The 72,089-nt window shown below is 36.6% G+C and overlaps 1 protein-coding gene across 3 annotated transcripts; it reads right to left on the bottom strand.

Annotated features, from left to right (window-relative positions):
- Positions 1-42,852: 42,852 nt before the first annotated feature.
- LOC131034947 (uncharacterized) lies at positions 42,853-57,808 on the bottom strand. Of its 3 annotated transcripts, XM_057966558.2 has the most exons (6): positions 56,908-57,808; positions 47,083-47,448; positions 46,157-46,892; positions 45,196-45,635; positions 43,369-44,982; positions 42,853-43,252 (listed from the first exon to the last, which is right to left on the bottom strand). In XM_057966558.2, exons 1-5 carry the CDS (start codon positions 57,327-57,329, stop codon positions 43,398-43,400), a joined length of 3,549 nt encoding a protein of 1,182 aa, XP_057822541.2. In that variant the 5' UTR covers positions 57,330-57,808; the 3' UTR covers positions 42,853-43,252; positions 43,369-43,397. The 3 variants fall into 3 exon arrangements, with proteins under 3 accessions (XP_057822541.2, XP_057822540.2, XP_057822542.2); XM_057966557.2 differs by having other exon boundaries at positions 42,853-44,982; XM_057966559.2 differs by having other exon boundaries at positions 42,853-44,982; positions 47,083-47,350; positions 56,908-57,044.
- Positions 57,809-72,089: the final 14,281 nt, after the last annotated feature.

Below are 72,089 nucleotides of genomic sequence, written 5' to 3'. Positions count from 1 at the left end.
TCATCTGGGAGAGATAGAGGTAGAACGTACTGCAACAATTATAAAATTATCTTTTCATTTTTTTGTAACATAATGAAAAGTACACGTACGCTCAGTACTTAAATACATACTAAAAACACAAGAACATGAATTACCTTAATGAAGGTATGCCAATCATGCATTTTCATCCCTGGCCCAAATTCACTTTTCTTTGATATGAGATTATTTATGTTCGTAGCAAATCCTGTGGGAAATCGAATTTTTCGTATGACTTCTTTTATAGCATTGCTTTGTTGGTTCGTTAATAACCAAGGAAGCTCACTTATATTAATCTGGTCTCCATGGCTATTTGATTGAATGACATTTATCATTGCATGATTGGAATACTAAATGTCACTACATATTTTGACAATTTTTTCTTTGTCACGCCTTCCATCCAATATTTTCCAAAAATTCTTTATTATATTCTTTCCAATATGCATACTATCAAACAAATGAACAATTTGTAACTGCTTGTAGTAGGGAAACCTACTAAATTGTCAAGGATAACTTTTTATTCCCTTAGGAAGGTGGTCATTTATGCCTTCACGACCTTCATGATCATCAATCACATCATCAGTGAAAAAAACAAAATAGAAAAGATGTTTTATGACAAACCAATAGATGGAATGGCATTACCTTGATGATTAATTCTATTATATTCCAACTTCCACAGGTGAGGTGTCATTCTTCATGGCTTTGATGTATTCTCTTCTTTCCCATTGAAAAGATGTTTTTCAATATTTCGATACTTATGATTTTTGTGGAGAAAGTGCCTATACTCATCAAACACCTACTTTCCTAAACTTTTTGAATGACAAGATTTCATCTTTGGACCACAAACAGGACATGCAAATTTTCCCTTTGTTTGAAGACCTACAAGATAATGTATAATTGGATTAAATATGATAATTTTTTGAATTATAATGTTCATGCACAACTTAAACACTATAACATACCACAAAAATGTGTTAGCCCTGGGGCATCGTGTATTGTCCATAGAAGCATCGCATGGAATTGAAATTGTCTTTGTCCTATTGGTCTAGAGATGTCATACATAGTGACACCATTCCATAACTCCAGCAACTTGTCGATAAGAGGCTCGATATATACATTCATATCTTTAACTTGGTACTTACCTAATCGAATTAACAAAAACATGACATAATTATTATGACCATTTTACTACAATATTTATAATTAAATTTAGACGACTATATTTAAATGATAAAATACCTGGAACAATCATTGCCAACATTATGTGCTCCCTCTTTATTGACATCCATGGAGGAATTTTATTGTTGATAACAAAAATAGGCCACACTGAGTAAATAGATCTCATCTCTCCAAATGGATTGACATCGTCTGCTGCCAATGAAAGCCTGAGATTACGAGGTTCTTCTTTAAAGTGTGGCCACTTTTCCTTTATGTCCATAAATGCTGAACCATCCACAGGCATTCGAATAATGTCATCTCGACTTCTATTGCATGCATGGTAATCCATAAATTGTGCCAAGGTAGTGCACTTGAATAATCGTTGCATACGTGGAATAATGGGAATATAGTGGAGAACCTTGCGAGGAACCCTTTTTGTTATTTGATATGTTCGATATCTACTGATATGGCATTCAGGGAATTCAGTTCGAAATTCATGTTGTTTGTGATATATAATATGATCATTGGGACAAGCATCTATTGCTTGATACTCCATTCCAATATCTTTCATAATGGCAAATAATTCTCGGTATGAGCGAGGTAGAATACTTGATGGTGGTAACAAAAACTCACCTATCAATCTACAGCAACAAAATATAATTTATTATAATAAAGAATATTAATGGTACAACATGATTCATAGTTTATTATGACATATATGACATGCCTTAACATACGTGACATTGTAATGTTGGATAAACCATTCATAACCTTCAAGTTCACCAACAAAAATACAACGGAGAGAAGAGTTGCCTGCAAGCCTTCATAAAGGGCCTCAGATGCCTTCTCAAGTAGAGGGACATCATGAACAACATCAAGGTCATCTTCATAATCATGATCAGCTGCGCGAGTACTAAATGAGTCATGGATCAATGTATTTGTACCATCATCTTCAATTGTGTTTTTTGGCTCATGATTGTCATCTTCCATGGGATCATTATCTTCAGCTTCGATATTCACACCTCCATGTTCATCCACTTCGAAAACCATATTCTCAGGGTTGTGTTGATCCATACCATGTGCTCTGGGGTGCTCGACCTATATAAAATTGATATACATAAATAAACCGTGATCATGATGTCATCATCACATGATTTATTATGTATATAAATTGTCAAAATGATATAATGAATAACTTACCAATGGATGATAATCATGTCCACCTTCAATATGACCATGCAGCCTACAATGTTTCTTCAATGTTTTGATTAGAAGTCTTCTAGTCTTTAACCCCTAACAAATTTTGCATGGACAATAACATTTTCCATCACCTTTTCTTTTCAAGTTAGACCACAATCTAGCAATTGTCTTCTTATTTTGTTGTTCGTTGATATTGTCTAACATGGTCTTTCTTCACAGGCAAGAAAACATAAATTATTGTCTAACATGGTCTTTCCCTCAGGAGTTGGCAGATCCTGCTTCCATACTTTAATTCTATTTTTTCAAAGGACAATCCTAAAAATCCATGCATTGCGAACAACTTTTTACACCTTTGTTGGTTGTGGTGGCATCACAGAGAGTTTACATCAATAAATGAAGAACATGCCAATGCTTTTAATGCAGCAGTAGAAGTCTATCTCTTATTCAATATCTCTAGTGAAACCCCCATGATCTTTTGTTGGAGTAGAATTTGTTATATTCTAGAAAGGGTCTTGTCCTTTGTAGATGGTATATTCATCTACCTCAAGAAATAACTGTTCTTATCTCCAACAAGAAGTGGAACTAAATGAAGATCTAGCACCATGAAATTAATCCTCAAAAGGATTACTATATTTAGTTTTGGTAGATAACGATCTGGGTAAAATACTAATGTGGCTTTATGAAACATTATGTACTAGCTTAGCATACTCTAACAACTTTGGTGTGACATGCTACATCCAATTAAGTCTCCATTGGTATCTCTATTATGTTTATGGATTGGGATTCAATGTACTCTTTTTATACACAGATTTTACTTTCAATTGAGGAGGTTTGTATGTACTTACTTGTCTTTCTATTGTATCCCTATTTCAAGAATTTCTTCTATCAACAAATCATTTGTTGTAAGTTGTACAAGTGGAAGCTTGAACATGCCTTCCATGCTAGCCTTGTTGATACGTTCAACACCATCTTGTTCAACAAATCTTTAGAACTCCATTTTTTTGAATTGAAGAGTGAGTAGTAGGGACAATCTAGGACACTTACAGAGGTTTTGCAAGAGAGATAAATAGACCTAAATATTATGGCTTAATAATGATCAATACGTAAACAGATAAGAAACTCTCAATATCAAAATGACTTTCTCAATTGTCTTTACTAGAAATGGATAGATCTGCTAATAATGGCTTTATGAGTGTATGTCAACTTTAGACTCAATCCAAGAAGAGCTATAACTAATATGCGATATCTAGATTTATGATCTCTATAATATAACAATCCAATAATTATGTTTCCACACATCTATACCACAACACAAACATCATGCTAGTGTTCAGCCATAGCAATTGATATCCTAATTATAGAATGTGAAATATGCACATAACTATGAATAAAGATTAAGAAAAACAAAGAAAGATGCTTATTGCAAACATAAATGACTAATGGACAAGAACTGAATTCATTGTAGATAGTTTTGAATATCAAATTCACTTATTTGTGTGCATTTAGTAACTCATGTACTTGTGGCCAACCATTTATCTCTTTCATAAATTAAACACTTATTGATAACATTAAATGGCTAAGTAATTATGTTTTAGTTGAAATTGAAAATAAAATATTTTATTTCAAGACAGCTCACACTATTCCCTATCATATTTTAGACTCTCGGTTTTGTTAGTAGTGGTTTGATGTCTTTGGAGTTGATCATTGCATTTCTTTAGTTACGTTTGCCAGCCTACTCCCAACCTGTGCCAAATTGGGAGCGAACAGGGTATAGACATCCATCAAAGCATAAAAGATAGAGGAATTTTGTCAGATGTAGTTGCAACTTCACAAAATGGATTTGTTGAGAAGGCTTTAGAAACTTTCAAGCAAATGCAATCGGCAGGTGTAAAGCCAAATTCCACGACCATTGCTACTATCCTCCCTGCCTGTGCCAAAATGGGAGATTTGGAACAGGGTATGGACATTCATCGAAGCATAAAGGATAGAGAAATTTTGTCAGATGTTGTAGTTGTAACTACCTTGGTAGACATGTATGCAAAATGTGGAAGCATAGACAAGGCATGTGAACTATTTGATAGAATGCCTGAAAGAAATGTTGTCTCGTGGACTGCAATGATTGTTGGATATGCACAAAATGGATTTGTCAAAAAGGCTTTAGACACTTTCAAGCAAATGAAATTGGAAGGCATAAAGCCAAATTCCACAACCTTTGCCAGCATCCTCCCTGCCTGTGCAAAAATGGGAGCTTTGGAACAGGGTATGGACATTCATCAAAGCATAACGGATAGAGGAATTTTGTTCAGTGTTGTACTTGCAAATGCCCTACTTGACATGAATGCAAAATGTGGAAACATGGACAAGGCTCGTGAATTGTTTGATACGATGCCGCAAAGAGATGTGATCTCATGTGAACAATCAACACGTGCATATACGGGAGGAAGGGATTGCTGATACAAAATTGAACGCTCACTCCTCAATCACAGTTCTATGGTTTTACGAGATTAAACTAGGACAATTAACCACCACATGTATTTTTTTTCAACATGAAATTAAAAACTAGGGCAATTTGAATCTACCTCCTACGTGGGATTGCCTTCAATGCGGGTTTGATGTTCTTGGGGGTTGAAGTCACCATGGACGCCTACGTGGGATTGCAATTCACAAATGAATTCCCTGCCTCTTTTTTTATTTTGTAATGGTTGTTGTCGTCGTAATTACGATGAACTCAAGCACTTTTTTGAAAAAAAGAAAATTCTCATTGCTAATGCCTTCTTCGTCGAAACCAAATGGGTAATTTATGTCGGAATTACAACGAATGCAGGCATTTTTTCAAAAAAAAATCAAATTTGGCCACAATATACCTTCTCCGTCGGAAACCTCGGTCAAAAATCTAGTCCAAATGTATTAGTGATAACCATATACACATATACAACTTAACAATCCATCTACTCGCATGCACATGAGCCATTAAACATAAACATAAGATCATATTATGCAAGCAGAATTAACATTATTCCATTAACATCTCATCAACTAGAATCATCCCCTAGGGTATTCCAACGTCATTACTTAATTAACTCTAACACCACCCATCATAACAACATCTACATTATATTATTTAAAATACATTTCATATTTCCTAATTATCGTTAACCTCTAGGTTCATTTTAAAGCACCAAATCCAAATATTCCTAATTCTCATTTCTTCATAATCCATAGTTACATCAACTTTTCCCTAATAATCATCTAATATATGACTATTTCATTTTCTTTCTTAGGAATAATCATACACTCTAACAAGATATCCATATATAACCATATTCAAGAAACAACTCCAATAAGGAACTAATTAATTTCCAATTAAGATCACATATATCTCATAGCATACAAGATCATCTCACATTCTCATTAATAATCATAAAATACACATAAAGTTATCCAATGATAATTCTTATTCCATTATAATTTACAATCTCTAACTTATTCATAATAGGCATCCTATTACAACATAGATAATACAATGATTGCATCATCTAAATATATTACAAAGAGCTTATCATCAGCTACAGCAAGTCTCATTACATATGAATACAAGGTAACAAGATACATAGGAATCAGCTCCATGAAATCATCCATACAATGAAGAGATAGGAAATCCACACCCACGCTTGTTATCATCTGACGAAGGATATCCCAATGGAAGAAGGCATAAAACCACCCAACCGTGTGGAACCAATAAGGAACCACCCCCTATGCTAGGAGATGACACAAGGTTCCAACTCACACTCTAGACCTAGGTTGACACCTACGACCAAGGGATAAAATGTAACATCCATAACTGAAAAACCACCAAATAATCAATAGCCAAAGTCACATCACGAAGATAAATCAAAACAATAAACTCCCAGAGGCATAACAACAACCATGGCATAAGGATCTAGGACACATGTAGGGAAGAGTGTCATCATATGTTGTCCTCATAAGAAGGGATACAAATATAACATCGAGATCTCCACTTGCTCCCCTGATAGACATGTGGAACCGTCTCAACCTATGAGAAAATCATGGGAGTTTGGTTTACCATCTCCATGGTCTTCCCAAGCTCATCCTAAGTCTCCACCCAAGGGCTATGAGGTGGGGCACCAAAACCAATTTCATTATCTTGATTAGGTGAATCCTAATTACCCAACCCACTAATTTATTTATTATGGTTATCACTTGTAAATTGAGGAAAACCCTCAACGTGGTTCCTGGTAGTCTAGACTCTAAGCATCCTTACAAGGAACCTCTTAATAGCCTATTGCTCATGACCTCGATTCGCACACAAGAGCCCACTTTCCCTAACCATGGACCATGACCTTAGGGTAAAATATGATTAGTAATAACTCAATGAGGCTCAAATCCACAAGCTTATACATACAGCCACATTAACAACCACAATATTGTGCAAATATAAATCAAGCCACAAAAGCATAATGCCAAATGCAAGATAAACCAAGAGCCTCATCCATAAATAATTAAAAAGTAGACATAAACCATAATTTAGTACAATCCTCTACAACGAGGGATTTCCATCTCCCTGGAACTAACACAAATAACCCTCTATGGAAAGGTATGTGCCATCTTGTTGGAGCTGCATACAAGAATCGAATAACAAAGGCATAAAAATATATCAAATTTTCATTAACTCAATATTGAACACAACAACAACTCTGGACAACTCAAACCCTCAAGGTACAACCTCTGGTACAAAATCAAATAGGAAAAACCAACTCAGAAAGACTAAATGACCAAAACATGTCAATGGAAAACATACCAGATGGTGGACGTACCAGGTGGTACGATGGCAGACTGGTAAGATGATAGACTAGTACGGTGGCAGACAAGTACAATGGAAGACTAGTACGGTGGTAAAAAAAAGTATGGTGGTGGACTAGTACAGTGATATGTCGTACTAGAGACTCAAAGACAGAACCAAAATAGCTATGACAAGACTCAAAAAATGAATAAGGCTTCAATACGACACAAAACCAGTCGAATAAAGTTGCAGCAATAATAACATCTCAATAAACTCAACATATATCAACTAGAGTATAAAACACATTCGAATACAAATGTAACTCCAGGCAGAGCAGCAAGTTCCAATTCCAAGTCATACAGTACCAGGGAAAGAACTAAGACTCACAATGGATCAAATGCATGAAACATAGCAACAAAACAATACTAGTACTTCCCAGACCCAAAATTGGGAGTCATGACATCCATAACATACACAAAGGAATTCACAGGTCCGTCATGACAAAATTTCAACAACAAAATAAATATACATATAACTACAAATACATTAACCCCCAACTTTACTTTGTAGGCTTAATAACTATAATAATATTTCCTTTAACTAATTATCAAATTCCCAGCTCGGCAAGCAACTTTCTCAGACACAATGCAGACAGAATTCTTTCTGGAAGACAAAATTGAAAAGAGGTTAAATTCACCAACCTGGAACTAGAAGTGATGGAAAATAAATTTTGAAGAAGAGCAATTCCAAAAATCCAACAAGCTCCAACCAAATCCAAATCCAAGCAACGAAAATCTCCAAAGCACATAAAATAATTCCAGCAAAGCTAACCTGACAAAATACTTAGAAATCTCTATAAATAAACTTCATACCCAACTATACAAGATGTCATCCAAGGGAAAAAAAAATTAGTGTAAAATGTAATATTATTTACCTATCCCCAAATCTCAACCAATAGGAATGTAGGGTAGGTAGGATTTATGGCATTTAATTACCCAACTAGTAACAAGAGAATATAATAATATAATGACCATTGATAAATAAATAATAAAACAAGGCCCAATAAAATAAATCAAGGGGCAATATAAATATATGCCACAAATAAATATAAAATCATAACCAAACTTAGAAATAACACTTAAACAATAATTAAATAATAATTAACCAATTAAACAATAAATCGTTAAATTAAATAAATAAATATAAACCAATAAATTTATAAAACATTAATCAAATAATATTAATAAATTGCCCAATAAAATATCAAAACCAAACATTAATTTAATTCAACTAAACTATATGAATCAATTATTAATTAATTAAATAACTGAATACTCCAAATTCCACAAAGCAACCACGACTCTGGATACTAGCATGACGACTCACGCCAAGACACTCAAACTGACAAGGATGACAACTTAAGCCTAAAGTGTATAGAGGGAACTCATATCATCTCCAAAAATTTGCCATTGGGATAAAGACACGCTCAAACTTGTGAAACTGAGTGGAGTCGATGTCTGGTACCTGCAATCCTGCAACTACCAATAAGCACAACACAACATATGTGATAACATATACATCATAGATGATCAGGAAATTGAAAGATAATCATGACATCATAACATGCTCTGGACGAGTGGTATGATATCGTCTCTTATCATGAATACAGTAGTAAGACAATCATACAATCACAACATCAACTCATCTCATACAATCATAAACATGTAGTAGGGGCTAGTACCTTATAGATATCATCATAACATCAAAAGCAATATAATCTATATATGAGTATCAATGCATATAGATCATCAAATATAAACCCGACCATCAAGATAGTCTAGAATGTGCCATCATCCATATAAATCATCAAGTACCATGTGTCATATAAAATGTCAAGCATCATCAATAGGCATATGAGATATAGATAAAGTCATAAGTAGCCATCAAAATACCAGCAATATGTCTAAACGAGTCTATCGATGCATAAAATAAAAGATGAACCGAGGAGGGACACTACAAAGTTTTCACATATGCTATGGATCAAAAAATATTTTGAAGGAGAAAAATTTGATGAAAGAATACAAGGACGCATTGGTCAAAGGAAGAATTTTTTTAGAGATAGAAATCCATGGAGACATTGATTAGTGAGGGTGAAAAAAAATCCAAATGCTTTCACAACATTAAAAAAATTCATAGGGATCTTAATAAAATCACTAAAATTAGATAGGTTGATGGGAGGATCCTTAAAGAAATAGAGGCTATCATAAAAGAAATAGTAAATTTTTTTTTATAAATCTTCTTAATAATTCAGATACTTGTTAGACTTGTTGGAAACTTGAGTTGTTGTGTTGTGTTGTGTTGTCATTAATGTCAACTTGTTTGGTGTTGTCATTGATGTCACTGTATGTTGTATGGATGTTGCAGCTAGTCTGGAAGTGAATGTTTTGATGTTGTTGTGTGGTCTGATAGTGATATTTAGTAAGTTTGAGATGTTTCTAGAAGGTTGGTGTAGTAAAAGTTTCAATATGTAGGAAACAATATTTATGCAGGAAAGAGTTTTTAATATCTCTGTGGAAGAATGCTTTACATTCCTCTAGTATGTGGGGATTATGGAGTGTGGTTCTTGATATAATGTTTATGATCTATGTATGTTGCACTATCAAGTTTGCAGGTCCTTTGTTGCTCAGATGGTAGAGTTATATGTTGTTGTTTCTGATAGTGGGGTGTCTATCAAAACTGGTTCGAAGAATGCTTGTTGGTTCTCTAATATGTGGTTTTCAATGATGCGGCTTGGAGGACATGTTCATTTGGTTTGTGTGGTGATCTCAATTTTATAGTGATGGTGTGATTGACAAGTGAAGTTATGTTATTTTGAGTTCAATGTTGTCAATTGGGTTGGTTTCTAGTTGACTGAGGTGGTGTATACTATCTTGATCATGCCCTTGTAGTTTGGATATTCTTTGGCAGATGAGTTTGGATGGTGATATGGGTCTCATTGTGGCATGTATAGATCAGCATTGAGTTTTGTGCATTGGAAAATGTTTTTGGGCCAACTAATTGGTGTTCTTTATTGTTTATCTACATGTTTCATTTGATTCCAACCTTGGACAATATGTCGGTGGTTGTGGTTTGTTGGAATCAACTTTGAAGGATGTATTCTAATGTGTTTGGGTCCCCTTTATCTCTTGGAGTGGACCACAATGGATGTTATATGTCTGAGTGGTCAAATTTATTTAATATTGTTTATTATGTTAGTGGTCGACCCTCAAATAGGGTTTCAATGAATTATCTTGTATATAAATGAGTGTGGATGTATGCGTTGAGGATAGATTTGTTTGAATTGATGTGAAGTGGGTGTGAATGATCTACAAGAAGATTTGGTCTAGTAGAAGTGTGAAAGATAGTTTGTGAAGAGCTTTGAAATAGTGTTTGATGTCAAATGTGTGTGCCATGATATTGGTCGCTTGACACAGGGGTTCAAAGATAATTTCATGATTATGAGATCTTGGTCATTTCATGATCCTATAAACCTGCTAGAAGAAGGCATGTTCCTTGTGGTGATTTGTGCAACACTTTGTATCTTTACCTAAGGTTATGTGCCTTAGTCTTGCAAGTCGTTCAGTGGAAGTGAGTTCCTTGGTGTTGAGCCTAAACATTGTAATCAATTATTTATATTATGGTTGTGATTTTCACCATGGTTTTTCCCTATTTAGGGTTTTCCACATAAATATGTTGTTCATGTGTTTTTTGTGGCTTGTGCTTTCATGTTTAATAATTGCAGTAATAAGTTAATTACTTTTTTAAGTTTAATTGATCATAAGTAGTATTTTGAGCTTCAAACTAATTCATTCTAACTGCCACCCCCTCCACCCCCCTCTCTTAGTCTTGTGGTATGTTCAACAAGACTTGGTTCCATAGCAAGAGACTTTACAAAACATCCCTAGGCTAGTCACATGGAGAAAAATAAGATGTTGTTTGCATGCTTCTCGGGAGAGAAAATTAAGCTGGCAATGGGCCAACTTCACCCAGTCAAAGCTTCAGGCCTAGATGGGTTTTCAACCAACCTGTCCCATATATGTTGAAGCATTGTGGAAAAGGATGTAGAAGAATCGATTGAGGGTTCAAGGAGAATGAGAAAGTTTCTCTATGAAATAAGCAACACTTTCATTACACTTATCCCTAAAAAAGAAAAGGCTATCTCCTTGGATGAATATCACTCTATATCATTATGCAATGCCATATACAAGATTTGGTGAAGGTTGTGGCTAATAGACTTAAGAGAATATTACTAAGCATCATCTTAGGTGAGTAAATCAGGTTTGTGTCAACAAGGTTAATTTTGCATGGGGTGATCATTACATAGGAAGCAATTCATTCAATTCATAAAACTAAGAAACAAAGGACATTGATAAAGTTGGACATTAAAAAGCTTATGACCAAGTGAATTGGAGGTTCCTCTTCAAGGTGTTAGAGGCTTTTATCTTTAATAGGAAATGGTTGGATTGGATTTTCAAGTGTATTTCTTGCCCAAGGTATTGGGTTCTCATAAATGGTTCCCTAGAGAGGCTATTTGAGATATCTAGAGGGATTTAACAAAAAGACCCTCTCTCCCCCTTTCTTTTTATTTTGATTATAGAAGGTTTGGGTAGAACTATCAATCAAGCTTCTTCAAGTAGTAGTTTAGAAGGCATTCAAGTTACCAATAATGTCCTTGACATTTCCAACCAAAAATTTGTAGATGACATGATGTTGTTTGGTATTGCAAAAAGAAAAGAGGCAATGCAATTGAAAAAGAGATGATGAACATTTATACATGTAATATCAAAAATATTATCCCTTGTAATTAATATGACAAACGGTGCTTTTCCTTTGTGTCATTGGAGATTAGGATCCGCCATCATGTCCTTTTGTCCACTCAGACCATCCATCTCAACTTTGGCCGAAGCATTACCAACTTTGCCAACCTGTCACCTTAGGGGATGAATGTGTGGCATAGAGACGTTCACGCAGTGTGCTAGTGTCTTGTGTATCTGACAGTCCAAAGGTGGTCATTTGAGTGTTACACCTACGTCCGAAAGGAATCATAATACCTCTGTATATGCCCACCGACGTCTAGTTTCCTTCCAGAGCCTTTATCTATCAATTTCAAAGGCATTTGGGGGGATTCTTTGGCAAGTTTGGAAATCTTCTTGTAGGTTAAGCTCTTGGAGACCACTTTGGACAACATTCCATCAACACCACCATTGTTACAACATCTCAATCACACTACACCAGTGTTTCCAATAATTGTTCATGAAAGGGGAGTTTCCTTAATCTCTTTCTTTCATTTTCCAATACATTTTATCAATCTTTTGTTGCATCCTTTCAATTATCTTTATCATATTATTATTCCTATGGTTTCTTGGGTTATCCATGGAGGTGGAAACACCAAAATGGGGGTCTAACTTAGGTAGGCTCCAAAACACAACCCCAACATTTTCCATTCTTTCTTGTGTGTAGGTTCATGGAAGTGAGAGAATCATCATTCAGCGGGAGGCTTCAATCATGGACTGATTGTGAGTGTTTTCATCCTTCTCCCTTCTATTTTATTTCAGTCATTTTGCATCTCACAACTTGTAACTTAGTTCATTTGTTTTATGTGTTTAATTATATTATCCACATATTCAGGACTTTCTGTATGTGTTATGTACTTCGTCCGTATAGGACGACAGTGCGTCACGTTGGTGTCCCAGCCCCGCGCGCTCATCCTTGGGACAGAGGCTTGACAGAGTTGTCTGTGAGTCTCGGATCGTGGGCAATTGCCCTAGTTTGTTATTTTATCCCCTGTCTCATCTCAGCGCCAGTTCACAGAGGTAATTAGAAGGACAATTTGTCCTCAAGGATGCATCATCCTTGAGGTGGAAAATTCCCTCCATTACATTTTGGTGAACCCGACATGAAACAGAATTAATCAATATTGAAAAGGAGCCAACCAAGTTGCGTTCGGTGAGGAAGAAGTACCCGCTACAAGAACTATTGGTTCAGGCAGCCTGGATGAGGTGAAAAAAGCTAATGAATGCTTATCCACTAGCACTTCAGTCTTTACACTTAGGGCCCAACTGAACACCAAAAAATGTGGGAGTGGCAGACTTGGGCAAACTGAGATCTGCGGAGATTCCTATTTCCAGACAGATTTCCAGATTGATGCTCGCGACTGTCGGGACAATGATTCTAATTGCCATCTCGATGTGGTGAATTAACTAATTGAGGCTTCCCAACCATCCATTATACCGATTGGCGAAGTGAAGAATGTAGTGGGGAAAGCCTAGGTTACCCTAACCTACCACAATTTCCAGTTTGCAGATAAGGTCCCTTCTCGACTATGCCAGATTGATGACTCTTCTCTCCATCTCGATGAAGGCTAAAATGAACTGATTGAGGTGATCCAAGTCAGTTCAGTGCATTCAGTGGGGACAACCAGCCATCCGGAGAGGCATAATACGATCCAATAAGCAGTGTTCCTTCTTGTGTAGTTTCGTAGATGGGGAATGATGAAGTAGGCTTATGCATGCACTAACCAATGATGGGTGGTTTCGGGCCAGAGGAAAGAAGCGAACATTCAGGATCGAGAAACGAATGGGATCAGAATCAAACCTCAACCTCATATAGCTAGATAGTCTTATATACATCATCGTTTACTGCTCATTCACTTCATTCAATTGCCTCATTCACTCGCTCGAAACCCAATTTGAAGATCAGATTCATCCCCGAATCGTCCAGATGTTCCCAGTGCTATGGATATCACGAGAACCTGCCTGTTTCACTACCTCACCCAATATTTGGGTTGGGTAAGGAATAGCTTGGTCCACCTATCAATTCGTTGTGTCTAAGTCCCAACATGAAACAGGATTATCTTTGCATTACTTGATTTATGCTTCATTTAGGTGCATTTAATCTTTTATTTTTTAAAATTTTAAAAATCTGAAAATAAAATAAAATAAATTAAAATAAAAAGAGGAAGTGGAAAACCAAAAACAAAAACTTTCATTCGCATTTAGTTTAAATTTCTGCATTTTTTGTTTATCATTTAAAACCAACTTTATCATTTAGTGTCCCTGTAGTGTGGTCATGAACATCGTGTAGCTTGTCTATGAGCTTTACGACTCAGACTGCAATGGGAGTTGTTGTCAGGAGCTCATCCAGGCAGAGTTTTCCCCATGATCGTTACAGTCCTCTACTCGACACCATGCAGGGTGTGCAGTCGTCTGATCCCAATAAGTTCTTGACCTCTCACAGTCTGAAATCTATTCTGAATGGGGGGCCTTCTCCTTCTAATTCACAATCTAACTCTCCTAGGAGTTCTAGGATTTCTACCCCATCTTCCCCTCCTGTGGTCGATCATGATTCTACGGTCACTATAAACTTTGAGAAGATCAATATATTGGAGCAGAATCTGAGAAACTTTGAGGGTTTCTTGAACAGAGAGAATGTCCTCCCCCAGGGCGGGAACATTGGGAGTACCTTGCGAGACATGTTAATATTCGACAAGAGAGGCTTGGAGATGTTGAGGGCCTTGTCCATGATTGTTAAAATCCATGTGCCCTTGGCAGATGTACCCTTGGTGGACAACCAATATGATCCTTTTAATTCCTCGGTTAGTGTCAGGATTCCAGAGCTAAGCATGCACATGGTGGACTCCACCATACCTAGTGTTAGTGCTTCATTCATTCCCTTGGTCTACACAGACATGGCTAGTAGGTTGAGATGCCTCGTTGCTCAAGTTTCAGGTAATCAGCACTAGCACTACAATTGTCGGTGGAACTGGTCCTTCCAGAGGTGGCGGTGGATTTGGCCCTCCTCCGCCTTCTAATCTTGTCCTAAATACAATCTTATAGAACAAGGGGCAGTTGCAGTTACAACTGACAAACTTAGCCTCTAGCTATGGTCAATCATTTGTGCATGTGTATTACAGGAAGAGTCCCCTTGACATTACCATCCTGAATACTATCCTTCCAATTGTTGTTGAGTCCCCAAAGTTTGATAGGTTTAATGGTGATGGGGACTCGAACGTGCATATAGATTCCTTTATGACTATGTGTAGTGACTACCATGGTCTGGATTTTGTCTTGCTAAAACTGTTCTCGCATTCCCTCAAGAGAACAACATTAGAATGGTATAGCTCCTTACCTGACCATTCCATTCGTACCTTTGATCAGCTTATGGACCTTTCCCTTAAATGGTTTCAAGCGAACATTGGTAGGAGGGTCACTATCACTGACCTTGTTCATTGTAAATAGAAGCCCAATGAGAAGATCACTGATTTCATTTTGAGATATCAAGCTATCTCCACCAAGATCCCCTTTGCCCTACCAGATAGTGATTTACAGAGGATGTATATTGACAAACTACAGTCGGCATTGAGGGAGAAACTATCTCTTAATTGATATCAGAACTTCGCTAACATGTGCTCTACTCTCACCATTTACCAGTTCATTGTGTCACAGTTCGGAGATACTTCTTCAAACCCTCACGGTGGGTCCTTTGCAGGAACATCCACGGATGGGTCCCAGAAGAATAAGGTTGTCGCTAATGTTGTGGCTATTTTTCCGATGGTTGTTGCACAAGCCCTGCAACAAAATAGAGTCTTCACTTAGTTGAATGACTCCTACTTAAGCATAATGCAGTAGGTGTTGAAAGACAACCTTATTACCCTTTCGAAAATCAAACCGATGTCTGATAGTCGACCTTATCCGTGTTGGTATGATGGTTCGAATTTTTGTCATTATCATTGTGTGCCTAGTCATGATACTAAGCGATGTTATCATCTTCGACATGTTTTCCAAGACTACATCGATAGTGGTGCAATCAAGGTGGATGCACGGAAGCACAAATCAAACAAGTTTGTTAATAAAACCAATAGCAACTTACAAATTTATATTGATCATTTCCCTTTGCATTCAGCAAAATTTATCTTTGCATCGGATCCTTCTTCGAATGATGGTCCATATGTGCACATGGTCACCATCACCCCCATTAGCTCACCTTTGGCTCAGAAGGGGAAGGTTTCTAATTTATCCTTGTCATTTACCCCTCCGGATGCCCCATATTGCGAAGAGCCTGCTCCTCTTTACGTCCCTGTCAAGCTGAACGGTCAAACTGTCATGGGTGTGATTGTTGACCCATCTAACAAAGTCGATGTTATCACATAGGAGACTCTCTTTATGAATGGCCAGCATAGACCAACGTATGATGAGTGTTGCGCAACCTTGATGATGCATGATGGGTTCTTTATCTGCCCCTTGGGTAGTATCACCTTGATGGTCCTTGTAGCACCTAAGGCGGTGTCCTTTGTGTTCGCCATCATTCCCGAATCGGACCTCTTATGTATTAAGATCGACATTCCTTGGTTAATTTCTATGGAAGCAGTCCCCTCGATTGTGCACAAATATCTCAAGTTTCCCCATGAGGGCACAATGCATGTCATCCAGGACACTGGATTTTGACCCTTGATCACCCATGGGGATTTTTTCGTTGGATCACTTTTGGCCTACTCCGGTGGGGCCCATGCTTTCCCATGGTGATATAATGTACTGCACTTATTATCAATATAAAACAAGGAACTGGCCCCTAAATCTATGCAGCCTAGTGTTTCATTGCTACCTTTTTCATCAACCCCTCCTCCATCAATTCCGGTCTTGGAGCAGGTAGTGCCTCATGTCTCCTCATCATTGGGGGATGAGGCTAACCCTGCTCCCTCGAATAGACCTTCGCGTCCACCTAGGACTGCATAGCCTCCAATGGTGTCTGTTGTTCCTACGACTGCACCTAGTGCAGCCAAGGGAAAGGCACCCATGCTATCAAAGTTCGTGGCCCACCCTCCCTTCAAGCTCCCGATCATGGCAAATATTCCTCGACCCTCTCATTATGAGAAAAGGAAGTTCTCTTCTTGTTTCCCTTTGTTCCTCCGATCGCTCCTTGAGTGTAATGAGGTTGGGCACCCATTGTTGTGGATGTTGTGCCTCTCCAGGATGCACCTCTTGTTTCATCGGTTGGGCCTTCTCCCATCCTTGACATAATTTTAGAGGTCTCTCATATGGAGAACGACATTGTTGCATCCTCTTCGGCTCCGGTTGGTGGTCCTCACCACCATCGGAATCAGCGTGGGCGTGGAGCACGATGTTGTTGAATCCTCTCCGGCTCCGGTTGGTGGTCCTCACCTCCATTGGAATTAGCGTGTGCATGAGTATAAATTATTTCGATGAGCCCGAGCTCGAGAGCGTGATGTTGCCTTATAGTTTGCTAGTGTGACTCCGACACCCAGAGTTTTTGTTTCGAAGCCTATTCCCTTAGTTAATCCCATCTTTGCACCTGTTTTAGTCTCGCTCCCTCCTCCTTCTCGAGCTTTCGATCAACCTCACTCTAAATAGGTGCAGGTTTTCATCACTCCTTCTATGGAGTCACCTCTTATCACTTCTTTGTCGAGCATGCCTCCCTTGTCCCAACCCCTTAACATGTCACATATGCAGGTGGTTCCTAGTGCAGCTTTGTCAACCCAACCTGCTTCGCCACCACTCCAGGATCCAATTTTTCATGGGGTCCTTCAACCTGCTATGGTTGATAGGAGGCCTAACACTCCTATCCTGTGTAAATCCAAGTTTGAGCAGGGCCCTATTCTGAAGTTTCTACGGTGCAAGTCTTTGCAGGTATGTTCTTCATCCCTTCCTTTGCCTGTCTCAGTGTCTGCTGGTTTTCCTATTTTTATTTGTATGATTGAGAAGGCCTCATCCTCTCCTATGTTTATCACATCCCCTCTTCCAAAGGTCGACAATCCTATACTTGTTTCATCTTCTCCAGGTGAGTCACTTGCTTCCTCCATGGAGGTCTGCATGTTCGGCTCCTTGGAGGATATTCTGACCTTGTCTACAATCATCACACAATCGTTGACCCTCGCCTCCTTCGAGGCTGTAGATGAAGACGTTGTTGTTGCTTCATCTCTTTCTCTTAGTGTTGGTGAGGCACCCGATGCAGCCCTTGTGATAGTCCCTCTCTGAGCTCGCCCCCCTTCTCCCTGTGGCATAGATTGGGAGGGTGAGGCTCTTCTTGAGGATGATGGTCTCTTATAGTGCGATCCCCTCCTAAGGGTTGATCATTAGGATTTTAATTTCTCATATACATCTGCTTGCATGTGTGTGTGAGTGTATTTCCCCATGCTTTCTTTATCTATTTGTTCCCTCCTAGAGGAACCTAGGTCACTCCATAGGTACTTGGATACGAGAGGTTGACTATTTTTATCCATTGTGCTCTCCTCAAGGACCCAAGTTACTTCATAGGTTCTCGGATATAGGGGATTTTATGTCATACACATTCCTCTATTTGTCTACCTCCTTCTATTTGTCATATCTTTCTTTTCAACATTCAGGGATGATGTAAAGTGTTGGGGGCATTCTTTTCCTTCTTCCATGTTGACCCGAATTTTTATTTTATCTTTGTCTTCATGTTCTCTTCTTCAGATCGATAAATTTGGCACTATGATGATATACTCATCTCGCAGTTGTGTTACATATATTTTGTCACTTCTATGGGTTCCAATTCCAAACTATCAGATCCCCTCTGTCCTCTTGCATTGCATCTTTTGATGTTGTGGACATTTATGTGTCGCTATCTATTGGTGGCATTCCACGGAAACATCTCGTTATGTTGACAAGCCACAACTGCTCTTCTCCTTAGAATGGCATACCTTCCATGCCTATCATTCTAAGGGGGGGCCATCATATCTGCACTTATCTTTTTAGCTTTGGTATTTATCCTTTCAAATTTTCCATTGGTGTCTTTTATCGATTGTTTTCCTTGTTTACCTAGGTGGAGGCCAAACCACTCGATCTTTTTCTTTTCCAAGATCACCTAGGTGGGGGCCAAACCACTTGATCTTTTATTTTCCCATGATCGCCTACATGGGAGCCAAACCATTCTTGAGTGCCTTTGTAGGGGCCAATCTACTACTTACCAAATTCATCTACCCTAACGCATGGCTATCTAGCGCATCACTACCCATGCTGGCAAATATATCTTTATCTTCCCTATCACATGGCTATCTAGCGTATCACTACCCATGCCAGCAAAATGTATATTTATCTGCCCTATCATATGGTTATCCATACCAACATTATCACACTCTATCGTATGGCCATCTAGTATAATGCATCTTGCTACCCATACCAGCGTATCTTATACCAATGGTGATCGCTTATCTCATATCTTTCTGTAGCCAGGGGCTTTCCTCCAGAGCGAGGTTTGTTTCTATTACGTTATCTTATCCATTTCTTTATCTTATCATCCATCACGCTAGTCTATAGCTAGTGTGTTTGAGATGTACCAAATAACAACATCTATACTGAATCTCGACATCATCTTGTTGGGGGCAACCTTGTCTGATCAATGAAAATTTGCCTCCCTGTCGTGATTGTTCTTTCTCTGTATCTTCCTCTACTTTAGCTTCGCATACCTCGACAAAGGCATTCTCGCTAAAGTGGGGGCAAAATGTAAGATCAAAAATATTATCCCTTGTAAATAATGTGACAAATGACACTTTTCCTCCATGTCATCGGAGATCAAGATCTACCATCATGTCCTTTTGTCCACTCAGACCATCTATGCCAGCTCTGGTCGAACCATTACCAACTCTGTGAACCTGTCACTTTCGAGGATGAATGTGCAGCGCAAAGATGTTCGTGTGGCATGCTAGTGTCCCATGAATCTGACAATCCGTAGGTGATTGTTTGGGCATTACGCCTGAGCCCAGATGGAATTGTAACACCTCTGTATGCGCCCACCGACATCTAGTTTCCTTCTAGAGCCTTTATCTATTAATTTCAAAGGCATTTGGGGGGATTCTTTGGCAAGTTTGGCAATCTTCTTGCAAGTTAAGCTCTTGGAGACCACTTTGGACAACATTCCATCAACACCACCATTGTCACAGCATCTCAAGCACACTACACCAACATTTCCAACAATTGTTCGTGAAAGGGGAGTTTCCTTAATCTCTTTTTTTCATTTTGCAATACTTTTTATCAATCTTTTGTTGCATCATTTCAATTATCTTTATCATATTATTATTTTTGTGGCTTCTTGGGTTGTCTGTGAAGGTGGAAACGCCAAAATGGGGGTCTAACTTAGGTAGGCTCCAAAACACAACCCCAACATTTTCCCTTCTTGCTTCTATGTAGGTTCATGAAAGCGAGAGAATCATCATTCAGCAGAAGGCTTCAATCATGGACCGATTGTGATTGTTTTTATCATTCTCCCTTCCTTCTATTTTATTTTAGTCATTTTGCATCTCACAACTTTTAGCTTAGTTCATTCATTTTTGTTTTTCATTATATTATCCACGTATTTGGGACTTTCCGTATGCACTCTATACTTCATCCATATAGGACGACAATGCACCGCGCTAGTGTCCCAGCCCTGCATGCTCGTCCTCGAGACAGAGGCTTGGCAGAGTCGTCTATGAGTCCCAGATCATGGGCGATTGCCCTGGTTTGTTATTTTATCCCTTGGCTCATCTCAGTGCCAGTTCGCACAGGTAATCGGAAGGAAAATTTGTCCTCAAGGATGCATCATCCTTGAGGTGGCAAATTCCCTCCATTACAATACAACAACCTCATAATAGGAGGTAGTGAAGCTATGTCAAATATTTTCTTCTTCTTTACAAACACTATGAAAAAACAAGAAATAATTAGAACTCTGAGATTCAAGATAGGTCACCTTCTTTGTACCTACCTTATATTTCCTCTAGGAGTTAGGCTCAAAATTAGTAAACTATTGGATCTTCCTGGGGAAAATATGTCAAACCGTCTAGCTTCTTGGAAGGGGCATTGGTTGTCATGTGCTGGTAGGATAACAATGATAAAGTCTTTATATTGGCAATACCAATATATCTAATGTCATTCTTCCCCCTCTCTACTTGGACATACCAAAAATTAAATTAGAAAATGAGAGGATTATTCTGGCAAGGCACCTAGAACAAAAATAAATTTTCACTCATTGCTTGGAAAAGATTTGTAAATCATATGAAGTAGGGAATGTAGGGCTTAGAAAGTAATTAACTCAAAATAAATCTCTTGGATCAAAGCGTATATGGAGGATATATAAAGAGCCCCATTTAAAGTGGGCCAAGTTTCTTCAAAATAAGTACTCGGAGGACAACGATGCATCAAGTATCCTCACAACAAGAAACTTCATGGTTTGAACATTTGGAACCTCGTGAGTAGTTGGATGTTAATTATAATAGATCACTTAACCTAGGATGTGCATGATGGTAAGTCTACCTTATTTTAGGAGGACTGCTAGGGTAGCTATTCATATATGGATAAGAGCATTGATGTGGAGCAGACAAAAAGGATTCTATAGCGGACTTGGGGGATCTAAGGGATTGTGTACACTAAGATTAGAGGGATGGCATCAAAAGATGGAAATGGAAGGATTTGACATTGTGGGGTTTGTCGACCAATGAATGGAGAAATTCAAAGCTATCTTAAAGGAAAGAGTTATTACAATCAGAGAAGGCAAATATATCATCATTTGGAATTGTTCTAAATTGGGTCAATACAATGCAAGGGATGGTTACAAGGTGATTGAGAGGGACAACAAAGGAACTCTCATTCTAATACATCTTGTTTGCACAACCTATGCCTTCCAAAAGTAGACACTTTCTCATGGGCTGCCTTACAAAAAAGATATTGACAATAGAATTTTTTTCCCAAATGGGCTACTAATGTCTATGTAGATGTTCTCTTTGCAAGAGCAATAAAGAAAAATGTTGATCATTTTCTTTAGGGTGTCCCTTTTCTTGGGATTGTTGGAGGTTCATTTGTGCTAAACTTGGTTATGTGGGCACCCTTCCAAATGGCATTCTAAGTCTTTTCAGGGAAAGGCCAATTCACAATAAGTTAGTAATGTCTTCTTTCATATGGATGATAAGTTTGTCTATCCTAATGTGAAAATTATGGAATGAAAGTAACTAGAGGACCTTTCAAGAGAAAGAAATGAGAATGTCCTCTTTCTTAATCAAAATGAAAGCAGTGATAATAGAGGTTTTGAATAGTAGGTTGTATGGGAAGAGTAACACAAACACTAGCTTAATAGATTGGGATTACAAAATGAGGAGCAATTGGTTTGGATTGCATATTGAACCTCCAGTTGTCAAGGTGGGGTGTGCTAAGGCACAAAAATAACTTTGATGGAGTGTCACAGGTAACGCAAGCTCCTCAAAGGTAGGTTGCTTCTTGAAAATTTGGGAATGGCATATGATTAGCAACACATCAAAACCTCTTGTCTGGGAACAAACAATGAGGTAGAGCTTCAAGCCCTTAATATTGGCTTATGCGTATGTAGAGACCTAAAATTTGAGAAAGTAGAGATTGAGGGTGATTCTACCATTGTGATAAATATGCTCAAGACAAGGAATATGTTGAGGTGGAATTTGTAGGGTTTCTCTTTTAGATATGGCACTAGAGGTAGTCTAGACTTTTAAGATCTATAATTCAAATCATGTATATAGGGAAGCAAAAAGGGAAGCAAACAGACTGGAAAATGCAACTGTGTGCAACTCAAATCAGCAGGTCATGGAGTATAATGGTAGTGAGCATGGTTTGCCCACTTAGAACATTCCTATTTTTCTTTAGCATGGACTCTCACTAACATAGTGTACCATTAGGGATAGAATATGGATGTGGAGTGTGAATACACTTAGATGGTATTTAGGTTGAAGTGAGTATGGTATCTTGACAAAGAAGAAACATTAAGAGAAGCTTTTGTCCCATCTCAATAATTGTAGCTTGTGTATACTACATTTATTTTATGAATGGATTTATAAGTATGAATCTTGCAATGAAGAGGAGATCATTCAAAGGATTATTTAGTGATGGAGACGCCAATAAGGTTGGTCTATCCCGAGTGGCAAATGGATTTTCTGGGCAAGATTTTGAATCAGAGACTAAAGATTGTGTTCATGGTCTCAAGCAAGCTCGCACTAGATGTAATAAAGATGGTTTTGGGGTGAGAGTTCATGGAGTAGAAAGATAGAGACAAAGTAAATTCATACATCTCGTTTCATTTATTGTTATCATTATTGGACATAAATGAACTAAAAGTAATGTTTTTGTAGACAAATGATGCAATGACAGGTTTCAATATGATTTTGCTTTGTATGTTATATGCCAATATAAGAAGAATATGGTAAGACTGGTTACTGTTAATGGCGATAGAAACCATTTTTGATCTAGCCCAATATGACCCTATTTGTAACGAATGGATGTAAAATCATTCATTTTTATATAACCCAGGGTTGTCCTTACATATCGAAATAGAGATCATGTGCCACTCAATCCACGGGCCCCACATCCTTAAGGGATGAGCTCTTATTGTGGCAAAGTAGGATTTTGTCAAATACTCATCCTAACAAGATCAATGGCTCTTGCACCTCCTATAAGGCCTTTTCAATTTGCATTATTCCAAGAGATAAATAAGCTCAATATTGTCTAATACAAGCACCTCTGAACAACATGAACTTTGTTATGAAATTCTTAAGCCCAACACTACCCTTAAGAAGTTCATAATGACATGCCAAAGGAAATTAATATAGTCATTAGATCACAATTCTCTATTAGACATGAAATAAGAGGGATAAAATCACTCTATTTTATAACTTAATTCAATTGAATTGTTACATGTATTTACTAAACCTAGAGATTGAGAACATTCCTCTTGTGTGAAAAGTTCTCAACACATTTAGTTTCTCATAACATTTGATCTCAATTATTGTACCTCATATATTTATTATTCCACCAAAGTATGGGCCCTATATTCTAGGGAGACACTCTTTATTCTATCTATAACAAAATTAAATTATACTCTTAAATTTGCCTTTTTTACTAGATTGTGGAATAAAATTATTCCTAGTCTAGCACTATTTCCCTAGTTCACTTGGCACATCCTTGTACTTGTTAGTTAATGGATCAATCTTGGTTGTCTGAGATATGATCGTCAAATCTCCTTTGACAAGCAATTATATTCTCACATTGCATATTCTTGACCTCTTTTATTAGTGAAAATTATGACTTGGCTCAATTAACATTAACCTTTCTTTGGGTTCTTTCACTTCTTTTTTTGTTCTTGATCTTCCAAAAAATTTCCATCTCACTAGAATCCTCAGAACTAAATAGATCTATGTAATCTCATCACAATTTAGCACTCATTGCTACAAGCAAGTAATTAGAATTTAGATTCTTTCAAATGTATATTGTTTCTCTATTTAGTTTATAAGAATAATAATAAATAATAATTAAAAGATAAGGCTTAGTTTTGTAATAAATTCACCTTGGTGACTTAAGTGAGTTTATTACTTTTAGTTTGCTATTTTTAGTATTTAAGATAAGTTGTGTCATGTTTATCTTATTGTATGTTTATTTGGTTTCATCCTTCAAACTCTATATAAGCAGATGAAACTCGTTGCAATCGATACCCTGATATCTAATAGAAAAATGTCATATTGTATTTTCTTTTAGATATACCATGGCCTATTCATTTTTTACAACAAGGTATTAGAGAAAGGGGTCACATGAAAAGGAGTTGTTTATTCATAGCATAGATTTTTGTATTAAAAAATTCAAAGGTTTTTGGTGCATAAAATTTTATTTGGTATTTTGAGAGGAAATCATTAATTTTTGGAAGGCCAATGAGGAATATGATTTTATTTGAAAATCATAGGTTTTTATGTTAAACATCGTGTCATTTTCTAGTCTCCAATTTGTGTTAAGTCACATTGTCTTTCTTATATAATTGTGTCAATGCTTTCTTTTGAAAATTGTAACCATCTTCTACAAAATGGTTACCATTTTTTTTGGTTGGTTCTTCTACAAATAGTATCAAGGCTCATACATGGAGGTTGTGCGGATTAACAACAAAAATCACACTTAAAAGTTTCAATTCAATGATAAAAAAAAATTGTGTTTAGAATCATCATTTCTTTATATATGAGTTGATATTTACCCTCAACTAAAGTTTATATTCAAATAGGGCTCAATGATTTTTTTATTTGTAAACCTACGATTAGGGTTTTACCAACCATGGCTAGGGCTTTGGATATCACAATAACTTGAGTTTTCAAAAATCAAGACCAATTTATGAGTTAGTTTTTCAAGATGTTTAAGGTTTAAAATTTTGTAGGATTGTATCCATAGATGAAGAAATTAATAGCACTGATTTGCATTCTAATGAATGCTTTGGGTATGATATCCTTTGTAATAAACATTGTAGTTGAAGTAAAGTATAACAAGGCTAATGAAGTCAAATTGAATGAAAGATGCATAATACATACATCTAAGGACTACTTTTTCAATGAGTGTAGTAGCATGATTGACTTAAATAATTGCATTAAGTTTTCTTTTTGATGGAGCTACCTTAATGAACAACACAATGAAGATGGAATTGAAGAAGAGTACGGGTAAAAATATAAAGATAATTCTTTTTTCGGTCATGCAACCAATGCTGGTAATGTTGAGGGATTAAAGAATGTCCTCTTACTTAACATAGACAAAGATAAAGCTGACTCAAAAGGTTGGACAAACATGCTCTTTTCCTATGGGTATCATGAAGTGAAATGCATTGAGGTGCTTCTTAAAGCTAATGCCAACACACTTTATCACCATGTTGAAGATCTTCCATATTCATTACAAAGAGATTCTAGAAAGATTTTTATGCTAAGATGAATGATGAATTGCCAATATTTTAAGAAGCTCACACTTTGGAGATAGGTGGGAAACTAGTGTGGACAAATCTCGGTATGGATGATTGCCTACTTAGTTTAGGCTTCTATGGATCTTGGGAGTCATAACCTTACAATAGTTATAAGATAACTTGATGGAGCTCTATGATTGTGGCTGAAAATGGATTGTTGTCCAATGGTTCAGGAGGTCTATGATTCAATAGTTCGAAGAGTCTAGGAACTCAAGAATTTATTATCAAGCTATAATTTTATGAGGGTTTGAGGCAGCTTGATGGGGTTCTACTTTGTGTATAGTACATTTTCAAATTAATTCTTTTGAAAAATGGTGAATTCGTGATTTAGGGTGTTTTTAGTTTGATATATTTTATGTTAGTTTGTTTTGTTTTAATGAATGAGCCTTAAAAGGTGGTATTAGAATAATATTAAATGATTATTAGAAGATAAGAATTGATTTTGTAAGATAAGATAAGTATTTTTTGATCCTATGCTTTCATGTTGACTAAGAACATGCACTACTCCTACGTCAAATTTTCCACATCTTTATTAGCATACAACCTTGATTCATTGTGACACTTCCTTGAAGTGTCTCCACGTCCCTGCATTTCCAACCCTTCTTATTGTAAATTTTAGAAAAAATTGATTGAAGCCCTCCTATGGTTTTGTGTGCTTATTTCACACAACTAATTTGCTCGAGTTCCAATTAATTGTGATGAGGACTCTTACAACAATGCTTTAGCTAAAACCAATTAAACATCTTCAATTACACTACCCTTTTAAAAAGTTATCTACACAATAATATATGAAAATTTTAAGGTTTTTTGTTTCATCCCAAGTTGTGTTCATTTTCATTTGTTATTTCTTGAACTATCCAACATAGAGTCCTTCATAAATCAATGTAGAAAATTGGCAGTCAAAAACTATCTCGGTATTCTTAGCATCACTTAGGCCTTCATCAAATGTTCAAATCTTTTACATTGGGTATGTGTCATGTCCCATTTCCAATAAATTTATATTTGTGTATAGAAAGCCCATTTCGTTATTTTTTGTGAGCTAAGCATGATGGAGCTCAACCCCATAGGTAAAAGTTTTTTATGTGTGAGGAATTTATTGTTCATTTTTATAAAAAAAATGTGCTTGTCAAAGTTTCAAAGTTTACCTTCCCAAAGTGTTTTTGCCCCAAAACCTCAACCATCTGTATTTTCTTTTTGATGCCAAAGTTCATAATCTCTTTGGGTAACTCATAAAGGTCATCTCCAACTCCTAATTACCAACTTAATATTTTTACTTTACCATAGTTGAATTTGTAGACTTGCTTCTACCTAGGTACATGTTCCTTATCATTCTCAAACCCAAGCTTTGCAATTTCCCTTATACATATTTTCAAAGTCAAACCTTCACTCATTCACTTACCCAAGTACTACTTGTTGAGCATCATCAAACCCCAACACTTGATAAACTCCCTTCATACATCCCATAGGAGTCAAAGGTGTAGGCATAGCCTTAATTTGGTACAAGGTAGGAGTTATCCCTAAACTATGATTCCCAACACTTTCTACATATATCATGAAAATTGCAACTCCATCCTTTCCTCCATTTGTATACTTTAAGACATGATTTTTCATGGTACTCTTGAACCCTAATCCTTATTGAAACCCCCATGTTTGTATTATTCACACCCATCTACCTCCTTGCAATGCTCAAGATGTCATTAATGGATAATTTTGATGTTGTACAACTACATTGTAAGGATTTATCCCACCCATTAACATTGTTCAAATTTTAAGTGTTTAGTTTTGCATGCATTCCCAAAGCTAGAGGTGAATGGTGATCATGCTTCAATAATGTGATGGTTGTATCTTCTATTGCCTTTTGGCCCTCGTGTTTATCTAAGTCATTATTTTGGTAGGATCTAATACCAACTGTTGATGTAGATTATATAAAGAGTGAATGTACCCATTCAAAGTATTATGCGTATCCTAAACCAAAAACCCTTCTCAACATTTCTCCACTTATTAAATTTTCATTTTCAATAATCAACATTGGACATTGATGATGAAGATTTAATTATTGGAGAATATTTCTAATGGTTTTGAAGCATTCCCAAGAAACACCTTCTAAGATTCTAATAATTTAGAAGGATCCAATGCCATGTAAAAATGGTCTACTAGATAGACATGATGACTATGAATTCATGAAAGCTACTTTATTAAAAAAAAATCTATTAATGGCTTTCATTTTGAGAATAGGTGTTGTTGCAAATCTCTCAAAATTTCACAAATCAATGAAATAGAGTAAACATTTTGATTTCTTCTTTGTTTACAACTCAATAAATAAGGATGATAGGAGAAGTTAAGATTTATTACATCATTTCCATATTATGTCATTACATTTTTTTAATCTTAATGAGAAGTATTCTAACAATGATAAAAAGGAGAAGGGTACTAAATGGAAGCAAGATGCTTTCTCTCCACTTCAATAATTCTCCTACATTATGATATAGTGTCCAAGCATTTAGGCATTTCTATAATTCATCACAGTCAAAAATGTCATATGCTACTATCGTCTTGGATATTGGTGCAGGAGCACCTAGTCATTTGTATGCCTAATGAAGGATTTATTGTAATGGTTTCCTTGTTTGTGTTTTGTGGAAGAAAAATAAGGTCCTTAGAAGAAATTTGAATAAATACGGTTCCATTTGCAAGGTCATACAATCAAGTTTGTAAGGCTTTTAAGTCAATCATCATATGTGGACCAATATGGACCTAAGGTGGTCGATCATGGTCAAAACATTTCAAGTGTATCCAACATGGGTGGAATTGATGTAATAAGTCCTTTTAAGTCTATTTGAACATGTCTAGGGGGAGTATAGAGGTTTTTGAGTCATTTTGGCAAGTTTGACAAAAGTTGTCAAGACTTGTAAAAGTTGTCAACATGTGCAATTACGTCTCAACGATTATCCCTTTTCAAAAGTCAGTTGGAAATAGTTGGAAATGGATGTAAGGAAGTTAAAATAGCCTCATTTGGGTCGAGGCTTGGTTTTTGTTAGTTGATTTGCTGAAGAGAAGAAGAAACAATAAAATTTGAAGCATTGTTTCCTACAATTTCTATGTACTTTGCTGCAAAAATGTCTAAAACTTCTTTGTACGGACAAATCATGGCTTGAGACCGGTACCATCTAAAATCTTATTGAATCACATTTCTATAGATACCAATTTTGTAAGATTCCATTAAGGTTTGAGCATTTTGTGAAGGGTTTGATCAAAGAAATATAAAAATCTCTCCATTCCACTAAGGGATATTCATCAAACTTGGTGGAATGGTAGGAATGGGGGTTATTCAGATGGGTTTTTCTTAATTTTTGCATGGAATGAAGTTTGATGTGCTTTTGGAGCAATGAACGCCTAACATCTCTATGTGTTAGGCCAAGGGAGTGAGGGTTTATGTGTAATTTGATGAAAACCTAAAAGTTGCAATCCAAACCTGTATATTTTTCAGTTTGGTGATGTGTCCCACCTTTCCATACCATTGGTTGAATGGTGGAGTGCAAGAATAGGGTACTCGCTTTGTAAAATAGAGCTAATTGGGGCTCTAGTGCAGCGATAGAAGTCAAGTTTTGATGCATACACTCCAAAACATCCTAGGGTCATTTGGAGATATATTTTAGAAATCCAAAAAGGGTATCCAAAAATAATTTCATAGTCTTGATATCTGGTCTATATCAAAAGATATTCATGGCGGTCCTAAAAGGGAGGGCTTATAGGAATTTCGGGTGGTTGTGAAGTGTCCTTTCATTCTACATGCTAGAAGCCATAACCAATGCTTGTAACATGTTTTGTTAGGTGTCATAAGATGTTTTTGAAGTCTGCTTTGAATTCCTAAGCCATCTGAATGTCTACACTATTTTGAGTCCTTTTTGCTTAGGTCTAGGAGGCTTGGTTTGGTAGGTGAGTTGGGAGAAAGATCTCCCTAATTGTGCATCAACTTTGTTGATTTTTAAAACTCATTTGTAGAACATCCTAAGCATATACCCACCTTTGCATCAAGCGGTATCAGAGCACAAAAGTTCTGGGAAAGGGAGAGTTTGGTGTTTGTGTGTTGTGTTTGTGCAGGTTGAGAGAAGGAATCAGAGGTTGAAGTAAGATGCCTCCAAGGGTTAGTGCAACAGTTGCTAGGGAATTGAGAGCCCTGAGAGAGAGAGGATGGAAGCATTAAAGGCCAAAGATAGAAGGAGAGGAAGGGTTGTTGATGAGGAGAGTGACCAAGAAGAAGGAGAGGGTGAAGATGAAGTCCCTCAAGAGGAAGAAATGAACTCGGAGGATGCAAGGATGGCAAAACTCCTTAAGGCGGTCAGAGAAAGTGACCACAAATCCAAGGCAGATCTACCCATGTATGGCAATAAACTATATGGAGAAGAACTCATAGACTGGATTGGGGCATTGGAAAACTATTTTGAATGTAAAGAGGTGGAATATAATCAGAAGGTGAAGGTGGATAAGTCAAGGTTGAAGGGACATGCCCTACTTTGGTGGGATTGTGTACCAGCTGATAGGTGGAAGAAGGAGAAGCCATTTAGATAACCTCATGGTACAAAATGGTGGAAAAGATGAAGGGGGAGTTCTTACCTAATGATTATAAGGTTCAATTGTATAAGAGGCTGCAAATCTAAGACAAAAAGACATGGATGTACAAGCCTATACAAAGGGATTCCACAAGTTAGACATAAGGGAAGCACATGAGGAAGATGTTGAAGAAAAAGTGGCAAGATATCTTGGTAGCTTGAGGTATAACATTCAAGATGAACTTAGTCTCTCCACACCTAGAACAATAGAAGAGTGTTACAAGTTGGCCATGAAGGTTGAGCAAAAGTTGAAGAGGCAAGAGAGACAAGGAGGAGGTAGAGGCAGCACTAATAGAGGAAGAGGCACAAGACAGACCCAAGAAGGCCAAGGAGAGGCAAGCAAAGACAAAGAGCGGGTCATTTATTTTAGAGGGGGTTTCAGAGGTCCAAGAGGTAGATTTGGTGGTGGTAGGAATTCAAACACCTTTTCAGGAAGATACTACAATTGCAATGAGTTTGGGCACCCAGCATTCAAGTGTCTTGAGAAGAAAGGGTCTACATCAAGTGGAGGTGAAAGAATAAGTGAAAAGAGGGTTCAAATAGTGTAAGAAGAGGAAGGTGAAAGTGTAAAGCCTCCTAGTCATGTTTGTGTTTCACAAGTTGGAGAAGCATTGATGCTGAGAAGAACACTCTTGAAGACATCCAAGGACAAAGAGATGACACAAAGGCAAGCACTATTTAGGTTCAACTACAAAAGCAAACGTAAGGTATGCAAGGTAGTAATAGATTCTAGTTCAACTGATAATATGGTGTCTAGGGAAATGGTAGACAAATTGAACCTAGAAAGAGCTCCTCATCAAACCCCATATATAGCATCTTGGGTGAATGATAGTCAATACATTTTGGTGAATGAACAAGCATATGTTGAGTTTCAAATTGGTGAGTACAAGGATAGGGTCCTATGTGATATTTTGTTCATGGATTGTTGGCATTTACTTCTAGGAAGGCCATGGCAATTTGATAGACAATCGGTGTATGATGGTAGGGCGAATACCTACAATATTAAGAAGGATGGAAAAAAATTTTTACTACCCCCATTACAGGAGAGTGTTGAAGCAAAGGACAAGGCAGCAATATCATTTTGGTTGGTAAGAAAGAGTTGTGAGGATGGAGGAAGACAAAAAGAAGGAGCATGCAGCCATTGCAGGGGTTGCAGAGGTTAGACAGACCTTGGGGAGAATGATGCATTGATGGGAGCAAGGAAACAAGGTGAAGGTTTGGTATCTAAGTCTGCAACCAAGGAGGTCAAGATAATTCCCTCAAGAAGGCACAAGGTAAGTTACAAAGGCAAGATAAAATTCTGATTGGGACAGCGATTTGTCCATTAGTGATGAAGGAGGTGAAGGGGCAATTGTATATTGTCCAAGCAAAGGCTAGTAGGTCTGATAATGCAGAGGTTCCTAAGGTGGGAGGTCTGATGGCAACAAACAAGGGTGGATGGCAGAGCCAAGAACACAAACCCAAGTGCATACCCAAGGTACCTATGAAGGCAGTCCAAGGAATGAATGGGAAAGGCATGTGTGCAGGTTTGAAAGTCCTTTCCATATTCATTTATGACAAGAGAAAGGTGAGAAGATGGTCAGCGGATCAGTTTAAGGAGGAAGAACTATCTCAAGAAGACAAGCAGTCAAAGAATGTCAAGAAGGATGTAAGGCTCAAGTACCTGATCCAGTGGCCAGGCATACCAATCAGAGCTAACATTTGGGGGTCAGATCTTGATAACAACAAACATGACATGGTGTAGCGTGGTCCTCAAAGGGACTTGAGGTCTTTTTCAAGCACAGGTGTATGGTACAAGAAAACCTAGTCATTCTTATGCCTCATGAAGGCTTTATTGTGATGGTTTCCTTGTTTATGTTTTGTGGAAGAAAAATAAGGTCCTTAGGAGCAATTTGAATAAATACGGTCCCATTTGCAAGGACATACAATCAATTTTGTAAAGCTTTTAAGCCAATCATCATATGTAGACCAATATGGGCCTAAGGTGGTCAATCATGGTCAAAACATTTCAAGTGTGCCCAATGTGTGTGGAATTGATTTAATAAGTCCTTTTAAGTCTATTTGAACATGTCTAGCAGAGTATAGAGGTATTTGAGTCATTTTGGCAAGTTTGACAAAAGTTGTCAACATGTGCAATTACGTCCCAACTGTTATCCCTTTTCAAAAGTTAGTTGAGAACCGTTGGAAATGGATGTAAGGAAGTTCAAAAATCCTCATTTGGGTTGAGGCTTGGTTTTTGTTAGTTGATTTGCTAAATAGAAGAAGAAATAATAAAATTTGAAGCTGTGTTTCCTGCAATTTCTGTGTAATTTGCTGCAAAAATGTCTAATTATTCTCCGTACAAATGAATCATGGCTTGAGACTGGTACCATCTGAAATCTTGTTGAATCGCCTTTTTGTAGATACCAATTTTGTAAGATTCCATTAAGGTTTGAGCATTTTGTGAATGTTTTTCTAAAACCTGTCCTGAAACCCTAGTTTCAAGGGTTTGATCAAGGAAATGTAAAAATCTTTCCATTCCACTGAGGGATATTCATCAAACTTGGTGGAATGGTAGGAATGGTGGTATTCAGATGGGGTTTTCTTCATTTTTGCAGGGAATGAAGTTTGATGTGCTTTTGGAGCAATGAACACCTAACATCTATGTGTTAGGCCAAGGGAGTGAGGGTTTGTGTGAATTTGATGAAAACCTAAAAGTTGGGCATCCAAACCTGTATATTTACCAGTTTGGTGATGTGTCCCACCTTTCCATACCATTGGTTGAATGGTGGAGTGCAAGAATAGGGTACTTGCTTTGTAAAATAGGGCTAATTGGGGCTCTAGTGCAGCGATGGAAATCAAGTTTTGATGCATACACTCCAAAACGCCCTAGGGTCATTTTGAGATATGTTTTAGAACTCCAAAAAGGGTATCCAAAAATAATTTTACAGTCTTGATATCTGATCTATATCAAAAGATATTCATGACAGTTCTAAAAGGGAGGGCCTCTAGGAATTTAGGGTGGTTGTGAAGTGTACTTTCATTCTACATGCTAGAAGCCATAACCAATTCTTGGAACATGTTTGATTGGGTGTCATAAAATGTTTTTGAAGTCTTCCTTTGATTTCCTAGGCCATATGAATGTATGCACTATTTTGAGTCATTTTTGCTTAGGTCTAGGAGGCTTGGTTTGGTAGGTGAGTTGGGAGAAAGATCTCCCTAATTGTGCATCAACTTTGTTGATTTGTAAAACTCAGTTGTAGACCATCCTAGGCATCTACCCACCTTTGCATCAGATATCAACGGTAACAATCAAGAGTTTGTATTCTTTGCCCATTATTGTTGGTAAGCATGAGTGGAAGAGCATGGTAGCATATGATATCAATGAAATTGGATCAAGTCTCTCTAATGAAGAATGCAATTCTCTCATGAGAAGATTGAAACCATATTATAAATAACGTTAAAATAACTCAGATATTACAACTGATGTAGAAAACTATAAAATATTATCAAAGACATGATCCATCATGAGAAAGCTCGATTTGGTGGAACATCTTTACAAAAGATTATATGCAAAGTAGCTACTATGGAGTTTAAAATGGATTATACAACTTACAGCACAATAATCTAAGATCTTTGGAAAAGCAAGCAACTCAATGTTATTGTAGGTGAACATAATGTATGTAATGCATTCTATGTTATGAGAACCAAAATAATCATAGATGTAGCATGGTTGTATTCCAACAAGAAATTTCTACAAATCCATTAAAATGGGGAGCTAAAGTTTCAAATAGAAGGAAAAGTTGTAGTGCTTGAAGTCTTCTCTAATGAATGTATGGGAGTAGTCACATAAAAGAGGACTCCTTGCAAGAGGACAAGTAAGGTGAAGAACATACAAATTCATCTCATTTTATGGTAGGCAATGGAACCTTTATTTTGGTACTCAAATATGTCAAAAATCAACATAGTACGGTGCTCCACAATATGTTATCAAGATCATTATCATATAAAAAAATCCAACATGTCATAGAGTTAGTGGTGTAAACATACCTTTATCACTCCTTATTTCATGAAGGTTGGTTTGGGAACAAGCTAAAACAAAAATGCATTTGTGAGGAATATGTGCACAAGATAGTTGTCAAAGGCCTTATTGGGAACATTGAGTTCTAGGTCATGCTATTCAACTTGACTAATGCACCAACTACTTTACAAGTCCAAGTGAACCAAGTATTTTGTGGACAACTGAGACAATTTATTTTTGTATTTTTTCACGATATTTTGATGTGTAGCAAAGCATGGAATCGTCATAAAGTACTTAAATGTGAACTATAAGATTCTAGAGCAACATGCTCTATTTACAAAATAATTATGTCGAAGGCATATCCTATATGAAATGCACAATCTAACTTCTGAAATCTACAGTTGAAAATGAATAAAAACAAAGCAAGACGATCAGAAGTATATTGTCCGCTGATCACTTTTCCGCTGACTTTCATTGTTTTCGTAAGCATTTAGGTACACTTAACACGCAATCATTAATTCTCTGCTTCATGTCTTTACTGTAGTTTACAGGCTGGCAACTCTTTTTATATAATTCATCAATGCTTGATTACAAAGACGCTCGACAGCTTTTATCGTTTCCTCTATAATCCTGTGTAGGGCATTAGATCATAAATAATAATTAAATGTTTAAAGATTCTGTTCGATTTTGAATCTTAATGTAAGGGATTGTTGGTGTGTGGGTGTCCTACACCTGAAGTAAATCTCTAGGTCATAATTCCACACATTTCCTAGCTTCAATTTTGGTTAATCAAATTTCTTCGAGTTTGTACATAAACTGTATAAATTTTTACATGAACCCGAACCCAATAGTTCAACTCAAAGGGAGCGATCCATAACTATTGTACTCATGGCTCACACCAGTAACTAGCTGATGGATTTACTTACACCATTTTATCAATTTTTCGCACATCAAATCCCTTTGACTAGAAAGCAAACCAAACATAATATACAAGCATCCAATATCCCGATTCCTTTGATAATATGATCGCAGTCATAAACAATCCATAAGTTCAATAATCAAGTCACCGTCTTAGGGGCATGACCAACTTCTCCAATATGTTGTGTGCTTCTTATGGATGCACAAAATGAAAGAAAAAGATGTTCACTAGATTTCGTAATTTCCTAAAACTTAAAAAACAACTGTATCAAGCATGGTGCCTAGGGTTTGAACTATATTTGAAGATATCAAATTTGCAACGTGCTCCTCTCTAGATCTTTTTTGGCATCTTCTCTGCCAACATTCGCAATAGCAAGTTTTTTAGGAGGCAGTCGGTCATCTTCTTGTATGGCTTTGTTATACTTGACTGCAAAGTTAAGCATTTCTTGCATGTATTGTTCACAATATTTAGAATGAGATTGTAAATGTACATATACAGATGAGAACATACTTGTGGAATGAAAGAAATTCAGGAATTTTTTTGTACACATGATTCCACACTAAACTGTTTGTTCATTTGTTTTAGCATGAGAATCAAAGCGTTGAAGGGCCAGACCATTAATCCATTTCTTCTTATGTAAATTGAGAAGCATCTTTTCTTCAAGTTCATTTTCTGATAATTGATAACAATAGAATAATAATGTAGATTCAAACCATGCAGACAAAATTAGGGAGAAGAGACCTCTTCGGTGTACTCATTGCACACTAAGGTGCAATTGCTAGTTTAAGTAATTTTAGGGTCACAAATATTGTTTGCTTAGGCCATGTCATTGTTTCTCAAGGCATGCAAGTGAATTAAAAGAGAATTCAATTTTTTCCAATGAGGGTTTCCCCTATGCACCAACTCTTTAGAAGGTTTTTTAGTTTGTGCAACAATGTTAAAAGATCTATTAAGGGATTTTCACATACAACACTCTTAACCAACAAAACAAAGAAAGGCATTGAGTAGATGCATAGAGCACAAGAAGCTTCTAATTAGCCTAAGAAGGTAATCAACTCATATCATGTGTTCTTCATTTCAAATTTCTCACATCCAGTGGTGGGAAAATGTGCAATTTCAAGAGAAGGTATTGGAGCAATATTAATGGAAAATGGGATTCCATTCAAATTGAGAGTAGGAAGTTGAAAGATTCAAAAAATGGTTTTTCTATTTATGATAGGGAGATTCTTACCATGAAGTATGCTTTGGTAAAATTCAAGCATCATTTTCTTTATGATAGATGTGTAACCGAGACAAATTATAATGGCTTGAAGTTCTTGCATCAACCTAATTTGAATGATGAGCAAGAAAATTGGGTAAAGAAATTCCAAGACTGATTCTGATATTAAAAGGAAAAAGTATGTAGTTGTTGATGTCTTTTGTAGAGTTTGGATTCTTTGCTCTACTTCTATCATTCATGGTGATTGGGAAGATTCCCATCATGGTAGACTATACCAAGAATACAACTACTACTAAAATCTTAGAAATGTGAAGGATGAAAAGCTTATACTAGCAAATGGCCTCATTTTGCATAAGAATAGAATATTGTTGGTGCATGATTCTAAGATGAAACAAAAGATTTTGAAATCATTGCATGATACATCCATGGTGAGATATTGTAACTTCTACAATATATGTAGATATATAAGAGAGATTTACATGGAGGAGCCTTGGGAAGGAAGATCTCAAAAATATCATGACTACATCATTTACCGATAGAATGGAGTAAAGCATGTCTTTTTAGGAAGAGCATTGCAACCATTATGTATTCCCCACCAAGGTTGGGAAAGTGTGTTCATGGAATCCGTCATGACTTTTTCCAAGGTACATGGTGAAGATTACATTAACATATTTAAGGATAAGATAAATGAGTATCCATAATTTTACCATTTATAATGAATTCAACACGCAAAACTAATTTTCAAATAGGTGATGGGAATATTCCCATCATGGTAGACTATACCAAGAATACAACTACTACTAATACCTTAGAAATGTGAAGGCTGAAAAGATTATACTAGCAAATGGTCTCATTTTGCATAAGAATAGAACAGTTTTGTTGCATGATTCTAAGATCAAACAAAAGATTTTGAAATCCTTCCATGATATCCATGGTGAGATATTGTAACTTCTACAATATTTGTAGATATGTCAAAGAGAGTTACATGAAGGAGCCTTGGGAAGGAAGAACTCAAACACATCCAGACTACATCATTTACCTATAGAATGGAGTAAAGCGAGTCTTTTTAGGAAGAGCATTGCAACCATTGTTTATTCCCCACCAAGGTTGGGAAAGCGTGTTCATGGAATCCATTATGAGTTTTCCCAAAGCACAATGTAAAGATTGCATTAATACAGTTAAGGATAAGAAAAATTAGTATGCATATTTTGAGATTTTGTCAAGATCTAGAGGCATTGTAAAGTACAAATAAGAGAGAACAAAATAGATTATAGAAATAAACTGTATTCTATCAATAAAATACTGATCAACTGGATCATTACATGTTACATACAATGAATATGAGTCTTCTTATATAGGCAAGGCTATATGGATATATGAGCACACAAACATGACATGTGGCTCAATAAGAAACAAGGGTAGGTAGGAAATAGGTGTGGTAGGTAAGAGAAACAATAAAATATTTCACATGAAGTGGATCAGCCACCGAAGGTGCAGTGTAACAACAAGATCAACGCCATAAAAGGTGGAAATCATCCTACTCACACTATCCCAATGTGGCACAAACACCCAAGTGTCTCATACCCAAACTACTATTAAATGCATGTACCTAAGTAAACTTAAGTATAGTGTAATAATATCCATGATGAATAATTATTTACACCAACACCCCCCCTTAAGTGCAACTTAGGGGAATGCACTAAAGTCTACAATGCAACTAAGCAATGCAAGATGGGTCCCGGCTACTGGGCCATGTTAGGTACCCATGTACAAATGCAAATGCAATCTCCCATAAACGGAGAAAGAGAGAAAAACCCAATGGGAAAAAAACTCCCCCAAAAGAGAGATGATGAAAGCACACAATGCTCTCGATGATGAAAAAGAGACCATGAAGCCCTCCCTCAATGTCGAGTCTCCTGCAAAGATGGTCCAATGATGATGACCAAAACACCTCCCCATAAGGAAGAAAGAGAGTCAATGTTGCACCAATAATGTCAAAGTGTGACAAAACCATGTACCAATGTCGATGACGATGAATCACTTGCTACAACAAAATAAAGATTAGGCATGGAAACAACTTGCTTTTAGCATCATCTGGATACTCGTAAATGGCAGAAATAATGGTACAATCTAAGTCTCACAGGAACCATACACAAATGTATACAATCTAAGTCTCAACTGGAGCCATGCGCCAAGTCTCACAAGATATTCATAATCTATGTGTACAAGAGGATTACATCAAATAGTCAACAATGACAAGATACAAAGAGGTGTGGCACTTTATGATAGTGCGAGTACAACATTGCTCGAGCAAGAACATACATCATGATAAAATATTCAAATGTGGAAACATGAAAATGATGCCACCAACAAAGAAGCCCTGTAGAATACTGCAGATGAAGATGCCTCTGAATGGAATTTCACCAAGAGATATAAATGAACAAATGACCCCCCATAAAAAGATCATGTTGGCACTTGCAAATAATGGCAAAGTGGACTTCTGATTTCAATTATTACAACTTCTCAAAATGAGATATAAGAGACTTCAACAAATACTGCTAGTGATCTAAACTGAAATCCAAGCAAAATACAAGTACCAAATAGGCCAAAAATGACCAAATACTGAAAGTACAATATCCACTCAAAATCACTACAAACTAATGGTAGATTATGAAAGTAGGCAAAAAATTATGCACTTTCAAAAAAAATGGCACCTGAAAATGAGTCCATATGAGCCCGAACGAAGCCTCCAAAGTTGTAAAAATCAAGATTTCACGATTTCAAAAAAAATTGTATCTGAAAATTAGAATACCCCTGCATCACTGTACAGATCACGAAATTCTACCCCAAAACAAAAAAAAATTGTTCGAAAAAAGGAGTCCGGATGAGTGAGATATCGCTATTTGAAAATTGTTTGCAAAATTATAATTTCTGGAAAAATTTTGTCACAGCTTCAAACTTCAAAATGCCTTTAGATTTGGCCTCTGAAGTTCAATTTGGATGAAACAAAAGGCAAAACTGACTTTCTTGGACCTCCTCAATCCAATGGTAACCTCAGATTTGGCCCATCAAGTTTCAATAATAACCTGCAATACAAAGCTCCAAAATACACAACCCCAAATAGCATCAAATTTCTCTCAATTAGCAAACCAACGACACTCTAATGGCTCTGATACCGTGTGAGATTTTGTCAAGATCTAGAGGCATTGGAAAGTACAAATAAGAAAAAACAAAATAGATGATAGAAATAAATTGTATTCTATCAAGAAAATACTAATCAACTGGATCATTACATGTTACATACAATGAATATGAACCTGCTTATATAGGCGAGGCTATATGGATATGTGAGCACACAAACATGACATGTGGTTCAATAGGAAACAAGGGTAGGTAGGAAATAGGTGTGGTAGGTAGGAGAAACAATAAAATATTCCACATGAGGTGGATCACCCACCGAAGGTGGAGTGTAACAAGAAGATCAACACCATAAAAGGTGGAAATTGTCCTACACACACTATCCCAATGTGGCACAAACACCCAAGTGTTTCATACCCAAACTACCATTAAATGCATGTACCTAAGTAAACTTAAGTATAGTGTAATAATATCCATGATGAATAATTATTTACACCAACACATACTTTTAACCTTTATTATGAATTCAACATATGGCAAAATTAATTTTCAAATAGGTGATTGGGCTACTTGGTTTGCATAAGAATATTTTTAGCAATGGAGACATCAGATTTTTAATTCCCATTGGCATGAACCAATTCATTGGATGGGTGCAAAACTCACTCCTTGCTTAATGTTGCAACAATTTAACAAACAAAATTGGTGATTAAGTGGACAATAGGAGTTTCATGGGAAGTTGTTTTATAACAATTAGCAAGGGTTACATAGTCTCGTCTAGAAAAACCTGGTCACGTCATCGAGTATCCACACCTTGGCATGTTTTCATTTGTGCCATTGGTTGTCTATAATGCACTAACTTGCATTGATTTAGTGATTGCAAATAGAAGAGTGCTACTCATATGGATAACAAATGGTATCAACACAAGGAAGAAAAAGTCTAGAAGTGGAGCCACCATGCAATATCTAGTTCATTAAAGGAAGCTAACTACAAAGGCTACTACTAGGGAAAACTTAGATGACTTGAAGGAAAAGCAATTTTGGAAAGTGTAATTTGTCTATATCATTTCCAATAAATTTATGTTTATGGATGAAAAGCCCATTTTTTGTTTTTCCTGAGCTAAGCCTAAGGAAGCTCAACCCCATAGGTCTTAAATTTTCTAAGTGTAGAGACTTTATTGTTCAAAATTCTAAGGATTGTTCTTTGTCATATTTTTGAAGTCCACCTTCCTAGATTGCCTTTTTCCCTCGAGACCCAACCATTTGCTTTAAGTTTTCTTCAATGCTAGAATTTCAACCTCCTCTTTAGGTGCCTCATAAAAATTATTCCCAACTCCCAACTCCTAAGTCAATATTCTAACTTACTTTACCAAAGTTGAAATTGCAACCTTGCTTCTACCTAGCTATATGTCCCTTATCATTCTCAAACACCGAACTTCATTTCTTTTACAACTTTTTGAAGTCGAATGCCCAATAAATCCCCTCCTTGCATCCCATCAAAGTCGAACGTGAGAGCATAGCCTTAATTTGGTACAAGTTATGAATCATCCTGAACCCCGATTTCCAACACTTTCAATTTGCAAGTTTTGGCTTCCCTCGATTTGCATACCCGACGGGATGATCTCCTTGGTACTTCTAAACGCTAATTCTCGACAATGGCAAGAGTCATGAAGTATCGTCTAACTCCTAAACTTTGAAACTTCCACATTTGCATTGTTCGCTCTCACATACCTTCTTGCGCAACCTAGGATACCATTAATGGCCAATTTTGACACTATGATTACTCCAGAAGGATTTCTCTCACTGAAAAACATTGTTCAAATTCTAAGGACACAATTTCACATCCATTCATTATGTTGGAGATGAATGATGGCCATGCTTCATTAATGAAACGATTGTACCTTCCACTACCTTTAGTCCTTGTGTGCATCTAAACCATTATTTTGATGGGATCTTACTCCAATGATTGATGTGGATGATATAAAAATTGTATGCATCCAATCAAAGGATTACGCATATTATAAACAAAAAACACTTGTCAACTTTGCTCTACAAAATTGTGTTCACACAATAGAATTTGAGGATCAAAACCCTTGAGTTGGATATCATAGGAGGAAAACCCTTTGATTTCACAAGTCGGAGGACAAAACCTCTTTGGCTCTACAAGATGATCTCATCCAAAGGTCATGACAGAACTTCATAACGACGGATCATAGCTCCATCTAGTTTGCACGATTTGCAATTGATCATGGAATTCAACTTCATCATGTATGTATGCTTTGCAACACCTGTTGGGTGTAGACCTTGTATTTTCCAGTTTGTAGCTGCTGCTTTTGCAACTGTTGTATTTGGTGTCGTAGCAGATCTTGATGCAATCTCAAACTCGATCAATAATAAGAAAAAGTTAAAGAGTTGTCCTTTCATTTGTTTGCCTTCATTTATAATTTGGTTCTGAAAGTTAATGATCATGAAATGAAATTCTAAGGTTGTGTTAGATTTGGGTAGAATATTAAAATCAGAACTATATTTTCTAAAGAAATTTGAGATCTAAGGTTGTGTTGGTAGATTATTAAAATCAGAACTATATTTGCTAAAGAAATTTGCATTTATGCCTAATTTGGTTAAAGTATTTAAATCTAAACAATATTAGTAGAGGGTTTGAATAATATTTGCATTAATATTTTGTTGGGGACACTAAAGTCTGCTGCAACTAACAATCCACTAAATCTACACCTCACATTCCATGCAGCAAAGCTTTCTGAGTTTCTGTTTTGACAGGACCTTTTGGAACCAATCCAACTCATACAATTGAAGAACCAAAATAGATGCATTCAAGTGCATTATAATTTTAAGATTTTTTACAAAGACAAAGGACATCATAGGCAGTTAATAACAAGATAAAGACAAAAATACACAATTAAACATCTAATGCACTGCAATAGAGGGCAGTTGATAGGAATGCAAACAAAAATAAGATGAAGCAAACTTCTATGAAGGACTGATCATGAAACTATAAAGTATCACAAATTTATCAACAATAATGACTTAAAAATTTAAAATATATATTCCTTAAATCATTGATATCATGATGAAGAACCACGTAGTAGTTTCTCCATCTCCAGTAAAATTTCTAGACACTTTTCCATATCTATCTTCTTTACACAATTTCTAATTCCATTGGAGATTTTAAATGCACCTAGAACAACGAGGTTTGTCATGATTATTCTAGTTGCATTCCTTAATGATATAGACATGGTTATCATTGTAAATAAAAAGGCAACAAAATTGAGTTTTGGGAATTTCTCAGCAATTGTAAAACTCCAAACCTTATATACCAAACAAAATTTGTACTTCAGATGCCAGTTTTCTCTGCATGATGATCCCTTCAGACCTTGAAGTCTCATCTATGGCACTTGCCCAAGTCTCCCTGAAAAGGAGGCATGAAATGATGCACTTCATATCTCAAATTACTTTGTGAATATCAATGAGTTAGAAATGTTGAAAAGGATGTGGAAAACCAAGGAAAAAGTTAAAAATAATTACAGAAAATAGAGAAAAAAAAGGAATAGGTGTCATCTTATGGATAAAGCTTCCAGAAACTCATCCACATATGCAAGACATGGCCAATGATCTGTCCTGATCCGTACCAAGGTTGAGAACTCAGATACCTCCATCTTTAATAGTAAGTGGAAGCGAGGGGGCAGGAAAATAAGAATGAAGAAACAACCAATATGTGTCTTAGAAATTTCAATGGAATCATCAATATCAGTAGCATCCAGTAAGTACTTTAGCTGAAGAGGACCTTCTTGACTGAGGTTATGTCCTGGTGAATTAGATATTTCTTCATCAGAAGAATGTGACTTTTCATCCTTCCAGACAACATCCTTAACAATGTTGTTATCCTTTACAATATTGATAAGTTGTTCACCACTTACAGCCACAACAGAAGGACCTAAAAAGTGTCCCACAGAGTCTATTACACGGTCTGATTGAGCTTCTAAAAGCTTGACAGATCCGGTTCCGTGAATTGCAGCAACTCCTTTGCTACCTCCAAGTAGGAATGTCTCTCGGCCAATCTTCCCTGGACTCTCACAGGCTTCCCACAATACATTAAACAGAATGAAGTAATAGTCTGCAACTTCTTCCTCTTGGACATCATTTGGAACTGGAGATTTCATAAAGAGGTCTTCTATACCAACTGGAATGCTTTGAAGTTGACCACGAATACTCTGCCCAGCCTCCCCAGTTGCCTCAATAAAAACATCAATAAGTGCAGGCACTGGTTCTTTAGGTTCTAATTCAATTATCACTAACTCTTGGAAGCCCTCTTTGTCTTCATCCATAGAGCTACTCCTTGTGGCTCTTTTATTATTGTTTGCAGGTTGTTGACTATCTGCTTCTTTACCTGGTTCTATAATAGATCCATCTTGCACTTGCATCAATATCGATTTTTCCTCTTCAGATTTACTTGAAAAATGTGGCTCATTCTTTCTTGGAGGCTCACCCATAAGAAAAGGAATGTGAACAGATGGTATCGGTCCATATTGGCTACCAGAAGAAAATTTAATAACAATAGCATAAAGTGCAGGCCATGAATCATCACTATTCAACTGTGGATTGTGAAAAGAATCATCCTGCCCTGCTGGAAACCTTCCTTCTGAATCAAAGCTAAGTTTGCAGTGTACACTGACCTTCAGGCCTGGCCCATGGCGAACATCTGGAATAGTGGCAAAGTGCCTTCGTAAAATTCCTAACATCTCAGATACCTTTGAATCCATAACCCGCAAAGGCTCCACCCCTCTGAAAACTCCATCCATGGCAACATGTTCTCTATCAGTCCCTTCCTTTGACTCTGCAATAGCCATTGATGGTTCTTCCAGATTCACATTTTGTTCACCTACGGAATATATTTCTTCATTTATATCTGAATTGACAATAACCAGAGACCATGACTGTTTAACAATAAGAGGAGTGACTCTAGAAAGATGAATGTAAGTAGACAAATTTTGCATGACACTCTGTGGTGCCCTTGGAGATGGACTGCGAAAAAAAGAAGAGAGTTGTGGAGCAGAAGAATCATCAGGTAGCTGATCTCCAAGGCTTAATATACGTCTGAGTTTGTTGCCAGGAATGCAAATAAGCATTCGTAGATAAATCCTGAATAAAATGAAGGTGAAAATAAGATGATAGATATCAACATCCTCTAAGAGGCAACCTGCAACATAACTTTGGTCAAGGTAGCATAAAATAGTTATCTAAGATCAAATCATGCATTAGAACTCCAAATATAATCATCCTCAACCAGTCTTGGTCTAAAGTTCACTAGCACAATCAGTTTTAACCTTCTAGGCATTCAAAAAAATTCCATACCTTGCACTGTCACGAATCTCCAAATCTGGAAAAAAGCGACAAAGAAAAGCCAGAAGACGAGATAGGACAAGAAAAACCCTGGAACTATGGTGATGCATGAGTACAGTCCTACAAATTCCAAGCACTTTACTTCCTCGAGACCATGACATTGATAGAGTTTCTGGGTCATATTTATTTACAAGAGTTCCAGCATACAATGTTAATAATTCCAACAAATGGCGAGGAGGAATAGAACTACTCTCAGCAATTCTATCAAATATTGGAAAGTATGCAGACAAGTGACGATCTGGAACCAGCTTTGACAGCAAATACCCATTGAATATTTGGAGAAGACACTCCCCCAAGAGCTGATGAGACTCACAATACAGAAGCCGGTCTATAAGAGAAAGGATATTGGGAACTAACTTCTGAAGCTCCAATGCCGTATTCACCAGTAGACTCTGCATGTGTGCAAATAAAATCAGTTTAATTGATGTGAACTAAAAAATGCCATTTCACACATCTGTGTAACTAGTTTTATTTCATTTGAAACACAAATCATAGCACAAAATAAGAAAACCAGAAATGAAAAAGGCTAGAATAAATCATGCTTCACATTAAAACTCACTGAATTAGCTAGTGAAAAAATGATTTATTCTAGCCTTTTTCATTTCTGGTTTTCTTATTTTGTGCTATGATTTGTGTTTCAAATGAAATAAAACTAAGTTATACAGATGTGTGAAATGGCATTTTTTAGTTCACATCAATAAAACTGATTTTATTTGCTAATGAGCAAATAAAATCAGTTTTATTGATGTGAACTAAAAAATGCCATTTCACACATCTGTATAACTTAGTTTTATTTCATTTGAAACACAAATCATAGCACAAAATAAGAAAACCAGAAATGAAAAAGGCTAGAATAAACCATGCTTTGCATTTAAACTCACTGAATTTGCTAGTGAAAAAAATAGAAACATGCCTGCAATGTGTCAAAGAGGGCAGACTTTGTGTATAAGCTAATAGTTTCTTCATCAATTGAAGGATGAGGAATTGCAACTGTCAAGAATCTGTGTAGCATGCGGAAGGCTAATCTTGTCTCCGTGCTCCATGGAGGCAACCATCGGAAAGATGAAACACAAGCAAGGCCATCATTGAAAAGTTTTCCTGCAGTTACTTCTCCCACTGCAACAGAAGTATTGCCTCTTTCTGAGACTGAAAAGTCAAGTGGCCTGTTGGTAGGAAGATGCAATCGCTCTGTCGGAGTGGGATCAAAATTGATTGCACAATATGCAAGAGCATCTAATTTTATCGCTTTCAGTGAAAGTGGATCAAAAACTGGTGGGTATAAGTCAGAAGCTATAGAGACCAATGTAGATCTTCTATTCTTCTGTAAGGAAAGGCTTTCCAGTCCTAACATCCAGTGAATAACAAGTAGACGAACAATGAGAGGTTGCGATGCTTCTTTAGATATTAGCACTAAGCGTCTGCAGATGTTTTTGTCTTCTCCATCAAATGCATCAACAAAGTGGGCGTATATCATCAAAACAATGTGACAAAGTACAGGATCATATGAATATATCAGACCTGAGAATTGCACCTTCAAGAGTGAAGGTTGGAGCTCTAAGGCAGATGCAACATTTATAAGGTCTGAGACAAATTCCAGCATTCCACAAGCTGTCAAAATCTGGGGACGCTCTAGTAAAAATGCCACTACCCTGTTAATGAGAAAACTTTAAGTAATTAATATTTGCTAAATGACTACTTTTATCACTTACAAAATTCACCAACAATTTCTTCAAAATATACATAACCTTGAGAAAGTTGGAAAAAGTTCAACTTTTGCAATAGATTAATAAAAATTAGAGTTGAATTTTGGTATACTTTTACAAGAGTTCTAAACTTTACCTGTGAAACTCTTTCCGATTAATAGGGGCCAGTTCTCTACAAGGAATTGATGCTTTCTCTTCCCCAGGTGCAGAGGCAGCCAGAAAGGGAGGAACATTGAAAGGAACCCATGGTACTGATGTGGACAAAATCGATGTTGCCAGCATGGAAGCCCTTCCTGAAGAATTATACATATGGCAAGCAAGATTGTTGATAACCATTGTGAGGAGTAGAATATAGCCCTGGGCGGCATGAGTCCTCTCACTCTGGCACAAGAGCAACAAATGCCCTGCATATGCATAAAGCAAGCAAGGGTAAGCCTTCTCCAATTGTCTCAAGCATTCACAAGCTATTGCCCTGGATTGTCGATCAACTCCGTGATTGGGCCTGTCAATGCAGGGATTTAGAAAAACACTCTACATAATAGAAGCAGAATAAAGTACATCACATAACCATTGAATTAGTATCAAAAACAAATTTCTGCTTGTCAACACTACTGCACATAATATCATACTCCTTTTTCCCTCCCCCATGTATTGCCCAGTTCCAAATTATCAACTTCTATGCATGAAACTCCCATTGGACTTATCTAACAGAAATCCAATTGGGAATCCCAAGCCATGTAACCCACAACTGCAAAGCCAGTCCTAACTATTATGAGCCATTTACCCTGCTAGCTTAGTTATTTTCGGTTCCAAAGCAAGACAATACCCATAACTAATGTAGTCTTTACTTCAACAGATGGCCATTTTTTTATGAAATTAAAGAGTATTTTGATTGAGCGGATACCAGAATGTGTTGGTATTCACACTAGTACCTCAGACACTGTGAGCTCCCTAACAATCCCTCTCAATGCCACAGCTCACATGAGCACCAATGCTGAGTCAAATGAAGGAGGATGGAAGGAGTAATGACTAAATCTAATTTAACAGATAACCATTTTTGGGTATAGGAAGTGATTTGTCAAGTTTCAGAGACAAATAGCTATGGGGACCCAGATTCGGGGACAGCAAAAAAGAATCAGATTTTGGAGATGTCAGGACAGCAATTAAATCACTTCTAAAACTAATATTTATTTTTTATAAATACAAATAAATAAATAAAATTTATTTTAAAAATTTAAACAACTTAACCAAACTCAGAAAACAGATAAATAAATATCAAATACTATATTGCTCAATCACCATCAATGAAGAAATTCTCCTCACACAACAGTAGTAATGCGGGATTTCATACAGTTCAGCTTCAGGATAGTGCATTTAAAAAGCACATAACCATATTCAAACATCAAATCGCCATCAACAGAAAGACTAAAGGCTACAAACTAATTGTCTGAAATTTCAGATTTCTTAAATTAGAAGCATAAAACTGTATATGTTACAGTTAGCAATCACCATCAAAGATTAATGTCTCTACTTTTTTGAAATGTATATATAACACAAAGATTAACAGATATATGACTTCCAGCTCCACTAATATGCGAAATATCACTTCCATGCCATTGAGCATTTGATGAAATCTCACTTATTTATTTTAGTGTAAATTCCCCTGTTTTTCTCTTGAAAAGTGTTTTTGATTTCAATATCCCTTTTTATCCATCTACATTACATTTCCTTTATATTTCCATGATCTATGGGATAGTTCATACTCATAGACCCGACACATCGTTAAGTACTCACGAGTTTTTTTCTTACCACAAGTACTCACAAAGTAAACTCATTGATTCCCCCCATGATTTTTTAATGAAACTCTCTGGTTTTTTCAGCAAGTCCATGCAAAAAAATAGTTGGTTTTTTCAGCAAGTCCATGCAAAAAAATAGTTGGTGTGTGTACACATGTCAGATACAATTAAAACACATTTTTTTTAAACCTATATTTGGCCTTCCACACCACACACAGTTGCGAACAAGCAATCTAGAGTGAATTCGGAAGATGATTTAGGGCATTTGAAGAAGAAATTTCCAGAATTTTGAACTTGCCTTGAGTTAGTTAAAAATAAAAAATTACTTCTTTTTCAAGCATTTAAATTTGTAAATCATTTCTAATTTTTTTAGAATGTCAAATTTACATATTTTATCGGATTGAATTGATTCAGTTTGCTAAATCTGAGCACGATAAAAATACTTGTGAATGCATTCATATGTAATCTGAAATATGTTATAATTGATCTGAAAACATAAGTATATTGACATCAATGACAAACTGTGACCAACAGCTTCAAGAGAGGTATCTAAAGCTTTTTTGGGCCCTTGTGCAACTTATTGCCTTGACCTTCTTTTGGACAACATGGACAAAATTGATTGGATGAGACCAATTGTAGAAAATGCTATAAATATAACAAAATATATTTATAGTCACTCATGGGTTCTTAGCTTAATGAGAGATCACACCAAGGGGAATGAATTTGTATGATCGGGTGCTAGAAGGTTTGCCACTAATTTTCTAACATTGCAAATTATTTCTAGTTTATTGACTCCCATGAAGTAGATGTTTGTGAGTCAAGCATGGCTAGACTCAAGTTATTCAAAGAAGGCTGACGTAGAGAGGATCACAAAAACAGTTTTTTATTATGTTTTTGCAAAGAGAGCTTTAGAGATTGTCAAGAAAACTTCCAACTTTAATTTAAAATTCAAATTGAATCCTTTAATTTTAAACTTTACAGATACTTAGTTTCACTATAAGTACTAAGTTGTAACTTAAATTTGTTTGCACTTTGTGGGTACCAAAACCACTAGTGAGGGTTTTGCGCTTGGTGGATGGAGAGCAAAACCCAATGGGATCTATTTAAGAGGACATGGATAGAGCCAAAGAGACCATCCATAACCATTACTAGGGGGATCCATGTAGATTCACCCCTATTTGGGAGATCATTGATTGGAAGTAGAACAATCAACTCCACCAACCCATTCATGTAGTGGGGTACTATTTGAACCCCAAATTTTTCTTCTCCAATAGCTTCGTGAATGCTAATCGGGAGGTTATAAAGGGCCTATCCACATACATTGAGAGAGTGACACCTGCTGTGACCTTTTTACACATCGCCCCATTGCAAATGGAAACCCCTGCTTTTTGCTTGGTAGCATAATTGTTTTAGCTTAGTCATCTAGCTTGGCAATAATTTTGGTATCTTTAACCTCTTGCTTGTGAGGGGATGCAATGCCTTTGTCATCAATATGTGATCAAGTCGGACAGTCTAACAGCAGTTAGGTCCCCCTCTAGACTAGTTTGGAGTCTTCTCAGCTCTAAGAGTCAAGTGATAGGCGAGAGTCAAGGTAGTCATTGGGTGATGCTTCACAATGCAACCTCTAGGTCAAGTCAAGGTAAGTCTTAGGTGTGATGAGTAGCCAGGTGAGCAGGACACCCTTAGGTCTAGATGAAGAGTTAAGAATCAATCAAGCCTAAGTATATGAAGAAGGGGGAAGTATGAAAAGAATACAAATTAGTTTTCCTTGCATTTCTGAGAGGAAATTCAAAGATGAAACCCTCACAATGATAGAGTCAACCTCAAGAAAGGATGAAGTCCAAATGCAATAGCGATACCATGAGTGCTCAAATCCACAACTTGGATGCCTTTTGATCAATGTGGGTCAGTGATAATGGAATGCAACGTTTATCTTTCAAATCCACATTCAAGATTAGGTGCTCAACCATTCAATGAATAGGGTAAAGTGCTTGGTGAAAGTGATTTTGTACTTAGAATAATTTTGGAGAAGCAAGAAACACCAAGTCAACCCTACGAACAATTTACTTAACACTCGGTGAAATAAATAAGTGAGAAGATCGAAGTGAGTTATCTTTTTCATTACTTGAGCTCTCAATTGAGAAACTACCCTCTTCAACATCTCCATGCTTTTGTTGTGCTGTTCCAGTGCAAAAATAAATATACTCATTCCTCTAAACTTCCATCTTAAGGCTGTCTAAAACAAATTTTATATCTTCATTGTTGGGCTCTTCTTTTGAAACTTCTGAGAGTATAATTTGTTCATCTACTCATTCCATCTTTTCTTGTAAATTGTTTTTTTATCTTTTTCTTCATCGATGTTAGATTTAAATACATGATTATCAAAAATTGAATTGATATCTTCAATCAAAGGATTTTTACCTTCAACTTTCCTTTCAGGTTCCTCATGTTCTCCCTCAGTGGGTTGATCTGATTTTGATGTGTAGTTCTCATGAAAAGATTCAAGATTTGATTTTGATTCTTCTTCATTATCTTGATCCTGTAATGATATATCCATCATTCTTTCTGGTTCCACCATCTCATTTCTACATGCTTCTCCCTTTGTTTCTTCATTGTTCCCACATCTATGACTTGGTTCCCAGTGTTCCTTGCATGTAAAACAAAGTCTTTTTCTTCTGAGTTCACTTCTAGTGTCTTCTTTCATCTTTGTAATAATTGGGCTTGTATTCTTTTGTGTAGGTAGAGTTGTATGATAGAGCTTTGTCATTTGTTCTCTTCTCTTTGGATCCTTTTCATAAATATCTATAATTTTCTCAAATGGAACAGCCGCTTTGAAAGCATCAGATTGCTTAACATAATCCTCATACCATTTGGTAGCTGCTTCAGTCGAGAATCTTTCTATTGAAAGGATAGGGAAAACTCCTTCTCCTTCATTATCAGGTAGGAACATGGCCTTGGTTGTCTTTGTGTTGAGAACTAACTTCTTCCCTCCAGAGGTACTTCTCATGAAGTAATTGGGAATTCCTCCCATTATTTGCAACTGAGAACCCTACAAGCTGGCAAGATCTTAGCTCTGATACCACTGCAATAACCCTTGCTGCAATTTTATATCAGATTTACAAAATTCTAACAACCCAACTCAAATTTACAATTTGCAACCAAACGATGAAATCAGGTACGCCGAAATTGTCCCAATGAACTTATAAACACTTCAAACCCTCATAAAAACATAAGAAGATTCTGCAGAAATTTTGGCATTATATCAGCATGCAAATATATATTTATGAGAGTCTCTGAGTCTACCATGAAGCGTTACAAGATAGGCTCCAAAAATGGAGCTCAAAGCTTCACAAATCCACTACAAAATCCAAAAAACTCTCCAAACTCCTCACACTTTCCCACAATAGAAAGATGCATGAAAATAAATGTCTAACAACAGCTAAGAATAACAATATACGCATGAAATTACCAGCAATACAAATCTGAAAATGAACTTAGAAACTACAATACACTAACTATTACAACCGCTGCCAAAACAACACACATAAAAGTCTATTTGAAGCACAACTGCAACCCCTGAATGTGATTGCCACTGGAGACTTGTAAACACACTGCCCGCAAGCCTCTATCCCCCTGGTTTATCAGCCTGGAAGATCACTCTTTCAATGGTTTCTCAGCCTCTGAAGAAGAACAACAAAACCTTGTTAAAAATGATAAGATAGAATGGATCCAAATGGAGCCAATTCCATACATATATGAAATCACTGTCAGAATTCAAATTCAAACCACAATGAGGGCCAAAAATCCCACTCCCAAGGAAAGGAAAGTTTCCTCTTTCCAAGTGTCTCCAATCTCCTACAACTCCCAAGGAAACTTGACATTTGCCAACAAATGTCAAACAGGCAATGGAATTCAAAATGTTGCTAAAATAAGACTTTCCAAAAACCCACACCATCACTTGAGTAGAAACTTCAAATAATATATTTGATGATAAATCATTATGGTTGATTTGATTAAATCACCCAAAAAGATATTATTTTCCAGTCTTATCCAAAAGTCTTTATTTACTAATTTTGGAAAGTTGAGCTTACTAAAAATAGAAAGTGCTGATTTTGGAAAGGGCACATCATGAATATTAATTAAATAATCTTTCCAAATGTATCCTGTCATAGTTGACTTACTATTTTTGGCCAATGGGGACTTAGTAAGTGTTATTTTTAGAAAAGGGGACATGACACTTGAGAGATCTAAGTTGAAAACCTTCTATTTTCTTGCATAGATCAACAACCTAGAGAACCAAAAAAACTTGATAGAAATACCAAATTGGAGGATTTCCTCTTTGTGGCTATATATTGCAGGCGCAATTTTAAAGATTGATGGAACAAATCTGAGAACACAACTAGGTCCAAAACATTCAAGAAAGTCAATTTTACTTTTTGCTGCATCAAAATCAAACACAAGAGGCCAAATCTATAAGGATTTGAAAGAAAAGTTTTTTTTGTTAATTTAATCTCACTCATCATTTGGAGCAATTTGGGGCAAAATCAACCCTGCTACTGTATCTAGAAGGCCTCAAAACCTTTAGAACTATCAAATTGTTGAAATTTGAGAACTTTGCCCAAAGCCCTCAGAAAAAATTTATGCCCTCTCCCATTATCCACATGGCCATACCGTTGGGCAAAATATTCTATAGAATCCTTTTCATGCATATGAAGGTATCCAAAAATTTATTTTGTTTTTAAAAAAAAAAAAATTTAAAAATCAAATTTTTCAAATCTGTGGCAAGGTACAGGTCATACCCTACACAAATCTATTACAACAGGTATAGACACACCTGTGAGTGCCACATGGGAGCATATTGGCAAAAGTATCCCCACCAACAACCCTACCACCTAACAATGCCACCCACAACCATAGGTTCACAATCCACCATCAATGGATATAAGCAAAGCGCCACCGCACCACCGATGTTGTATAACCTCCGCCCTTTCCAACAGCTTGCTATGGAAAAGTGGTCTCTAACAAATTATAAGCAATTTTCAGTCAGATTTAATTGCTTTTCTAGTATTAAAGCAGTTTTGCAGTAAAAGAACAATGGTTTCACTATCAAGGGAGTATTCCATCCATGCAGTTTCCTGATATCAGCAATTACTCCTCCCAACCTGCCCCCCTCACCATTGGCATTTTGTTTTTTGCACCTGATATTTGAAGCACGATATCTTGCACATATGAAAGTCTTTTTCAAAGTAATTTTTTTCCACATACTCCATACTGGCGCAAGTATTTTCTAATTTTGATGCATGGATTTTCTGAGAACTACAGATAGTCATAGGTATTGTTGCACAATTCCCATTTTGGGACCTTCCAAGGCCTTGTTTAGGCTCATATGGGTTCCTTTCTGGGTGCACTCTTTTTTAAAATTGCATAATTTTTCAATCTCTATGCAATGGTATCATTGGTTCACTCTAATTTTGCTCCTAATCTGTATTTTCAGTTTCAAGCCTCTTTTAATATCTATAAAGCATTGAGATCAAGTGCACTTGGTGATATCTGTTGGGGACAATTATACTTGCACTAAATACAAAGTGATAGATCAAATCATGTTGGGGGTATCATTGATTGAGTGAATTTAGGGGATAATCTAGTGATTGTGTTCATCCGATTTTGTCATGGGGAATCCTAAGATCTCTCAACTAACTCCTTACAACCTTTCCTCATAGAAAACATCGATATGAATCACTTAAGGAATGAAGGTCATACTAAGCATATAATGGAAACTGAACTAGAGCCAATAGATGCTAAAGAAAAGAGGGTGAGACTTAATGAACATGACAAAGCTCTTGGCTATTTATGTACATTTGTTTCACTTGATCTCCAATTTCATGTGTAAAAGTGTCATACACCTGAGGAGGCTTGGGACGAACTTGTTGATTTATATGGTCAAACTGATGCAATCAAGAGTAATTAAATTGATAATGGATTGATGAACTTGATCCAAATAGTTTTGACAATATCCAAGATCATGTCACTGAGGTCAATGATCTTAAAAGTTAAAACACAACTCAAGGAATGTGATATTGATAAAAAGGACACAAAATTGGTTCTTAATGTTCTATCCAAACTTGATAGAGAATATGCAGCTTTTGTTTCTATCTTCCACATGGAGAAGGCAAATAATATGCCCACATTTGATTAATTTTCTGAAATTCTAGTTCAATAAGAAGGGAAGTTAATTCAAATGGGTCTCCTAAGTCTCCTAAACCACAAGCATTGACAACTAGTGAGCCTAAGGAATTGAAATAATTAGGGATTCCTGAAAATAAACGAAAAAAAAGAAAAAGAATAAGCCACAAAAAGAAACAACATAATTTAATTTTGAATCTTCCTCAAAAGGGGAATAATCTAAGAAGAAGCCCAAATGTGCATATTACAAGAAACCAAGGCATGATGAACATCTATGTTATTCAAAACAAATTGATGAGTTGAAGCATTTTCTAATGAAGAACCAAATCAGTTTACCTTCAACTATGTCAGGAGATTCATCATATTTTTCTCATTCAAAGTCAGAGATAAACAAAGGCAAGCACTTGTTGCAGTTGTAGATTCTGAGTTAGGGAGATGGATCCTTTACTCTGGAGTTTCACATTAAAACTATGTTCTCTTTATTTGAGACTTGTTCATCACCACACAACCTAATGGCTAACAACACATACATGTGTGTTTGTGGGAAAGGGTCTATTGTCATGGATGATGGTTAGCTTAATGGTGTCTTTTGTGTGCCTTCATTATCAACCAATATCCTTTATAACTATTACATCAGACATGGTGGGCAAGGAAAAGTGTTGAGTTCACACCAAATTATGTGGTTATTCAAGATTTGAATAGCAGAAATATTGTTGCGGTTGAGGAGGTATATCATCAATCTCAAGTGTACACCTTCTCATATTTTGCTCCTATTGTTCCTTTGGCTGATGTTCACACTCAAGCATATAGTGTTAATAATTTTGAGGAGATACAATATGGTCATTTGGATCTTGGTATTCTTTCATTGACTGAGATTCTAGAGACGTGCTAAGATTCCATATCCTCCATCTCTTGCTTCTCAGAGTTCAATGTTGATTAAAATAGAGCTTCCAAAGATTCAGTCTAACAAGATCATTGTCTTCTAGATATAGCTACTTAGGATGAATACTTTACAAACACTACAGGTTTGTTTTGTGAGTCCTATATTCATCTCCTCTTTATTGTTGGCTTGTATGGAGTTGCATCATCTTTTTTGGACGTCATGAGGGCACATTCAAACCTTCTTGTTCTTTATCCATTTATTTATTTGTCACAATTTGGCATTGGCTTGGAGATTTTTGAGCAACATTGCCTCGCCCAAATTGTACCAAGCAAAAAAAAAGTGTTCCACGGACATTGGGGATGGGGAGACAGGGGAACGCGGGGACGGGCTTTGGGGACGGGGGGACAAAGGGAAAAATTTTCAAGGACGGGGGGACTTGGGCCTAGAGGGGGGAAACGTGTTTCCGTGGAACACTATTATTAAAAAAACAATTGTGGTGAAATGATTTTTAGTGTCTTAAAGACCAAAATGGTCCACAGAACCCATCAAAGTATTGTTTACAAGTCCTTCGAACATGGTCCTAGATTACCCCATGCCATGTTAAAAGCAATTCGCATCCTCACCCAAATTGTACCAAGCACAAAGAAATGCAAAATTGAGATGAGATGAGTTTTAATGTCCTAGAGGCCAAAATGGTTGCTAAAATCTATCGTATGTTTGCATATCTAGAAGATTGTTTCCATGGAAGCTTAATTTCAAATTAACTGCTCCTAAGTTTTTATTGATTGTTTTGACTCAAGATTTCGCTTAGTATGTTATGACTGCGTATCTTCATAATTGTGCTTAGTATAACTGTACAGCAGGCTGGCTTTAAAGGAAATGTATTGCTTCTATGAGTCGGTGATTTTAATACAATTCTCCTATTGTTGTATGATTGTATTTATTTAATGTTTTGTGATATAACTGTAATCAATTGTTTAATTGCACCTAATAACTTCGTATAATAGTCATGAAAATGTGTTTCATTTTCTACATCATTTAAGTTACATACCTGATCTTAAAATCAGAAATAACGAAACTTCTTTTCAACCATACATACCTGTTTATTACACCAAGCAAGAGCTCAACCAGTGCCTCAAGATGATGCATAGCTCTATGAAGGCTGTCTGTGACAATCATTACTGATGTAGCTGCTACCATCATTTGCTCTTTCAGAGCAAATGTAACCATAACGCCATCAGCAGGAGCCTGAACAATAGCCTTGAGAGCCTCAACCACGCTGCCCAAACCCTCGTCTGCATCAGCATCCGCAATAAGAGCATCGGCATTCTCTTCGACAAATGTAATAAGCTGGGATTTCAAGGGGAAATTATAATCTTTCTTCACCACTGTGTAAAGTGCAAGTTCAAGAATTGCAAGGCCTGGGTATTGAGACAGCCATTTTTGCTGAGACCCAGATTGAAAATCATCGATCATCAGCTCCCAATCCTGCCCGGAAAGCTGCTTTCCCACCTTTTCCATTGCACCCAGATTGGAATTTCGCTTCCGTTCACCGTTTTGTTTTCCGTCGCAATCCTCTTAACTCTCCGCAGCCAGTGTCATTGTAGCAGTTAATTTCAAATCTGCATCTCCTATATTACAGAGGAGGCATGCGAAGTAGTGATGGAATGCCTTGCGGGTCTCAGCTATGTAACAGAGATTTAATCTCTGTTTCAGCATTTCCAGAATAACACAACATCCTTGAAATATCAATCGTTTTCAAAGGAGAACTCGGATTTACACAACCTGTTAAAAATTATATGCTGTACGTGGGCTTCAAAGCACTGAGAGGGCAATCGATGGTTGGAATCCCATTCAATGCGCTGGGAGGGCAATCGATGGTTGGAATCCTATTGCAATTTATATCTTCAGTGAGTATGAGTATGCTTTGCTCAAGTAAATCGCTCAATATCGCTTCCCAACGATTTCACGCTTCACATTCTTCATGCATCATGTCCTCCCGAAAAGCATTATAACCACTTTAAAAAAAAAAAAATTATGCTTTCTTAAGGAAGGCTCCAAGTTGTGAATTAACGATTAATATTTAATATGAATTTGTTGAAGCTCTAATAAATTATTAAATCATTATCCTAGATTATTTGCAATGAGAGACTTATTAAATAGTTTATTGAACATGATATTATATAATATAAATGTATTGTGAAAGTTATTGTATTAGAACCTTTTTTTAAATCATTATCCTAGATTATTTGCAATGAGACACTTATTAAATAGTTTATTGAACATGATATTATATAATATAAATGTATTGTGAAAGTTATTTTATCTACAGCTAAATTAGAATCTTTTTTTGTAATGAAAAATATAAAATTTTAGGTATTAATCACAAATGTAATTGTAGCATGTATTTTAACACTTACTTAATATAAGGAAATTTCTAAAAGTTATGTATCATTTGTTGACTCGCCTATTAAGATTGAAGTGTTAATATTAAACAAATCTTAGTTTTAATATGTTCTAGTTAAATATTTTCAAATCTAAAATATATCTACTTAAAAAATTTGTTAGGGTCATTGTACAAAGCTCCCATTTTAGTTGTGGTTTGAATTCATCTCTTCAAACCTTTAGCAATTTGTTAGTAAGCTTCTTGACGATAGATGCAAACACATTTGACTTCTTTCACACATTTTTTCTCTAATTTCAATAGATTTAGACATCACAAAAAAAATACTCATATAGAAATTACTTTAAAAGTTTCTTACGCTATTATTCCCATCCTATAAATTATGAGTCATTTTCTCTAGTGCCACAAGTGTTATCATAAAGACCACATTGACATAGATTTGCCTAGTTTCAAATATTATTAGATTGTTAGGATTTGTGGTGGAAAGAAACTCTTTCCATCATTATAATGTTGAAGTTCAATTGAGAGGATTATTTGACCTCATTCAAGGATCACTTGTGCAACCTAAGAGTGTAGGCAATTCATAAGAGCCTTCATTAATGAAAAATAATCATACTTGATTAACTAGAAATCTATATCTCCACTATGGAAAGAGGCATAAAAATCAAAACATTTTGTGTTGCCTAATAATTCTCAACCTTCCTTAAATTTTGTAGATCATGGAAGTGTAAAATTTCATGCCAATTACTCGGTCTCAACCTTCCTTATACACTTTAGATCATGGAAGTGCCATTGTTGCAACAATAAAAGTTTTTCATGTCAATTAATGGGTCTCAACCTTCCTCACACACTCTTGTTGATGATAGTTCATGGACAATCATGCCAAAAAAGAAAAGGCTCCTCAAGAAAGGATTTGATTTCACATAAAATATTTCTTCAAACCTCTTCTTTTAAGCTTTGTTGCCTTTTAAATCACAATGCACCCTTTTATGAGTTTAATGCGCTATTTTTATTTTTATTTTATATTCTTTACCATTCCCCCATTTAACATTTTTTTTTTTAAATGATTAAAGTGAAATAACCTAATAAAAATGGTAGTTGCATATGAAATATGAAATTAAAATTTAATCATATTGTTAATGATAATTTTTTACTTCCCTCTCCATTACTACATAAGTGATATGGCACTTGAGATTTAAAATCTTATACAAATATGGACAAAAAGAAAAAGCAAATAATTATAAATAAAAATATATGTAATTAAAACATTATCATGAAATGTAAAACTTGAATTACCTTCCTTCAAATGTGATGAAAGGTTTGCATAAAGTTAAACACTAATATCTTCTCTTATAGAAGAACTTTCACTTCCCTTAATTGTTCTATATATATTCAATATATTTTTAGCACATAATACTTAAGTAGATACACTTTCTAATGATGAATCTTTAGTAGATTATCTAGATTTATATATTAGTGTTGCATTATCTTATCACGATGAAGGATTATTATATGCAGTAAATATATGTTTACTTTAAAGGAAATATTCCTACACTTCAAGAATATAAACATATCCAAGAGATGTTAGATTATTTTAATAATGAGACTATTTATTGAGGATAGGGGTACTCTTTTAATTGATGATTTTTTTTTACATTTCAAATTATAAGAATGACAAGGATAAAGTTTTAAGATTGCTAAATTTCTACTCCCTACAAAAATTCAAACTTCAAACTTCAAACCAAAGTCTCAAATGAATTTAGTAATTTATTTTTGAGTGCTTATATACAAACATGCTTGGTATTTTTTTTGATAAATTCCATGTTGTGGTTGTGTAAAGACATTCTTAGCATTTATAATGCAATATTATTTTAGACCCTATGGCCAAACATAATAAGCAAGAGATTTGGAAACTATATTCCAAGGTAGTCATGCTAGTCGAACAAAAGATACAAAATCTTCTCAAAGTTGAGTTCATATCTCCCACACACTATTCTCTTTAGAGATATAATAAAGTCAATCCTTTCAAACTAGATGACTACATAATATTTGGCATAGAATTTCTACTTGAACATAGATTTACCATATGATTGACTTTGCATTTTTTTTACACAATAAATTTTTTATCATACCTAAAACCAACACAAGGCAATTTTAACTATTATACGAAGGGCTTAACATTATATTGTTATGCTCTATATTGTGAGGAATCTTAGAGGTACTTATCAAAGTATGGTGACTTATGTGTGATGCTAGAAGCATATTTTGATGAAAAACTTGGGAAATATAAAGGAAAAGTGGACCATGTTAGAACTTACTAATAAGGACCCAGTTTCACTTATGTGTGTCTTTTATTTGAGAGTTCAATGAATGTGTGGAGTTAAGTTGGATACAAAGATTAAGTGAAATTAAAGATCAACATGTTCCACTTCAGTATTAAGATATACCTAAGTTTGAACTATTTTAATTTGAGGTGCATGAAAAGATTTTTTTTGTTTTGCAACTTAGAACTATAGTCAGATATATTTTTTTGAGGCTTGTGAGTTTGAGGATTTTATTTTTAGTCTTAAATCACTTGATAAACTTTGACAAAATGAAAAAATATATAATTTTAAAGAAAAAATATATCACTTTATGACCAAAAAGTGGCTTCAACTTATTCTATATATTTATGTATGTCAAAATTATTTGAAATATTTTGTATTGAATTGATGTAAACATATATGCAAATGAATGAGTAACTATCCCCATAATGATTTTAATATATTTGTGTTGTATCCATAAAAAAATGGAATATATTTTTTATATTCATGTGAATATTATAATTTTTTGAAAAATATCCTTATTTTTAATAGTGTAAGTGATATTTAAAATGTTTTTATTACATCAATGTATCCATATTAAAACTCTTGGAAAATATACATTCAAATAGCTACAATATATTAAAAAAAAAGTTGAAAGATATATATCTAAAATATTTGGATATTTTATTAATTTAACTTTTTTAAAAATTTTTAATAAGATTATGGGAGGTATCTCACAATTAAAGATTTGAAAACCACTAAAAATTTAAAATCATAGCATTCAAGTTAAAATTGTAGATGTGAACATCAAAACCACAAATGTAGATTTGACCCAAATTCATATACACTCATGAATTTTCTAAAACATAAATATTATACTTAGTTTGTTTCAAATCTATTTTTAAATACTAAATAAAGATAATAATGATAACTCAATGATGAACGAATAGTACCAAACCAATACTGAGAGGGGGGGGGAATCAGTATAGACAAAATACAGTCCAAAACCGGTTTGACAGCAAATACTCCAAATGACTGGCAAACAGTGACACTGGTTGAAATAGAGTGCAACCGGTAAGACCCAGAACAACTAAAACAATCATAAACCGGTTACTCACTTAGCTTTCCTCTTAGCTCAATACTATAGTACCATTACACCCTCATACATGAACAGGTAAACTATCATCAGATCTTCACAACAATTTGTTCAATATGTTTTATAGACAGGCATAAAACACAGAACCATCATATGCTTAACAGGTAATAACAAAGCATCACACATGACACACATATTTTTCATGTGGAAACCCAACTGGGAAAAACCATGGTGGGGATGAATACCCACAAGCTGCTTTTTGAACTCTTTAGAAGTCTGCTCTGTTAGGAGCCTTGTCCGGTTAAAGACATTACAATAGGTTCTGCTAGGAACTGATCCTGTTAGGGATCACCCGGTTAAGGGATGGCTACAATACCCAGTTAAGGGTTTAACCCAGTTAGGGTTACCTTGTTAGAGGATTTCAAGAACTCAATAGCTAAAGGATCTCCAGAGCTCTATAGCTTCCCAGAACTCAATAACTTCGAGTTACCCTGTTAAAGGATTTGTATCAAACCGGTTAAGGCTACCCTGTTGAGGGATTTCACAACTGTTGAAGTGGTTAAAGATCAACAGGAATTACAATGATCTGGTAACAACACTCAATGCTAATGCTGATCTGTTTTGGCTCCTCTTCACCTTCTGCACATTCACTTTGCAGGTATCTCTTCTCACCTTTGGTCTGGCAAGAATCATATATCACTTCCCTTGGATACACACATACAACTTTTGCCAACAACTTTAGAAAGAAACACAACATTGACCTTATAGGAAACGAATAGGTCGGTAGCAAAAACCCTAAACCCTAAACCTGTTAGGTTAAGCAATTCAAATGGTTCAATCCTAACCGTTGAATCATACTGCATTAAATGCAATAGTCTTGAATTGATCTCAAGACATTCTCCATCGTCCATTATCCACCAATTTCATGGCGGCTGATAACCCATCACGCGTTATCACCGTTTAACAAACTTCGCACATTCCCAAGGTAGATAGGGATAGTCTTCTTCATGCAAGATCCTTCACACGCACAGGGCTTACGTGGCAACACGATCTGTTCCCTGTTATACTGCTAACTCATCACACAAAGATCGTCGATTGAGTCACACAGGCTTGAGGTACTCCAACCGGAAATCCTGAAGTGGAAACTACCTACCAACCGGTAGTCATACAATGCTTCCATGTGCCGGTTCCCAAACTACATGTCGGTTCACCTTGACATGCCGGTTCACCCTGAACAAATATACCGCTTCACTTTGGCATATATACCGGTTCACACATATGTCGGTTCTCTCTTCTCACATATTGACATCAATGACAATATACAATATCATTATGTCCTCATACCGGTTCACATAATGCCAACAATCTACCCCTTTGGCATTGATGGCAATATACAAAGATATCTCTCTACTTCACATCTTCTCCCCTATTTTCTGCAGATATCTTCTCTGCTTCACTTCTTCTCCCCCTTTGACAACAATGCCAAAGTGGAGGCACAAGCATCCCCGTTCCATTATGCTACTCCTCTGAGGAGTAGGATCCTTCAACACATCAATCAACAAAAATTTGATTATGTAATATCTGATTGATGTGGAACAAATACTTTTAGTTCACCTCCTAAAGGGGCAGTACCCCCAATTCACCTCTTAAATGCACAAATGTAGCCTTTGGGAGAGGCTTGGTGAATATGTTTGCTAACTGCTCCTTACTGGAAACATGTTCCAGTGCAATCTCTTTATTCTGAACCTTTTCCCTCAAGAAATGATACTTAAGCTCAAAATTCTTGGTTCTAGAATGTAAAACCGGATTCTTTGAAATATTGATAGCACTTGTGTTATCACAGAATATACTTACCAGTTCAAATACAGGGATTTTGAAGCCATTTAAAACATGCTTCATCTAGATTGTCTGAGTACAGTTCATGAAAGCTGCAACATACTCCGCTTTCGCTGTAGAGTGAGAGATACAACTCTGCTTTTTACTCATCCATGAGACCAGTCTACCACCGAGAAAGAATGCACCATCGATTGTGCTTTTCCGGTCATCCACATTACCTGCCCAATCAGCATCTATGAATACTTTCAGAATGAAATCATTGTTGTATGGGTACCACAATCCATAGTCAATTGTTCCCTTCAGATACCTAAGAATCCGCTTGACTGCAACCAAGTGGGATTCTCTTGCACTTTTCTAGAACCTTGCAGTGATGCCAACTGCATGAGAAATATCCGATCTGCTATGCACTACATAATGCAACTTGCCAATCTTTGATCGGTATTCCTTCTCATCAACTAGTGCGGAATCATCCTCTTTTGACAATTTGCAACCGGTCACCATCAGTGTACCAACTAGTTTGCTATCTTCCATGCCAAAGGTCTTCAACACCTCTTTGACATATTTGGACTGAGTGATAAAGATTCCATCTTTCATCTGTTGGATCTGCAATCCAATGAAGAACTTAATCTCCCCTATGAGTGACATCTCAAACTCTTTCTTCATCTCATCAGCAAACTCATGACTCATCTTGTCATCTCCACCAAAGATAATGTCATCAATAAAAACCTCACAGATCAGGATCTGATCTCCTTCAGACTTCAAGTAGATATTACTATCTTCACTTGTTCTCTCAAATCCAATCATCACAAGATGGGAATGTAGATGTTCATACCATGCTCTAGGTGCCTGCTTTAGACCATATAAGGCTTTATGTAGCCTGCACACCATATCACTGTCTTCAGATAGGGAAAACCCATCTGGTTGCTCTATATACACCTCCTCTTCAAGCACACCATTTAGGAATGCAGATTTTACATCCATTTGATATACCTTGAATCCTTTAAAAGTTGCATATGCAAGAAGCATACGAACTCCTTCCAATCTGGCTACAGGAGCAAAGGTTTCTCCATAGTCTTCTCCTTCTTCTTGAGCATATCCTTTGCACACCAATCTGGCTTTATTCCTAATCATTGTGCCATCCTCATTTAGCTTGTTTCTAAAAACCCATTTGGTACCAATGACATTTTTATGCTCTGGTCTAGGTACCAAGGACCATGTACCATTTTTCTCTATCTGGTCAAGTTCCTCTTCCATTGCCTTGATCCAGTCTTCATCTTTATGAGCCTCTTTGAATGATTTATGCTCAAATTCAGAGATCATACATGAGTTTTCTCTGATCTTTCTTCTTGTAAGGATTCCTGCATCCTTATCTCGTATGATCTGCTTAGGATCATGATTCATCTTGACATACCGAGGAATGGTCTTGACTTGTTCTTCTTTCTTTTCCTCTTCATCCTCATCTTCATCAGTATCAGCATTCACCGGTTCAGGAACACTATTACCAGTACTTGGTTGACTAACAACCGTTTCCCAGAAGGTTGCAACCGGTTCATTTACAGCTTGCTCACTGTCGGTTTCCTCAGTTTTCTCAAAGGATTCATCAACTCTTACATTGATATTTTCCATAATTATTTGAGTCCTATTGTTGTAACACTTGAGAGTTTTACTCTTGGTGGAATATCCAAGGAATATTCCCTCATCACATTTAGCTTTGAATTTGCCTTGATGTTCACTCGTCTTGATGTAACATTTGCTACCAAATACCCTAAAGTAGCTAACCACAGGTGTCTTACTAGTCCAATACTCATAAGGAGTTTTGTCCTTACCTTTCTTGATGAGTACCCGGTTCATTGTGTAGACTGCAGTGCTCATCGCTTCTCTCCAAAAGGTGTGAGCTACCTTTCCTTGAATCAACATGGTTCTAGCTACTTCAACCACAGTCCGGTTATTCCTCTCTGCTAGGCCATTCTGCTGTGGAGTTTGGGGGGCAGACAATTGCCTCTTGATGCCAAATTCTTCTCAATACTTTTTGAATTCACCGAAAGTGAATTCCCCTCCTTGATCAGTTCTGAGACACTTGATCCTTTTACCGCTTTCCTTCCCCTCCTTGATCAGTTCTGAGACACTTGATCCTTTTACCGCTTTCCTTCTCCACTAATTTTCTGAAAGCTTTGAATTTCACAAAGGCTTCAGACTTGTCTTTTAAGAATGTGACCCACATCATTCTTAAGCAGTCATCGGTGAGAATCATGAAGTACCTATCACCCTGCACACTTCTAGTTTTCATAGGACCACACAAATCAGTATGCACAAGATCAAGCAAGTTGTCAGTAGTGAAAGATTTACCTTTAAAGGTTAAGGAAGACATTTTCTCCAATTGACATTCTCTGCACAAGGTATTATCCGATTTGCTTAGCACCGACAACCCTCTAACTGCCTTGATCTTACTAGCCTTCACAATGTTATCAAAGTTTACATGGCAGAGTCTCCTATGCCATATCCAGTAGCATCATCAAACTTAGCCATAAGACATGTGCTTATATTTGCATTCAGATGAAATAGGTTACCTTTGGTCTGCATGCCGATGGCCACCAATTCACCATCTTTTCCTTTGATTCTACAGACTCCATTCTTGAAATCTAGAGTGAGGCCACTGTCATTCAGCTGACAACACTCTGAAGGTTGTGTCTGAGACCATCAACCCAGTACACATTGTCAGCACTACTCTTTCCATTCAGAGAGATGGACCCTCTGCCTTTGACCATGCATGGTGCATCATTGCCAAAGTGAACCACACCTCCATCATACTCCTCCAAGGATAGAAACTTGCTCCAGTCACCAGTCATATGGTGAGAACAGCCACTGTCAATGATCCACTCATTGGAATTATCAAACCGGGAGACAAGAGCCTTCTTGTCTGACACATCTTCTTTGACAACAACAAACACAATATCTTCATTTTCTTCATCCTCTGATTCTTCATCTGTGACACCTTCATCAACTGCCACAAAACAGTTTCTCTGGTTTCCTCCTTTGAATTTCCTGAACCTTTCTGGTTTGTCCTTGTTATCGCCATTAGGACAGTTTATAGCAATATGTCCTATCCGGTTACAAGAAAAGCATTTCAAAGGTAGCTTACCTTTGTATTTACCGGTTCCTTTAGGAAGCTTCCCAGCAAGGAGAGATTCAAATGCCATCAGAATCTCCTCATCATTCATTTCTCTGCTCTGTCTAAGTTCACCACTAGTGCTAGCTTCTTTTCCTTTTCTGGATGGTATAGCAGAGGCTTTAAATGCAGATTCAGTCTTTTGAACACTGCCATCAAAACTATTTAGCTCATAGGTTGTCAACTTGGCTATGATGGAGTCCAAGGATACCTTAGTCTTGTCTATTGATCTCAACTCCTGAATAGCAGCAACCCTTATTTCATAGACTAGCAATAGGGATCTCAGGAATTTTCTTACCATAGTGGAATCTTCTATTTTACCACCTGCACTCTTGATTTCTCCAACAACTGTTTTCATTCTTATTCCATACTGCTGAATGGTCTCACCTTCAACCATCTGCATATCTTCAAACTTCCCTCTCAAGCTTTCTTCCTTAGCCTATTTTACATGTTCATCACCATCATAGATATTTTCAAGAGCATCCCATACCTCTTTGGGATTTACCTTGTCTTGAACATCAATAAACTCAATGTTAGATAGACTACTAATAAGGGCTTCCATGACTTGCCCATTTTCTTGTATCTCTCTCTTTTAGTCATCGGTGAGAGTACCGGTAGGGACAACATAGACATTCTCAACATAACTCCAATGTTGAGCACCCATGCTTCTGATGAATATCTTCATCCTATCTTTCCATATACCAAAATTTTCCTTGTTAAACTTTGGACCTTACCTCTTCATCATTGGACTTGGATCTTTACCTCAAGTGGTTAAGCTTAAAACACAGAGGACCTAGAGGATGCTCTGATACCAATTGATAACTCAATGATGAACGAATAGTACCAAATAGGTACTGAGAGGGGGGGGGGGGGGGTGAATTGGTACAAACAAAATACAGTCCAAAACCGGTTTGACAACAAATACTCCAAATGACTGGCAAACAGTGACACTGGTTGAAACAGAGTGTAACCGGTAAGACCCAGAACAACTAAAACAATCATAAACCGGTTACTCACTTAGCTTTCCTCTTAGCTCAATACTATAGTACCATTGCACCCTCATACATGAACAGGTAAACTATCATCAGATATTCACAATAGTTAGTTCAATATGTTTTATAGACAGGCATAAAACACAGAACCATCATATGCTTAATAGGTAATAACAAAGCATCACACATGACACACATATTTTTCACGTGGAAACCCAACTAGGAAAAACCACGGTGGGGATGAATACCCACAAGCTGCTTTTTGAACTCTTTAGAAGTCCGCTCTGTTAGGAGTCTTGTCCGGTTAAAGACATTACAATAGGTTTTGCTAGGAACCGATCCTGTTAGGGATCACCCGGTTAAGGGATGGCTACAATACCCAATTAAGGGTTGAACCCGGTTAGGGTTACCTTGTTAGAGGATTTCAAGAACTCAATAGCTAAAGGATCTCCAGAGCTCTATAGCTTCCTAGAACTCAATAACTTCGAGTTACCCTATTAAAGGATTTGTATCAAGTTGGTTAAGGCTACCCTGTTAAGGGATTTCACAACTATTGAAGTGGTTAAAGATCAATAAGAATTACAATGATCTGGTAACAACACTCAATGCTAATGCAGATCCATTTTGGCTCCTCTTCACCTTCTACACATTCACTTTGCAGGTATCTCTTCTCTCCTTTGGTCTAGCAAGAATCACGTATCACTTCCCTTGGATACACACATACAACTTTTGCCAACAACTTTAGAAAGAAACACAACATCGATCTTATAGGAAACAGACAGGTCGGTAGCAAAAGCCCTAAACCCTAAACCTGCTAGGTTAAGCAATTCAAACGGTTCAATCCTGACCATTGAATCATATTGCATTAAATGCAACAGTCTTGAATCGATCTCAAGACATTCTCCATCGTCCATTATCCACCGATTTCATGGCGGCTGATAACCCATCACGCGTTATCACCGTTTAACAAACTTCGCACATTCCCAAGGTAGATAGGGATAGTCTTCTTCATACAAGATCCTTCACACGCACAAGGCTTACGTGGCAACATGATCTATTCTCCGTTATACTGCTAACTCATCACACAAAGATCACCGATTGAGTCACACAGGCTTGAGGTACTCCAACCGGAAATCCTAAAGTGGAAACTACCTACCAACCGATAGTCATACAATGCTTCCATGTGCCGGTTCCCATAACTACATGTCGGTTCACCTTGAACAAATATACCACTTCACTTTGACATATATACCGGTTCACACATATGCCGGTTCTCTCTTCTCACATATTGACATCAATGACAACATACAATATCATTATGTCCTCTTACTGGTTCACATAATGCCAACAAATAATTTATTCTACATTTTCTTTCAATATTTTCTTCATCATTTCTAAGATATAAATTCACTTTTCATATTTTTTATTTTTGTAATCAAAAGTGGCAAGCCACTGATATATATATATATATATATATATATATATATATATATATATTAATAAGAAAACTGATTCAAGAGCTCAATAGGGAAAGAACCAGAAAGAAAACCCTATATCCTTGCTTAGATACAGTGAAGAAGAAGGAAGGAGGCTATGAGAAGAAGCCACCCGATCCGGAGAGATAAATAGGGACTCCCATAGAATGAGTCTCTTAGGGGCCAAAAAGAGAGTGTAACCGATCGGGACGAGACCGGAGGAAACCAAAAATAACCAACCCCCTTAACCGGTTACCGTGGTGATTGAGAAGCGTGAATCTGATTGTCGGAGCACTGATGAGCTACGACAATCGATTTCTGATTATGTTGTACCAGTGCTTTGATACCGGTATGATGTCCTTATGACCAGTTCATAAAAAGAAAAGCCTCCAATATCGGTGCTAGTCGACAAGCAAAGAAGATGACTCCTCTACTGGTTCAGTTGCCGTTAGATTTTCCACCCATCAAAAAAGAGCATATTCTGGGTAGCAAAAAAGAAAGTCGGAATAGCTTTACTCATTCATGGCAATGTCTTCTTGGGTCTGAATTGGAGGGGCATCGAAAGCGGGCAGAAGGGAAGTAGTCCATCACGTGACTTCATCCTGCGTCGGTATGTTGAGGTCTGGAACCCTATCTATAGTCTGACCCCTTTCCACAGGTTGCGATATTTGCAAATAGGGGTCAACATTTTCTATTTCCAGGATTTCCATTAGAGCCCCAACTTTAATTTTGACTCTATGTACAATGTGGTCATCTAATTGTCTATCGAATTGATGCAAGTCGTTCTTCACATGGCGAAAATTTTGTCATTCAAGGGCATGCTTTATTCGGTCATAGAGTACCATGTAAGCATGGCTAGATTGAATAAAGTGATGTGGAAAGAGGCCCCCAAGGAGAGTCGACCCCTGCCATAGATTATATTTTGCCAGGGCTTCATGGAACGAGGCCAGGGGAAGCACATCTTGTCTTACCAATTTGAAGAATACTAATTCCAGCAGAGGAATAGATTGCAAGAGATCCAGAGCATTTGACATAAAGGAATTGAGAAGTTGATGGGGATACAGAATCCTTTTAGCTTGCGGGGATAACATCTCCTCACCGATGAAGTCTTTGGCAGCTCTTCTCAATTGTGGATTGTGTAACAGAAAAATTTGGTCAAGGTCCCTGCCATTGATCTGTCCATGAAAAGCCGCAGAAGGTTCTAGAATTTGCATTGAAATCCGGTCGTTCCATGGCATATACTCCCAATGAATTTGTTTGCATCCTCCACAAGAAACGTTTTCCATATTACAGAGCACTGTGATACTTCAAAAATTTTAATTTTCAAAAATTTCGGCTGAGAACTGTGTGTGTAAGAGCAGGTTGGTTCCATTTATAAACAAAAATTACCATCTCAAAGTGCAATAAATGATCAGATTTTAGGATCATGTTTGCGATCCTTGCATTAATTTTGTGACCGTAATATAGTCGAGGGGATGTGTGAGAGGCCTAAGTCTGTTTTGCCCCATGTGAAGTGATGTATTGAGAATCCTCGAGTACTTCGCACTAAAGTTCCATACATACCATCTACAAAATGCATTTAAAAGCATAAATGCAAGTATCCTGTCAGCCTTCTTGTTCATTAGCACCAGTTATGTGCTTGCATGTGAGTATTTAATAGGAAGTAGCTTGTGATAAGAGTGTTGTACTTTCCTTTTGTACTAATCGAGCAATTTGGGAAAAGAAGACAGTTTAGTAGGAATTGTGATCGACTCCACGAAAATGCCATCGCAACCCATGTTTGCTAACAAGTCAGCAACAGAGTTGCCCTCTCTTAGTGTGTGACTGATAGAGTAGTCCGAAAAAGTGTCGAGAAGATCCAAGGTATGCTTCAGAACATAAGATAGCTGCCAGGTCTTAGATATTTTCGAGGTAATTGAGTTGATAATGACTAAAGAATCCCCTTCTATGTGTATATTGGAGAGGCCACACTTCCTTGCTAACACCAGACCGGCTAGTAAGGCATTTGCTTCCGCCAATTTATTCATACCCAGAGGGATGGGTGAAGCTTGGAAAGCACACATTTTGCCAAAATGGTCTCGTATGCAAACTCCAATTCTCGATTTCCCTAGATTTCCACGAGAAGAGCCGTCAAAGTTGATCTTAAAAAAATTTGGAGTTGGGGGTGTCCATTTTATGGACGACTTGTCTTTCACATGGACTGAAGACCAGTTCGGGGAATCCCTATTGGCAAAATAATACCGTGCCAAGATTTTGCAATTGCCTTATTCCACCAGGTAAATGACTAGATGTCCTTGGAATTTGTAAGAGAGGAATTTATGATTTCTGCAATCGAATTTTCCAATTTGATCAAAACTTGAGAAGAGGATGTTTTTCTAAAGATTCTTTTGTTCCTCTCCCACCAGATTGCCCAAATAATGTGAGCAAGAGCACATTTCCAAATACCTGAGAAGGTTTATGTAGAGAATAAAAGAGGCCAAGAGTTAAACATATCCCACAGTGATTTCGGAAAGGGCAACATGAGTTGGAGTTTATTCATGATGAAGAACCAACATTGGGAGGTGAAAGAGCAGTGTAAAAATAAATGATCAACTGATTCTTCCTCTAAGTCATAAAATACACAATTAAAAGCTTGTGTAATGCCTAGTTTTACTAATCTCTATGTTGTTAAGATTTGTCTATTCAATGTTAGCCATGCAAAACAACCTGCTTTTGGTAAGACAATGTCATTCCAACAGAAGGAGTATGCCCGACTACTTGCCTTACTGCTGCAACCCTGCTGCAAGGCATTGTAACCTTCTTTGATTGAATATTGCCCTGATTTTGAAGCTACCAAAAATAACACATCATCTCTGTTAGACATGATAACTGATCTATTCAATAAAATGTTGGCCAATGAGGAAGCTTGCTGGAGGGATATTGGGAGAAGAGTAGGATCTTTCCAGATTATTTTCCCTAAAAATATTTCTACAACAGACATAGTCACTCAATTTTGTACCCCAATGGGCT

This window comes from Cryptomeria japonica, chromosome 8 (genome assembly GCF_030272615.1).
Source record: "Cryptomeria japonica chromosome 8, Sugi_1.0, whole genome shotgun sequence".
In the NCBI taxonomy this organism is placed as follows: domain Eukaryota; kingdom Viridiplantae; phylum Streptophyta; class Pinopsida; order Cupressales; family Cupressaceae; genus Cryptomeria; species Cryptomeria japonica.
The sequence above is the reverse complement of the archived record's forward strand: the minus strand, read 5'-3'. Positions and strand labels throughout refer to the sequence as shown.

What these genes read in the sequence shown, in the direction of transcription:
- LOC131034947 (XM_057966557.2), bottom strand. Translation starts at nt 57,329, where the DNA reads ATGGAAAAGGTGGGAAAGCAGCTTTCCGGGCAGGATTGGGAGCTGATG. An exon ending in CCCTCTTTGACACATTGCAG is followed by an intron (nt 45,636 to 46,156) that starts GCATGTTTCTAT and finishes GCACACATGCAG; the next exon opens with AGTCTACTGGTGAATACGGC. An exon ending in GAGATTCGTGACAGTGCAAG is followed by an intron (nt 44,983 to 45,195) that starts GTATGGAATTTT and finishes CATTTTATTCAG; the next exon opens with GATTTATCTACGAATGCTTA.